This window comes from Podarcis cretensis, assembly GCF_951804945.1.
Source record: "Podarcis cretensis genome assembly, chromosome: 1".
Lineage (NCBI taxonomy): Eukaryota > Metazoa > Chordata > Lepidosauria > Squamata > Lacertidae > Podarcis > Podarcis cretensis.
In genome coordinates this window covers 11,073,624-11,145,169 of record NC_137170.1, presented here as the reverse complement: position 1 = coordinate 11,145,169, position 71,546 = coordinate 11,073,624, and the positions used below count along the sequence as shown (strand labels likewise).

Below are 71,546 nucleotides of genomic sequence, written 5' to 3'. Positions count from 1 at the left end.
AGCAGCTGATTGGCAGGTGATTGGGGAGGGAGATAAGGGACACTAGCGATAAAGGAGGCTGCCTGGGATGGGGGAGGTAAAAGCACATGGATCCTCAGGATTTTTGCATTGGGTCACCCCAAATTCACCATCAGATCACATAGCATGTCCATGGCTACAGCCTGCACCCCAAAAATCACGCATCCACTGTTTCCGTAATGGCACAAAAATGTGGTTACAAAGCACGGATCCACATGGATTCTCAGGATTTTTGCATTGGGCTACCCCAAACTCACTGTCAAATCACATATCATGTCTGTGGTCACAGCATGAACCACAAAAAACATACATCCACTGTTCAGAAATTTTTTTATCTTGTTTTCCTCCTCTAAAAACTAGGTGCATCTTATAGTCAGGTGCGTCTTATGGAGCAAAAAATATGGTAAGTACCAGGTTCTTGTCAATGCCTCATGTGTTCATTCACAAGTCCAATTTCCATTTTTGCGCCATTCAATAGCTTTTTTAAAAAATGCACAAAATTCGCTATTTTATTGCATTTAACCCTGTAGTTTGCATTTTTACAAACATGTTACCCTCTGTACACGCTTTAACCTTGGTTTCCAAATGAGATGCAAAAGCTGCTCTCATCAGAAAAGAGATTTGGGGAGCCATGTCATCAGCTGGTGTTGGTCCACTGTGCTTCATTAAGTTCAGGGTCAACGCAGTCGTCTACCAGGAGATTTTGGAGCACTTCATGCTTCCTTCCGCAGTGTCAGACTAGGGCCTGGGGCTCAGCCTGGAAGCTCACTAGGTGCATATATGGGCCAGTCCCCATCTTTCTGCCAAACCCACCTCACAGGGTCATTGTGGGGGATTAAATGAGGAGGAGGAGAGCCTCACACGCCACTTTGAGCTCCTTGGAGAAACGGGTGGGATATAAATATATTAAATAAATAAATGAAATTGTGATCCTACTCCCTAAGCGACATATTCCACCTCCTGTCTTTGCCTCAAAGGTCGCTGAAATTGCCAAACCAATTTGTAGGCACAAATCGCCCACAAAATCAAGGCAATATTTATGTGGTTCGCTTGAACCAAAGTGGTTTGTTGATTTTGGAGCTCTTGTTCTAAGGCTTCGGAGATCTTCCTTTCCCCTCTTGGCCAAGTTGGGTTAAAACTATCCAGGCTCTCGCAGCGATGGCAACCAATGGGACTGTGCCACACCCATTGGCCAAAGACTGCTGTGATATCAGAGCAGTTTATCCAATTGCATTGGGGAGGTGGGGAAAGCAGCAAGGTCAGAGGTCAAGGAGAGCACTTCAACAGTGGTGTGGTCAGAGGAGTGCAAGGTAGAAATAAAAATGCATCTTGCAGTTTTCTGGAGTGACTTTAGAAGAAAATTCATAGGAAACTGCCTTGTTTACACCATTGGCACATCTAGTTCAGTATTGGCAACACTGACTGGCAGCAGCTCTCCAGGGTTTCAACAGAAATATTATTATTATTATTATTATTATTATTATTATTATTAATTAATTATTTATACCCCGCCAATCTGGCTGAGTTTCCCCAGCCACTCTGGGCGGCTCCCAATCAAGTGTTAAAAACAGTACAGCATTAAATATTAAAAACTTCCCTGAACAGGGCTGCCTTCAGATGTCTTTTAAAGATAGGATAGCTGCTTATTTCCTTCACATCTGAAGGGAGGGTGTTCCACAGGGTGGGCAAGAAGGCCCTCTGTCTGGTTCCCTGTAACCTCACTTCTCGCAATGAGGGAACCGCCAGAAGGCCCTCGGCGCTGGATCTCAGTGAACGATGTGGGTGGAGATGCTCGTTCAGGTATACTGGGCTGAGGCCATTTAGGGCTTTAAAGGTCAGCACCAACACTTTGAATTGTGCTCGGAAACGTACTGGGAGCCAATGCAGATCTCTCAGGACCGGTGTTATGTGGTCTCGGCGGCCATTCCCAGTCACCAGTCTAGCTGCCGCATTCTGGATTAATTTCAGTTTCCGGGTCACCTTCAAAGGCAGCCCCACGTAGAGGGCGTTGCAGTAGTCCAAGCGGGACATAACTAGAGCATGCACCACTCTGGCGAGACAGTCCGCGGGCAGGTAGGGTTCTCAGCTTGCGTACCAGATGGAGCTGGTAGACAGCTGCCCTGGACGCAGAATTAACCTGCACCTCCATGGACATTTGTGAGTCCAAAATAACTCCCAGGCTGCGCTCCTGGTCCTTCAGGGGCACAGTTATCCCATTCAGGACCAGGGAATCCCCCACACCCGCCCGCCCCCTGTCCCTCCAAAACAGTACTTCTGTCTTGTCTGGATTTAACCTCAATCTGTTAGCCTCCATCCATCCTCCAACCACCTGGGAGAAAAGGTAAATGTTTAATAGTACCCCACCTTTTTTGCAGTAGGAGCTGGTATGATCACCTCTTCAGTAATCCTTCAAAGATTATCAGGCGTTGGAGATGAACTTCAGAGTCCTAGAGAGAGAGCAGTACATATTTTGGGAGCAACAGTGACCTCTAGTGGGAAAACCTCTGAGTACATTACAATTACAGTGGTACCTCAGGTTACAGATGCTTCAGGTTACAGATGCTTCAGGTTACAGACTCTGCTAACCCAGAAATAGTACCTCGGGTTAAGAACTTTGCTTCAGGTTGAGAACAGAAATCGTGCGGCGGCAGCAGCCCCATTAGCTAAAGTGGTCTTCAGGTTAAGAACAGTTTCAGGTTAAGAACGGACCTCCAGAACGAATTAAGTTCTTAACCCAAGGTAGCACTGTACAAGGCTTGGGGGATTTCCTAGACTTTAATGAGAATCTGGGATAAAATCATTTCCCCAAGCAGGAAACAGAGCATGCCAATTTTAAAAATGTTATTCTCGCAGGAATGCTGAGAAAACACACTGGACACACAGCTCTGAGATCTGCAACAACAGACTTTCTCCCTTGCTTATAATGAATTCATCACCAGGCCTTTTCCACATTAAAGCTTCGGTTGTGCGATAATAAATGTTCCTATTTGCGATCCGAAATGTGGTTATAAAATGCTTAACAGTCCTGATCCAAGAACAGATTTTTGGATGGTGTAAATAACGCTCAAGAGTAATTGTCTCCATCATATTCTTTATTTAATAAAATATATTTTTTTAAAAAAATATACCATGGTGGCTTACAAGAATATAAAAGCATAAAACCACGCAATGTGTCTACTCAGAGTAGGGCTAACATTGAATGCAGCCCTTTAAAACACATCTGAAACTGTGTGGGCAACTTAATTGTGATTCGTCTAAAGCATGAATGACTGCCACAGGAATTGGGTGTGAATAGTTTTAGCTGAATAGGGACAAATGTGCTAAATTCGGGAACAGAGCAATCCAAACCCCCTTTGTGTAGGGAGATTCATCAGGGAATGATGGAATTCAAAACAGGAGCAATTAATTGCATGTTTATTCGAAATTCCAATTAAAACAATTTAATTCAACAAAACTGATAAACTTGTTCAGTGTTACCAGCTTGTCAAAGTCTGATATTCATTTATGCCTCCAGTGTCCCACTGCCATACCCTTGCCTAGTAGCACCCGACTAGGTAATCCCCACTAGGGGGCAGTACTGTCCATTTTGGCCACCGCTGCCAGAAAATGACTCAAGCTCCAAACACCTGAAAGACCCCCCCCCTTCTCTACAGACCCTCGCAGGTGCTAGAACTGGCAGAAGAGGCCCTCTTTGTTTTCCAGAAGCTCAGACGCTCAGGGTGTGTTGGCATATGACAGGGCCTTCTCTGTGACAGCCCCAAAGTTGTGGAACTCACTCCCCAGAGAGGTGCACCTGGCCTCTTCCTTGTACAGCTTTTGAAGAACGTTGAAGACACACCTCTTTATTCTATCTTCAGACTAATAATAATAATAATAATAATTTATTATTTATACCCCACCCATCTGGCTGGGTTTCCCCAGCTACTCGGGGCGGCTTCCAGCAAAATATTAAAATACAACAATTCATCATCATCTTAAAAGCTTTCCTAAACAGGGCTGCCTTTAGATGTCTTCTAAAAATCAGTTAGTTATTTATTTCTTTGACATCTGGTGGGAGGGCATTCCACAGGGGGGCGCCACTACCAAGAAGGCCCTCTGCCTGGTTCCCTGTAACTTCACTTTTCGCAGTGAGGGAACTGCCAGAAGGCCCTCGGAGCTGGACCTCAGTGTCCAGGCTGAATGATGGGGGTGGAGACAATCCTTCAGGTATACTGAAGGATATATATTTATTTATGGTCCACCTTTTTCCCTGACAGGACTCAAGGCAGCTTACAGATAAGAGCAATAATCACTAGAAACATGGGGGGGGGGATTATTGGAATATTTTAGGACCCGTCTTAAAAAGCATTTTAAAAAGCAGAGACATCACCTTGCCAACAAAGGTCCGTATAGTTAAAGCCATGGTTTTCCCAGTAGTGATGTATGGAAGTGAGAGCTGGACCATCAAGAAGGCTGATCGCCACAGAATTTTGCTTTTGAATTATGGTGCTAGAGGAGACTCCTGAGAGTCCCATGGACTGCAAGAAGATCAAACCTCTCCATTCTGAAGGAAATCAGCCCTGAGTGCTCACTGGAAGGAGAGATCCTGAAGCTGAGGCTCCAATACTTTGGCCACCTCATGAGAAGAGAAGACTCCCTGGAAAAGACCCTGATGTTGGGAAAGATGGAGGGCACAAGGAGAAGGGGACGACAGAGGACGAGATGGTTGGACAGTGTTCTTGAAGCTACTAACATGAGTTTGACCAAACAGCGGGAGGCAGTGGAAGACAGGAGTGCCTGGCGTTCTCTGGTCCATGGGGTCCCGAAGAGTCGGACACGACTAAACAACTAAACAACAACAACAGGACCCATTTTATTTTTGTAGTTTCAAGTTGTTTTAAACTTTTTAATATTGTGGGACCTTAGGGTAATAAATAAGAATGATAACAGTAATAATAATAATAATTGCACTGTGACTCGGAAGAAGGGGTTGCCATTTGCTGCTTCACCTCAGAGAGCAAAAGGTGTTGAGTCAGCCCTTAGAGAAGGAGAAATATTTTATTTATTAAATTTGTATCCTGCCCTTCACCCATAAATCTTGGGGCTGTTCACAGCATAATTGGGGAAGACTAAAGGGAAACTAAGGGACGCAGGTGGCGCTGTGGGTTAAAGCCTCAGCGCCTAGGACTTGCCGATCGAAAGGTCGGCGGTTCGAATCCCTGCGGCGGGGTGCGCTCCCGCTGCTCGGTCCCAGCGCCTGCCAACCTAGCAGTTCGAAAGCACCTCCGGGTGCAAGTAGATAAATAGGGACCGCTTACCAGCGGGAAGGTAAACGGCGTTTCCGTGTGCGGCTCTGGCTCGCCAGAGCAGCGATGTCACGCTGGCCACATGACCCGGAAGTGTCTCCGGACAGCGCTGGCCCCTGGCCTCTTAAGTGAGATGGGCGCACAACCCCAGAGTCTGTCAAGACTGGCCCGTACGGGCAGGGGTACCTTTACCTTTACCTTTAAAGGGAATCATGGTCAGAACAAACCAAGGAAGGAGTGTTTTCCACCCTTGGGTGCTGCAGCGTCTAAGAAGGGGTGGTCTGGGTGTCACTGAGCTTGCAAGATCATAGAATCATAGAATCATAGAGTTGGAAGAGACCACAAGGGCCATCGAGTCCAAACCCCTGCCAAGCAGGAAACACCATCAGAGCACTCCTGACATATGGTTGTCAAGCCTCTGCTTAAAGACCTCCAAAGAAGGAGACTCCACCACACTCCTTGGCAGCAAATTCCACTGTCGAACAGCTCTTACTGTCAGGAAGTTCTTCCTAATGTTTAGGTGGAATCTTCTTTCTTGTAGTTTGGAAGCATTGCTCCGTGTCCGCTTCTCTGGAGCAGCAGAAAACAACCTTTCTCCCTCCTCTATGTGACATCCTTTTATATATTTGAACATGGCTATCATATCACCCCTTAACCTCCTCTTCTCCAGGCTAAACATGATGATATAAAGGGCCTCAGCAGAGATTCAGCAAGTCTGGTTCTTCCGTAAATCATCATCAGAATTCTTCTTCTTGTTAACCAACCACAAACCGCGTAGTTCTGTCTCTTTTCCTGATGGTTTTCAAACCAAAAGAGGGTGTTTCTCTTCAGCCTCTGCACCCCCACAGCTAGAAGCCACCAGCCATGCCACCCCTCAACTCAGATTTCCGTAAGCATCAGTTTCATTAAAAGAACTGGCTGTATCTCTGTTTGTTGGTGGAAGGAAGACATTGCCTCCCTCTCTTGTTCCACTGACGGATTCCTCCCATTGGTGAACCGGCAGCTCTGGATTTCACCCAAAATCTGTCACCTAGGTAAACAAAAGATTTAGAGAAACAGTCATCTATAACTCAACGGTCATGGCAATGTATTCTAGTCTGCTGTAGATCTTTCATCTTCCACCAGGGGGCTTTGCAGCACAATAAATATTTCTGCTTCGGAGATCACTGTTGGTGGGATCAAATCTTAAAATCAACTGCTCACAAGTTTAAGCAGGAAATGGAAGCGTGGAAAGCACAGTGCATCTAAATCCATGTGTATATTCTCTTATTAAGGCTCTATCATAGCTGTCAACTTTTCCCTTTTCTTGCGAGGAATCTTATTCGGAATAAGGGAATTTCCCTTAAAAAAAGGGAAACGTTAACAGCTATGGGCTCTATAAAGGACATGGTTACTCTGAAATCAGCATTTGAATTTTTCCTTCATTATATATTAATTATATTCTAGCGAGGGAGGATAAACAGTGAAGATAAGAGCAAGGCTGCATACGCACTGGATGGTTAAGTCCAGTCAAAGGCAACTATAGGGTTGTGGTGCTCATCTCGCTTTTCAGGCCAAGGGAGCCGGTGTTTGTCCACAGACAGATTTCCGGGTCAAGTGGCCAGCATGACTAAACCACTTCTGGTACAACAGGACACAGTGACAGAAACCAGAGCACATGGAAACGCCATTTACCTTCCTGCTGCAGTGGTACCTACCTATTTATCTACTTGCACTGGTGTGCTTTCAAACTGCTTGGTTGGCAGGAGCAGGGACAGAGCAACGGGAGCTCACCCCCGTCGCAGGGATTCGAACCACCAACCTTCTGACAGGCAAGCCCAAGAGGCTCAGTGGTTTAGACCACAGCGCCACCCGCATCCCCATACTATTCTTATGAAACCTATTGGAACCTATGAAGCAGCCATATGCATTCACTTCAGTAGGGTTTGCAGGCAGGAGTCTTTCCCCAGACTTACCTGGAGATAGTGGGAATTGAACCTGGAGCTTCTGGCATGCACAGTACATGCTCTGCTATTTAGCCGCAGCGCTGGGCCTTCGGAGCAATCTTTGACCTTCAGGCTATCAGTCCAAATTTGCTATCTTGCCTGATAACAATCTTTGCAACTGCTGGCTGTTCCTGCATTCCAGCATTAATCACTCCAACACTGCTGGTGCATTCATTGTGACTCAACTCCACTGTCTCCTCCTCTCCTCCCCGTTGCAATCTCTCCCCTTTTACATCCCAATCCATCTTTGCTTGTGGCTTCCGCTGCTCCAGCTCTGCCATCTGAAGACCTCTGACTCCCAGGAAAGGCACCATCATTTGAAGTCCCCATGTGCTTGGGACTTAACTCCCGGAAAACCTGCATGGTGCCCCCTTTCCTAAAAGGTAAAGGTAAAGGACCCCTGACAGTTAAGTCCAGCCACAGATGACTCTGGGGTTGCGGCGCTCATCTCGCATTATTGGGAGAGGGAGCCGGCGTTTGTCCACAGACAGTTTTTCTGGGTCATGTGGCCAGCATGACTAAGCCGCTTCTGGCAAACCAGAGAAGCACGGAAACACTGTTTGTCTTCCCTCCGGAGCGGTACCTATTTATCTACTTGTACTTTGATGTGCTTTCAAACTGCTAGGTTGGCAGGAGCAGGGACTGAGCAACAGGAGCTCACCCCGTCACAGGGATTCGAACCACCGACCTTCTGATTGGCAAGTCCTAGGGTCTGTGTTTTAGACCACAGCACCACCTACATCCACCCACTTCCCTAAGCCCCATGAAAACCCTTCTTAAAACCAACTTTCTCCATGGAGTCTTTAGTACAAGCCCTTAGTTCCCCTGGTAGTGAGTTGGTAATTACAGCACCCATTCACCTCTGCCTCAACTTTCCTTTCCATCATCTGCCGTCTTCCTGTGTCAGATTGCAGGCTGTAAGGTCTTGGGGGCAGAGACCTTCCCATGTGTACTAGGAAAAAAAACCCATGCATTCTGATGGTATACTCTGTAAATAATAAACAATAACTGCTGTATGTATACAGCGCTCTAAGGACGACTCATTTATCTACAACCCTTTCCCCAAGCAGAACAACGAGAACTCAAGAATCGTAGACACTTGACCGGAAAAGTCCGTGACCAGAGGGAGGAGGAACACCAAGAGGAATGGAAGAAATTCAAAGACTATTTAGCTAAATATCTTAAGATAATATAATTAGAATTACTTGCGAGTACCAAATAGGCCTAGGATTTGAAAATGTGATGTGTAAAATATTACGTTAAAGTTAAAAATGAAAAGAAAGTAAGATGTTAATTGACCAAGTAAAGTGTATGGGAAAATAGTTTTGGAAAACTGTTACAATGGTTTATGTGGAAACTCAGACAGGGGGATTTGAGGAAGTCAACTAACAATGTTAACAAAAGTGGAATTATTATAATCAGGATAAATGTTTGTTTGTTGGTTTGTTTGTTTTGTTTTTTCTTTTTCCTATCTGTTTGTTATAAATTTGGAAAATTAATCAATTTTTTTGAAAAAAAATAATTGTAGACTCTTGGAGCTGAAAGGGACGATGGGTGTCATCTGTTCGAAGCCCTTGCTTGATGCGAGAGGCAACGACAGCCCCCTTGATGAATGCCTTCCACCCTTACCCCTGTCCATTAGGTGCAGTTGTGACCGACTCTGGGGTTGCGGCGCTCATCTTGCTTTATCGACCGATGGAGCCAGCGTACAGCTTCTGAGTCATGTGGCCAGCATGAATAAGCCGCTTCTGGTGAACCAGAGCAGCGCACGGAAACGCCATTTACCTTCCCGCCGGAGTGGTACCTATTTATCTACTTGCACTTTGACGTGCTTTTGAACTGCTAGGTTGGCAGGAGCAGGGACCGAGCAACGGGAGCTCATGCTGTCGCGGGGATTTGGACTGCCGACCTTCTGATCAGCAGGTCCTAGGCTCTGTGGTTTAACCCACAGCGCTACCCACGTCCCTCGCCTTCCACCCAGTCTCTGCTTAAAGGAGCCCACTGTCTCCCAAGACAGTTTTGTTCTACTGTCACAGCAACTCTTCCTGCTGCGACATTCCCCCTAATGATTTTTTTTTAGCCTTTTCACTGACATCTTTTAGCTAAACATTTTCTTATCTGGCTGACCTTTCATTTTTGTCTCCCAGTTTGCAAAGCTTCTCCCCCCCCCCCCCCCCCGCCCACAGTGATTTGATGTTCGCTGCGTTTCATTTAGGAATCACCATACAACTCCCCAAAGCGATTTAGCAATAAAAACGTCACTGATAAAAACAGATAAAAAATAATAGTAAAAATAAAATAATAAAAATAAAGGCACACCGGGACAAGATTCTCCACTTGCTGGAAAAGGAAGTTCCTTGGTCGTTGCTGGAAAGACAACAAACAAGGATTTTACTGAGAATCAATCTATGCCTAAATAAATACCTTAAAAGCCAAGGTTCGAGGACAGAAATCTGGCTGAGTCTTGAATAACCTTGTGAAGTGAAAGGATAAGAAAGAGGAATTTATAGATGCTAGGATACAGATGATAAGGAAAACAGGAAAACAGGAAGATACAAAGAGAAGTAAAGGAGGTGCTGTGGGCTTTGTGGAAGTCAATGTTTGTTTTCCTTTTTAGTGTTTATATTATTAATTTGTAAGATTTGGATTTGTTTTTTATGTGCTTGTTTTTGTGTTTTGTGTCTTGTTATTTTTCATTGTGTTTTTTTTGTGTGTGTGTGTGTGTGTGTGTGTGGAAAATACTAATAAAAATTATTATTATTATTATTATTATTATTATTATTTTAAAAAAGAGAATCAATCTATTGAGACCACTCCCTTCTTTAGAAAGAGATCGTGGCTCTCAAAGAGCTCAGATGGAGCTGTAGGTGAAGACACACTAAAGATATGTCCACATTAGTGTCTTAAAACACCAGTGAGGTCATTCCCCTCCTGATGTGTTTCAATTTGCTGTTCTTCAAACCATAGAGGGAGGGTGGGTGTCTTCACCTAATGCACAATACCTGTTGGGTTTCCCCACCCCCCTAAAAACCCAACTCCTATTCATGAAGCTGCCATCTGCACATGTGCTGTCATTGGTGCATGAGAACTGCCTGCCTCAGATCCAGCATTGCAGGGGGTTGTAATAGGAGAACTTGGAGATCCCTTCCAACACTACAATTCTATGAGTCTAGGTACAGTGGTACCTCGGGTTACATACGCTTCAGGTTACATACGCTTCAGGTTACAGACTCCGCTAACCCAGAAATAGTGCTTCAGGTTAAGAACTTTGCTTCAGGATGGGAACAGAAATCGTGCTCCAGCGGTGCGGCAGCAGCAGGAGGCCCCATTAGCTAAAGCAGTGCTTCAGGTTAAGAACAGTTTCAGGTTAAGAATGGACCTCCGTAACGAATTAAGTACTTAACCCGAGGTACCACTGTACATGCCTGTCAGGGAACTAGACAGTGATTAAATCACACTGAGATAAGGCTTTATCAGAAGAAACAAGGTGAAATATACTCGGAGTCAAGAGTGGATTTCATGCTCTTTATTCAGCTCATAGCGGTGAGGAGGAATGGAAGTTCTCCCAGAATGTCTGCTTTATATACATTATTTACACAATGGGCCCCACATTATTGGCTAATTCCGGGATTCTTCTGTAGGCCAATCAGGTTGCAGATTCACTTCCACCTGGAGCTGGATTGGGTGGCTCCTGTGGACCAATCAGACTGCTGCATTCTGGGTCCTATTCTAGGACCAATCAGACTGCTTCATTCTGGATCCTATTGTTCTAGGACCAATCAGACTGCTGCATTCTGAATCCTATTGTTCTAGGGCCAATCAGACTACTGCATTCTGAATCCTATTGTTCTAGGACCAATCAGACTGCTGCATTTTGGATCCTATTCAACTCAGTACATAACACAAGGCCTGCACAGGGGAGTCAGTCCTAACTCTTCTTGGTAGGCATTGACCCTGTAATGCAGTTGGGGAAGGCCAACGTTCCCTGCTTTCCCACAACTGCCTAAATCTCCTTCTCCTCTCCTGGGTCCTTCTCAGGCAATCTGAGACTACGCCGACACGCCTGTCGCTGCTTCTCCCCCTTCATGCCTGGTTCTGGGAGACCAGGGGAGAGGGGAGCTTGGAGACACCCAGGCTTCTCCACCAGCCTGACCCATCTCTGCCTCTTGACCTCCCACCACTCCTTTGTCTCCAGCCAGTGCATGACAATATGGTTGCCACAGTGTGTGCAAGATCTCATGATCTACAGATAAGAACTTGTATCTTTGAGTTCTTGATTATTCTCCTACATAAACTGCTTCCCACAAATGTCTCAAAGCAATTGCACAACTGAAAAAAGCCATCGGCAAGAACAGTTGCACTATTTCACATAGTAAAACGATTGCGATGGTTAAGAACATGTCTTTGCATGCAAAAACAATGTCAAGTCCAATAATGGGCTAGAATAAATAACTTCACTTCAACGGCTTCTTGAAAAAGGAAGATTTTCACCAAAAAGACAACACAAGAAGCACCTTTCTGATGTGTATTTTAGTTTGACGTTTGTTTTATTTAACACAATGCACGTACTGCTTGATTTGTACTAAAATCTCTAAGCGGCTTGTTGTTGTTGTTTAGTCGTTTAGTCATGTCCGTCTCTTCGTGACCCCATGGACCAGAGCACGCCAGGCACTCCTGTCTTCCACTGCCTCCTGCAGTTTGGTCAAACTCATGCTGGTAGCTTCGAGAACACTGTCCAACCATCTCTGTCGTCCCCTTCTCCTTGTGCCCTCCATCTTTCCCAACATCAGGGTCTTTTCCAGGGAGTCTTCTCTGCTCACGAGGTGGCCAAAGTATTGGAGCCTCAGCTTCACAATCTGTCCTGCCCAGCTTTCACTTCCTTCATCACTACTGGGAAAACCATAGCTTTAACTATACAAACCTTTGTTGTCAAGGTGCTGTCTCTGCTTTTTAAGATGCTGTCTAGGTTTGTCATTGCTTTTCTCCCAAGAAGCAGGCGTCTTTTGATTTTGTGACTGCTGTCACCATCTGCAGTGATCATGGAGCCCAAGAAAGTACAATCTCTCACTGCCTCCATTTCTTCCCCTTCTATTTGGCAGGAGGTGATGGGACCAGTGGCCATGATCTTCATTTTTCTGATGTTGAGCTTTAGACCATATTTTGCGCTCTCCTCTTTCACCCTCATTAATAGGTTCTTTAATTCCTCCTCACTTTCTGCCATCAAGGTTGTGTGATCTGTGGCTTTTGTTGCTGTTTAGTTGTTTAGTCGTGTCCGACTCTTCGTGACCCCATGGACCAGAGCACGCCAGGCACTCCTGTCTTCCACTGCCTCCCGCAGTTTGGTCAGACTCATGTTTGTGGCTTTGAGAACACTGTCCAACCATCTCGTCCTCTGTCGTCCCCTTCTCCTTGTGCCCTCCATCTTTCCCAACATCAGGGTCTTTTCCAGGGAGTCTTCTCTTCTCATGAGGTGGCCAAAGTATTGGAGCCTCAGCTTCATGATCTGTCCTTCCAGTGACCACTCAGGGCTGATTTCCTTAAGAATGGATGCGTTTGATCTTCTTGCAGTCCATGGGACTCTCAAGAGTCTTCTCCAGCACCATAATTCCAAAGCATCAATTCTTTGGCGATCAGCCTTCTTTATGGTCCAGCTCTCACTTCCATACATCACTACTGGGAAAACCATAGCTTTAACTATACAGACCTTTGTTGGCAAGGTGATGTCTCTGCTTTTTAAGATGCTGTCTAGGTTTGCCATCGCCTTTCTCCCAAGGAGCAGGCGTCTTTTAATTTCGTGGCTGCTGTCACCATCTGCAGTGATCATGGAGCCCAAGAAAGTAAAATCTCTCACTGCCTCCATTTCTTCCCCTTCTATTTGCCAGGAGGTGATGGGACCATCTGTGGCTTACACAGATTCAAAAGCCAGCGGTGGGAGCACCTGGGAACCAGAGTAAACCGCAATGTGTCCACAGCCTGACAGTGTACTGCAGTAGAGGGAACTACATTGTAAGGAAGGAAATGGAGACTGTCAGGATCAGTGAAGTCAGCAGAACACAGCAGTATCTGCACAAAAATCAGAAAACTAGCTCTGGTCTTCTTCAGTGACCACGGTACCAACCACATCTCTCCACTGTGCTTTTTGCAATCGCAGTTGATGTTTATGATGGGGAAACCTGCAGCCCTCCGGACGTGGCTGGATTACAGAGAGCCGGTGTGGCATAGTGGTCAGGGGGTCGGCCTAGGGCCCAGGAGAGCTGGGTTCGAATCCCCACTCAGCTCGCTGGGTGACCTTGACCCTGTCCCTGCCTGGCTACCTTGCAGGGTCGTTGGCGAGGATGCAACGAGGAGGGGAGAGAACCCTGGAGGAAAAGGCAGTAGGTACATAAATGCAAGAAAACGGATAAATAAAACCAGTGAGTCTGGTCAGTCCCTGACCATTGGCGATGCAACAGCAGGTGGGGAACTGTCATGATGGTGAAAAGGCAATGTGGACAAATTAGCTGTCCCCTGAGGTTGAATTCATGTGAAAGAAAATCTGCCTCGTAGCTTCTTCTGCCTCATGAGTTCCTTGGCCTGCTAAGCACTTAATCTCTGAAGGGCAACATGCCTGGAACTTGCCCCCCACCCACATGCATCAACTGTGCCACATTGAAAGAGCCATTGTATACCTTTTAGGGCGTTGGAGTTGGCAGCATGCACAGTGACTCTGTTGCATGTGAATCCTGCCATACGCTCCAGCCGTTTCTACGGAACAGTTCTTTATTTTCACTGAGGGGCCACTTGATACTGAAGTACAGTCATTTCATAGAATCATAGAATCTCAGAGTTTGAAGGGGCCCCCAGAGTCATCTAGTCCAACCCCCCTGCAATGCAGAAATCTCAGCTCAAGCATCCATGACAGATGGCCGCCCAACCTCTGCTTGAAAACCTCCAAGGATGGAGAGTCCACCACCTCCTGAGGGAGACCGTTCCACAGTCTCACAGCTCTTCCTGTCAGAAAGTTTTTCCTGATGTTTAGTCGTAATCTTCTTTCTTGCAGCTTAAAGCCATTGGTTCAAGTCCAACTCTCCAGAGCAGGAAAAAAAGTTTGTTCCCTCCTCCATGTGACAGCCCTCAAGATATTGGAAGATAGGTATCCTATCTCCTCTCAGTCTCCTCTTTTCCAGGCTAAACATACCCAGCTCCTTCAACTGTTCCTCATCAGGCTTGGTTTCCAGACCCTTATCATCTTGGTCACCCTCCTCTGCACACCTTCCACCTTGTCAACATCCTTCTTAAATTGTGGTGCCCAGAATTGGACACAGTATTCCAGGTGTGGTCTGACCAAGGCAGAATAGAGTGGTACTATTACTTCCCTTGTTCTGGACAATAGACTTCTGTTGATGCAGCCTAGAATAGCATTAGCTTTTTTTTTTTGCTGCTGCATCACACGGTTGACTCATGTTAAGCTTGTGGTCCACGAAGACCCCTAGATCCTTTTTACATGTACTGCTGGTAAGCCAGGTGCCCCCCATCCTATATTTGTGCATCTGGTTCTTCCTGTCTATGTGCAGAACTTTACATTTGTCCCTGTTGAAATTCATTTTATTAGCTTGCGCCCAGTTCTCTGATCTGTTAAGGTCGTTCTGAATTCTGATTCTGTCTTCTGCAGCATTAGCTACCCCTCCCAGTTTGGTGTCATCTGCAAATTTGATGAGCATCCCCTCAATTCCTTTATCCAAGTTATTTATAAAAACGTTGAACAACAACAGGCCCAGGACAGAACCCTGCGGCACCTCACTTCTCACTTTTTCCCAGGATGACGAGGAACCATTAATGAGTGCTCTTTGGGTTCAGTCAGTCAACAAATCCACCAAACAGTTACGTCGTTCAACCCACATTTTACCAGCTTCCTCGCAAGAATATCATAGCAGACTTTGTCAAAGGCCTTACTGAAATCAAGATAAACTATGTCCACAACATTTCTCTGATGCACCAAGTTTGTAACTGCATAAAAGAAAAATAAATCAGATTGGTCTGGCATGACTTATTTTTGAGAAACCCGTGCTGGGTCTTAGTAATCGCAGCATCCTTTTCTAAATGCTCACAGACCAACTTTTGAATTGTCTTTTCTGGACCTTCCCTGGTATCAATGTCAAGATCACTGATTGGGTCTTCCCTTTCCCACTTTTTGAAGATGGGGGCATTTTGAGCTTTAGCCAGCCTGACTTTCCCCCTGCAACTCTGAGCTGTGCTAGGGAAACAGTGTTAAGTTGTGGGCGAACATATCAGACAACACAGTGATTCTTCCAAAGCAGCTCTTTATTGTAAGCTGGAACAGACCTAAGCTGAGGGGCTCGGTCAGCCTGCTTATATAGAGCTCCAGAACAATGTAACTGTTGCCATTTTCTAAAACTATCCAATCACTGAACGTCACTTTTCGATCCTTCATTTGCATATAAACTATCCAATCACTGAACGTCACTTTTCGATCCTTCATTTGCATAACTATCTACAGTATCCCCCTGCTGGCCCAGGGTGAGAACTTCAGTACATAACACCCCTCCCCACCGAGATAAGGCATTAGTTACAATCGTAATGGTTTCCTTATATACAGCACTACACGTAATGGTTCAATTAGGCACAAAAGCATATCGGTTACATTTCACATATTTAGACCAACAGTGATACATGTCCAACAACATAGTCCTTTAAATAAGTTGGGCGCTTGGAAACTCTGACAGGCCGCCGGGGACTGGTAGCCAAGTCCGGGGGGCCACACAATTCTTGCTGAGGCTGTGGTGCAACCCTAGGTGGCGTTGAAACCAAATCCCCTGGATCCGCTGCTGTGGGTGGAGCCTCCGCAAGTGGAGTGGTCTGAGCCTGTGGTAAGTCTGGCAGACCCTCTGAAGTGGCTTGGTTCGGCTCCACGCTGGCAGTTTGCGAGGGAGGTGTAGGTGGAGCCTCGCCATCTGTAAGTGTCTCTTCCGGAGCCACGAGCGCAGTTGGGGGCACCACGGTAGTGTCCAAGTCCCCAAACCTGCGTCTAAGCTGGTCTATGTGCCAGCGCCACAAGCGTCCGTCTTCGAGTGCCACCTGGTACGAGCGAGGTCCAGTGACTCCCACTACTGTGGCTGGCACCCAAGGAATGTCCCCCACATAGTTCCGGGCAAACACCTGGTTTCCTGGAACAAATGACCATGGCGCGTTGGCACAGCCTGGGGGTTCGGCCACAGCAAAGTCCGGGTGCAGCCGGTTGAGCGGGACCTGAGGCGGCGGCCCATAAACAGTTCAGCAGGACTCCGCCCTGTGGCCGCATGAGGGGTGATGTGTTGCACGAACAAGTATTCGGCGACCCGCTCGTGCCAGTCTCCCTGGTCCAGGCACGCCAGTGCCTCTTTTGCCGAGTGCACCATTCTCTCCGCTTGCCCGTTGCTGGATGGATGAAATGGTGCTGTTAGGGCATGGCGGATGCCCAGTCCCAAAAGATACCGCTCAAAAGTGCCTGACGTGAACTGCGGTCCGTTGTCGGAGACAAGGACATCAGGACACCCATGCGTCGCAAAGAGGCCTCGCAGCACCCAGATGATGGCCTCGGTAGTGGTGGAGGGCATCAGGGCCACCTCCAGCCATTTGGAATAGGCGTCCACCACTACCATAAAGGTCCGGCCATGAAAGGGGCCGGCCAGATCGATGTGCACCCTCGACCAGGGTGTCTTGGGCATCTCCCAGGTGTGTCCCTTAGCTGCCGGTGCTGCAGGCCTCGATTCCTGGCACGCTTGACAGGTGGACACCCAGGCAGTGATGGCATCATTCATGTTAGGCCACCAGACGTAACAGCGAGCCAACGCCTTCATTTTGACGATTCCTGGGTGGCCAACGTGCAGAGCCTCCAGGATACGTTGACGGAGTCTTTGGGGAATCACGACGCGGTCTCCCCACAGCAGACAGCCGCGATGAGCCGAGAGTTCATGTTGTCTGGTTGTGAACGGTTGAAACTCCGATGCAAAAGGCCCTTGTGGCCACCCCCTCCACACCCAGTTGAGCACACGGCTGATGGTGCGATCCTGGGCAGATGCGGAGGCCACAGTGGTAGCCGATCCTCAATCAGGAGGAGCGATGAAGCTGGAGCCAGGTCTTCCACAAACACTGGAAGAGGGCAACGGCTGAGGGCGTCGGCATGGCCCATCGATTTCCCTGGGCGATGGACGAGCCGGTAGTGGTAGGCAGCCAGGAAAACAGTCCATCACAGCATGCGCGGCGAGAGGACCGGTGGAGTTGGACGATCACCAGCGAGGAAGCCCAGGAGTGGCTTGTGGTCAGTGATGAGGTCAAAAGTCCTGCCATAGAGGTATTCATGGAACCTCTTCACTCCAGCCACAAGTGCCAGTGCCTCCTTGTCGAGCTGGCTGTAATTCGGTTCAGTCAGAGATAGCGTCCTGGAAAAGTAGGCGAGCGGTGCTTCTCTTCCGTCTGGAAAACGGTGACTAAGGACAGCGCCGATGCCAAAAGGTGAGGCGTCGCAGGCAAGGACCAGTGGCCTGGCTTCACTGTACTGTACCAGCACACTGTCCGATGAAAGGAGAGCCTTGACCGCGTTGAAGGCCGCCGTCTCCCGATGACCCCAGGACCAAGGCATCTTTGTGCTGAGAAGTCGGTGAAGAGGCTCAGCCACCGTGGCTTTGTGGGGCAGGAACATGTTATAAAAGTTCAGCAGCCCCAGGAACGCCTGCAACTCCGTCTTGTTCTTTGGGGTGGGGGCCTGCTGGATAGCGCGGATCTTGGATGTGGTCGGGTGAAGGCCGGAGGCGTCGATAAGATAGTCCAGGAACTCCACCTGTGGAACAGCGATCTGGCACTTCTCCCTCTTTACCTTGAGCCCGGCCTCTTGGAACCTGGTCAGCACGGCACGGAGGCGCTCGAACACCAAGACATCATCAAAATATGGTACCATGCCCGGAAGCCCTTGCAGGAGACGCTCCATAAGGCTTTGGAAGATGCCAGGAGCCACACTCACCCCGAACTGCAACCGGCGGCAACGGAATGCCCCTCGGTGGGTGACTATCATCTGGGCTTCAGCAGTGGCATCATCGACGGGCAGTTGTTGATAGGCTTGGGCAAGGTCCAGCTTAGCGAAGACCTTACCCTCACCCAGGGAATGCAGCAGGTGTTGGACAACAGGAACCGGATAAGCGTGCTGCTGAAGTGCCTTGTTGATCGTGCACTTGTAGTCAGCGCAGATTCTCACCGACCCGTCTGGCTTGACAGGCGTGACAATGGGGGTTTCCCACTTGGTGTGGTCAACCGGCTCCAAAACTCCTTGGGCGATCAGCTTGTCCAGTTGTTCGTCCACCTTAGCCTTGAGAGCAAAGGGAACCCGGCGTGGCTTTAGCTTGATGGATCAAGGCTAAAGGAGATGGGTGTACCTGTATATTGCCCCAAAGTGCCGTCAAAAACCTCAGCAAAGTCTTTGAGCAGACCCTCAGTCTCTGCGTTAGAGATGCAGTTGATGCCGGTGACTTCCAGGCCAAGGGCATCAAACCAGTCTAGCCCTAGGAGGCTTGGCCGCTGACCTTCGACCACCACCAGTCGGAGCAGGCCCGAAAAATCCTTGAAGGCGATCCGGAACCGGCCAACGCCTACCATGGGAATGTCGTTTCCCTGGTAGTCTCTCAGGTGTATGCGGTGAGAGTCGAGTTGCCTTTTGGACACTCTGGGTACCAGTCTTTTGATGGTGCTCCAAGACACGATGGACAGGGCAGACCCGGTGTCGATCTCCATGTCACATGGAGCTCCTTCAGTGAGCACGGTGACATTCAGCTTGCGTTGTGTAGGCGAGTCAGTTTGGCCAATCGTGGTTCCAGATGGGCAGTGGCAGTTGGTGAGAGCGAAACAGCTTTCCTTGGCAGACTGAAGTGAAGACTTGGATTTGCGAGTCGGTGAAGGGGGGGTGTCAGACGGAGCCGATCGGCAGACCTTAGCGATGTGGCCCCTTCTGGAACACGTCTGACAGATGGCGTCTCTGAATCGACACTTGGATCCAGAACAATGTAACTGTTGCCATTTTCTAAAACTATCCAATCACTGAACGTCACTTTTCGATCCTTCATTTGCATATAAACTATCCAATCAGTATCCCCCTGCTGGCCCAGGGTGAGAACTTCAGTACATAACTAACGGGTTAAGTCAATCAGAGCTCCTGGTGACCCCAAATGTCTCTTCTGGTGAGGGAAGGGATTATTATTATTACCAGTGCTTTTTTCCAAGAAAAATAGGTGCTGGAACTCACCATGAAGTTATTACAGTAAGTTGCCGCGCGACACGGGGCAGGCCTGAACTGAGGCCGGTTTGACAACAGCCACGTTCACTGCCCGCGGAGGTGCTAAAAACTACGGCAAGCTGGCTCCCTAGCTGGTTTGGGGGGGTCATCCCTGGTTCTGGTGCAGGTCCAATAAAATGTGCCCACACCTCCCTTGCTCTCTTAAATTCAGGCAGATGACTAGGGCAGTTTGGAAGGGCCCTCGCACAAACGTGCGTGTGGGCAATGGTGGAGGCCTTGCTGGAAAGCTCAAAGTCCGCCACAGCCACACAGGAGATGGATTGAAGAAAATGGAAATGTGAGCTGGGAGTGATAGATCTTTTTTTAAAAAAAGTGTAGACTTGCACGCTGGCCAGCTTCTGTTTTGACTTGAAATGTTCGTTTTGGGTTCTGAGAAATACATAATGGCAAGAAATGGGCAGGGGAGCACTGGCCCGCAATGGCACTCACCTGACAGGTGCCAGGGAAAAGCACTGGTTATTATGATTATGATTATTACTATTACTATTAAATTAAATTTCTATAGCAAATTTCTATGCAAAGATCACAGCAGGAGCACCAACTTGGGCCCCAGATTATGGACCACTTATAAACACCATCTCCAACTCCTCGAAAGATTCCATCAACGGTGTCTCCGAAAAATTTTACACATCACTTGGGAAGACAGGCAAACTAATATCAATGTACTGGAAGAAGCAAAGATCACCACTGTCAAAGCGACAATCCTTCAACATCAACTTTGTTGGACTGGTCACGTTGTGTGGATGCCTGATGATCGTCTTCAAAAGCAACTACTCTATTCCGAACTTAAAAATGGAAAGCGTAATGCTGGTGGTCAACAAACAAGGTTCAAAGACTCTCTCAAGGCAAATCTTTTAAAATGTAGTGTAAACACCAACAAATGGGAAACACTTGCCTGCGAACGCTCCAGTTGGAGAACAGCCTTTACCAAAGGTGTCATGGACTTTGAAGACACTCGAACTCAGGACAAAAGGGAGAAACGCGCTAAGAGGAAGGCACACTTGGCAAACCCTCACCATGATCAACTCCCGCCCAGAAACCTATGTCCCCACTGTGGAAGGACGTGTGGATCTAGAATTGGCCTCCACAGTCACTTACGGACTCATTGTTAAAACCATGTTTAAGGAAGACAATCTTACTCGGCTACGAGTGATCACCAAAGAAGAAAGCATTCTTGGTGTTGCTCTCTGCACTCTCCTCTCCTAGCCAGTTTTTGAGAGATAACATATTTATCTAGCAGGATTTTCGTACAGCTTTAATTACAAAACGAAATGCCTAAGCAGTTTACATAAAATATTCATTTTAAAATAGCGTTGAAAGCAGACTTTTAAACAGTAGACATAACAAAACTATCAAAATGCAAATTAAATAAACATTTTTAAAAGGCAAATATGATGATAAAATCATATGTGTGGGCAGGGCTTGCCTAAACAGGTTTTTATCTTTTTTAAGCAGGCAAGCCGAAGCAGTGCTGCAAAACCACCTGCCTAAAATTAATAGGGAGGGCCATCACAGAGGGGTCAACAAATGCTTTTTTTATATAATTCTCTTGCTTGACAATCCACTTAATGCAAGGCAGTCCAGCCTCTCAGACCAAGTGGGCTTGCAAGAGCCCTTTGATGTGCAGAACCCGGGCGCCACATAATGAATTTAATCTCCATATCGTTAATCAAAGTGTTTGCAGTACAGTTAATAATAGCTAATATATGCAATTACTGTATTTCAGGGTAAAGGTAAAGGTAAAGGTACCCCTGCCCGTACGGGCCAGTCTTGACAGACTCTGGGGTTGTGCGCCCATCTCACTTAAGAGGCCAGGGGCCAGCGCTGTCCGCAGACACTTCCGAGTCACGTGGCTAGCATGACAAAGCTGCATCTGGCGAGCCAGAGCCGCACACGGAAACGCCGTTTACCTTCCTGCTGGTAAGCGGTCCCTATTTATCTACTTGCACCCGAGGGTGCTTTCGAACTGCTAGGTTGGCAGGCGCTGGGACCGAACGACGGGAGCGCACCCCGCCGCAGGGATTTGAACCGCCGACCTTTCGATCGGTAAGCCCTAGGCGCTGAGGCTTTTACCCACAGCGCCACCTGCGTCCCTTCTGTATTTCAGGGTAAGCACTGCCAAACATAATCAGTCCCACTGTATGTGCTGAATCAGGTTGCTAGGCTGTGATCCGTCGAACAGGATCACAACTCTGTGCATGAGCTGGCCCGGGGTTGAGACCTGCTCAGGTTAAAATGCAGGGCAAGCCTCATGCGTGCCTACTCGTGAGCATGCGTCATTAAGTTCACCAAGTTCACCAAGACTTAAAGGTAAAGGGACCCTTGATCACTAGATCCAATCGTAACCGACTCTGGGGTTGTGGCACTCATCTCGCTTTATTGGCCGAGGGAGCCAGCGTACAGCTTCCGGGTCATGAGGCCAGCATGACTAAACCGCTTCTGGCGAACCAGAGCAGCGCACAGAAACACTGTTTACCTTCCCGCCGGAGCAGTACCTATTAATCTACTTGCACTTTGATGTGCTTTCGAACTGCTAGGTTGGCAGGAGCAGGGATCGAGCAACGGGAGCTCACCCTGTCGCGGGGATTCGAACCGCCGACCTTGTGATCGGCAAGTCCTAGGCTCTGTGGTTTAACCCACAGCACCACCCACGTTCCTCACCAAGACTTAAAGGTAAAGGTACCCCTGCCTGTACGGGCCAGTCTTGACAGACTCTAGGGTTGTGCGCTCATGTCACTCTAGAGGCCGGGAGTCAGCGCTGTCCGCAGACACTTCCGGGTCACGTGGCCAGCGTGACAAAGCTGCTCCGGCAAACCGGCACCAGAGCAGCACACGGAAACGCCGTCTACCTTCCCGCTATAAAGCGGTACCTATTTATCTACTTGCACTTGCTTTCGAACTGCTAGGTGGGCAGGAGCTGGGACCGAACGACAGGAGCTCACCCCGCCACGGGGATTCGAACCGCCAACCATGCGATCGGCAAGTCCTAGGTGCTGAGGTTTTACCCACAGTGCCACCTGCGTCCCTTACCAAGACTTACTCCTGAGTAAATGCATCCCAGTGTAAAGGCTGTCTGCTAGGAGCCTCTGGGGGAAAGTACTGTTGAAGGAGCGTTTCTACCCCATTATCTGGCCTGGACACTGAGGTCCAGCTCTGAGGGCCTTCTGGCAGTTTCCTCACTACAAGAAGTGAGGTTGCAGGGAACCAGGCAGAGGGCCTTCTTGATAGTGGTGCCCTCCTTGTGGAACGCCCTCCCATCAGATGTCGAGGAAATAAACACTATCTGACTTTAAGAAGACATCTGAAGGAAGCCTTGTTTAGGGAAGTTTTTAATGTTTGATGTTTTATTGTGTTTTTAAAATTCTGTTGGGAGCTGCCCAGAGTGGCTGGGGTGGCCCGGCCAAATGGGCAGGGTATAAATAATAAAGTATTATTATTATTATTATTATTATTATTATTATTATTAGTCAAAATTTCCTTCCTTGTAAGTTGAAAGGTGTTAACGCATCTTAGGTAAAGGTAAAGGGACCCCTGACCATTAGGTCCAGTCGTGACCAACTCTGGGGTTGCGGCGCTCATCTTGCTTTGTTGGCCGAGGGAGCCAGCGTACAGCTTCCGGGTCATGTGGCCAGCATGACTAAGCCACTTCTGGCGAACCAGAGCAGCACACGGAAACGCCATTTACCTTCCCGCCAGAGCGGTACCTATTTATCTACTTGCACTTTCACGTGCTCTCGAACTGCTAGGTTGGCAGGAGCAGGGACCGAGCAATGGGAGCTCACCCCGTCACGGGGATTCGAAACGCCAACCTTCTGATTGGCAAGTCCCAGGGTCTGTGGTTTAACCCAGAGCGCCACCCATGTCCCTTAACGCATCTTAGAGTGGCACATTAACTTTGATGCCACACTGCTTCTCTTATGAGGCTTCTGGTCTCTTGTGATGCTTTAGTTAGACATAGAACCATAGAATAATGGAGGTATTGTATTTAATGAGGCTTTGGGAACAACAGGTTGCTGTTCCCTGCCCCACGGTGATGGAACGTCTCTTATTCCCCAACTCACCCTTCACAGCAGGAATTTCTGCATGTAGCTGCCTGTAATGTATACTTTGGGGGGGGGGTCATGTGAGAAGATGGCTTTCTTTGACTCACAAATGTTGAAAGGTCCCTGAAAATGAGTTGCCACATGTCCAAAGGGAAAATCATGTGAAAATCAACATCTCTCCCTTGCGGTTCCCGATTCCTGTTCTTTCTCTAAGGAGTTCAAGGTGGTCCCGCTGACTCGTAAAAATGTATCTTTGGGGTCGGTTAGGCTGAAAGAGAAGGACTTGCTGAAAGCTGCCCAATAAGTCTCCACCGTACATTTAAAGCAAATAGCTTCCCCTCCAACGAATCCCGGAATTGTAGTTTGTTAAGGGTCCTGGGAATTGTAGTTCCGTGAAGGTGTACTACAGTTTCCAGGTTCGGGAAAGGGCCTTGAATCCAACTCTCCCTGGTCCAAATTCACACTATGTTCACTTATAACAGTTGTCTTCAACCTTTTAAGACTCAGCCAGGGCTCATCTTTAACTTCAACCTGCTACAAACATCCCCTTTTATTTTTTAACCTCTTTTATCCCATCTTTCTATGCTTTCCCTCTGTCTCCATGCCCCATCCTGCCCTGATCTCTCTGCTCTTTTTAATTTCCTCTTTCTCTTAAATGGAAAATATATTACAGTCGTACCTTGGATCCCGAACGCCTTGGTACTCAGACATTTTGGCTCCCGAACGCCGCAAACCTGGGAAGGTTCCAGTTTGCGAACGTTCTTTGGAACCTGAACGTCCAATGGGGCTTCTGTGCAGCTTCCTGCAGCCAACCAGAAGCCGTGCTTTGGTTTCCGAACGTTTTGGAAGTCGAATGGACTCCCTGAATGGATTCCGCTCGACTTCCAAAGTACAACTGTAATAGACATGACTGATTTACCATTAATGTAATCATCAAGCTAGCTAGTGTCCTAGTTTTGGCTCTCACTAAATAATAGCATAGGGACGCGGGTGGCGCTGTGGGTTAAACCACAGAGCCTAGGACTTGCCGATCAGAAGGTCGGCGGTTCAAATCCTCCCGACGGGGTGAGCTCCCTTTGCTTGGTCCCTGCTCCTGCCAACCTAGCAGTTCGCAAGCACGTCAAAGTGCAAGTAGATAAATAGGTACCGCTCCGGCAGGAAGGTAAACGGCATTTCCGTGTGCTGCTCTGGTTTGCCAGAAGCAGCTTAGTCATGCTGGCCACATGACCCGGAAGCTGTACGCCGGCTCCCTCAGCCAGTAAATCGAGATGAGCGCCCCAACCCCAGAGTCGGCCACGACTGGACCTAACGGTCAGGGGTTCCTTTACCTTTAAATACCAGGATACACACCAAAATTGCGAGGATATTCCAACTTAGGTTATTGCATTTATTTACACATATATGCAACCTGAGCCTACAATGGAGGGGTGCACAGGATTCACACCCCAGGATTCAAACAGACATCAGCCACTGCTCTGCCTCTTGCTTTTGCCTTTGTGCTTGCCACATCACTCCTGCTCTTGACCCACACTATCTGAGAATCACAGAACTGTAGAGTCAGAAGGGACCCTGGGGGTCATCTAGTCCAACCCCCTGCCATGCAGGAATCTTTTGCCCAACGTGGGGCTCGAACCCACGACTGTGGAGCGACAGGATCCCCACTTCTTTGCCATCTCACACAGAGTTCCCTTTCATGTTCTCCTGCCCTAATGGGTCATTTACCCCCAGACAGACACTTCACACAAGAGGCAAGTCCGGGCATAATGTGCTTTTGATACATTGATCACATGATTTAGAAGTATCTAGTTAACAGTGTTTCCCAACCTTGGGCCTTCAGCTGTTTTTGGACTACAACTCCCATCAACCTTAGCTAGCAAGACCAGTGGTCAGGGATGATGGGAATTGTAGTCCGAAAACAGCTGGAGGCCCAAGGTTGGGAAACACTGATCTAGTACACAGCTTAAATGCACACAGTTCTCACCTAATCTTCTGTGGCGATCACTCGTAGCTGAGTAAGATTGTCTTCCATGAGCATGGTCTTAACAGTGAGTCCGTAAGTGACTGTGGAGGCCAATTCTGGATCCACACGTCCTTCCATGGTGGGGACATAGTTTCCGGGCGGGAGTTGATCACATGAGGGTTTGCCAAATGTGTCTTCCTCTTAGCACGTTTCTCCCTTTTGTCCTGAGTTTGAGTGTCTTCAAAGTTCACGACACCTTTGGTAAAGGCTGTTCTCCAATTGGAGCGCTCGCAGGCCAGTGTTTCTCAGTTGTCGGTGTTTATACAACATTTTTTTTAGATTTGCCTTGAGAGAGTCTTTGAACCTCTTTTGTTGACCACCAGCATTACACTTTCCATTTTTAAGTTCTGAATAGAGTAGTTGTTTTGGAAGACGATCATCAGGCATCTGCACAACATGGCCAGTCCTAATACACAGGGTCTCGCTATGTTTCCACATTCCTAGTAAAGGTAAAGGGACCCCAGACCATTAGGTCCAGTCGTGGCCGACTCTGGGGTTGGGGCGCTCATCTCACTTTATTGGCTGAGGGAGCCAGTGTACAGCTTCTGGGTCATGTGGCCAGCACGACTAAGCCGTTTCTGGTGAACCAGAGCAGCACACGGAAATGCCGTTTACCTTCCTGCCAGAGCGGTACCTATTTATCTACTTGGACTTTGATGTGGCAGGAGCAGGGACTGAGCAACGGGAGCTCACCCCGTCGTGGGGATTCAAACCGCCGACCCTCTGATCAGCAAGTCCTAGGCTCTGTGGTTTAACCCACAGCACCATCCGCGTCCCTTTTCCACATTCCTAGCCTTAATTAAATTCTAGCACCCACTGCATACCTTCCATGTGTCCCTATTTTCCAAGGAGAGCCCCGGAATTCCAAAAGCCATCCTGGCTTCTGATTTGATCCCAGAATGTCCCTATTTCCCCTGCCAATGTTGTGGAGCTCAGGGAGGAGGACGAGCGGTAGTTGTGCTGAGTTGTGATGTCGGCAGCAGCGGCAGCAGTGAGGCAGCATTCCATGGCCTTTCCACGGCTGCTGCCACCGGCCTTCTCCCTTGGGCAGCCCAAAGTGGCTGCTGGAGAGCAGGTGAGGAGGAGGGGACGCTGCAGCCACCAAGGCCCAGCCCCATGGGATGTGCCGGCTCTGAGGTGGAGGCAGAAGGCAGGGCCACCCTGGGCAGGAAGAAAGGGGGAGAGGAGCTCAAGGAGTCTTGATTTTTTAAAAAAAGAAATGCTTTGTGCATCCTTGGGTGGATCTACGCACAGGAAAAGAACGCTATAAATAAGGCAGAAATTAAATCGGTATAACAAGAGGAAAAAAACACTGGGAAGTTGCTTAGGAAATTTTCTTTGCTCTCTCGCGCCACCTGGTGTTGCATGTTTATCATGTATTCAAAGTGCTGTTTTTTATGAGAGTCCCAGGTCTGATCTTGACCCTTTCTGGAAATTATTTATTGGTGCGTGCTTTTCTTTTTGCAAATCTACCAGAGAATAAAATAAAACTGGGATTAAAGGGTTTTCTCAGGACAGTGGAGGGCTTGTGTCCTGTTGGTGTGGTACTGGTGACACTTGCCCTTCTTCTGACAGGAAATGCTCTGCGGGGGGGGGGGGGGGCGCAAAAAAAGGGGGAGGATCAAGAAGGCCAGTTGAGGGGAGTGAGAAACATCCCTATTTTCATCTGAGGATTGTTGGAGGGTATGCCACTGGACCCAGGAATTTAAGGGTGTCTAGCCCCCCACAACTCATAACTGCATTACCCACCTGTGAGTTCCATTATTACTGAGAATAAAGGTTCCATATAGGCTCAGACGAGCCAGACATTTGCTTACACTGGTGGCACCGGGAGACCGTACGCCTCAATATTTGTATAAGAAATAAAATCCTGCCCTATATCGAGGGTGGTGATGTGGGCACCCAAACTCTGCCCTTTAGATATGCTGAGTTTATGAGGTAACTTTTGAAGGGGGCAATTGGTGAAACCCTTGAATACCTGCAATAATAAGAATAATAATATGTTTTGTTTTTTCTAACTGTGATATATGTTTTATTATGCAAAATGTTAATAAATATTATTTAAAAAATAATAAAAATAATAATAAGAATAATATATTATTTATACCCCGCCCATCTGGCTGGGCTTCCCCAGCCACTCTGGGCGGCTTCCAAAAAAATATTAATCCAAATTATTGTGTGTTCCCTCACCTTTTTGCTTGGGAATAATGAACAGGGACGCGGGTGGCGCTGTGGGTAAAACCTCAGCGCCTAGGACTTGCCGATCGTCAGGTTGGCGGTTCGAATCCCCGCGGTGGGGTGAGCTCCCGTTGCTCGGTCCCAGCACCTGCCAACCTAGCAGTTCGAAAGCACCCCCGGGTGCAAGTAGATAAATAGGGACCGCTTACTAGCGGGAAGGTAAACGGCGTTTCCGTGTGCTGCGCTGGCTCGCCAGATGCAGCTTTGTCACGCTGGCCACGTGACTCGGAAGTGTCTGCGGACAGCGCTGGCCCCGGCCTCTTGAGTGAGATGGGCGCACAACCCTAGAGTCGGACACGACTGGCCTGTACGGGCAGGGGTACCTTTACCTTTACCTTTAATGAACCAAAAGGGAAGCAAAGCTGTTCGCCCTCCTGAAGAAAAAAACCACACCAAATAAAATTGGCAAATGAATTGGAGGCTTGAATGGAAGACCAGGCAAAAGCAGGAGCAAGTCTCGAAGCCCTGTTCAAAGGAAGGGAGCGACGAGAGCATGAATGGGAGGCAACAGGAGAAGGCTCTCCCAGCTGCAGCTGCGGCCTCGCCTGCTACCCATAAATCCTCTCCTTTTGTAATGTTCTAATAACTACCCTCGCGGGTGCCGCTAATTTAAGTAAAACTGCTTAAATTGAGGCCTAGAAGACCAGCAAGATAATGGCGCTTAGTGATGCCTCATTGACCTGGTGTGATATGAGCAGCGCTTAGGGGGCCTGTTTATGGGAACGGTGTTCGCCATGGCAACTATGCGCACCCATGCGCGCGCATGGAGAAAGAGCGAATGTTTCTCATGTTTGCCTCTCGTCCCCCTTCCTCTCAGGGAGGCCTCCAAGGGGTTGACCCATCTCATCCTCAACCCTGTGGGGCAGGGCAGCAGATGACCTAACCTGGGAGAAAACAGTAAAGATCTGATGAAGAGAGCACAGCAGAGGTTATATTTTCTGAGAATCCTGCGGAAAAATAATCTCTCAAAGGACCTGTTGATGGCATTTTACCATTGTACTGTTGAGAGTGTATTAATTTATGGTCTGTGTGTGTGGTTTGGGAGCTGCACAGACAGGGGGAAAACAATGCTGTCCAGGGTTGTAAAGACTGCGGAGAGAATAACTGGGTGTGCTCTTCCCACTTTGGATCAAATCTATGCTTCCAGGTGTCATAAGAAAGCTGCAGAGATAGTGCAGGATAGTGCACACCCCGGAAATGATCTCTTTCAGCTTCTGCCTTCTGGAAGAAGGTACAGGGTTATAAAGTCTAGGACTAGCCACCTGAGAAACAGTTTTTATCCAAATGCGATTTTGGTTTTAAACGCATTGTAAGGTAGGGGGGCCACTAGGTGGCGCATCGGAAGATGGCTGACAATAACATCTCTCCGACCCACACGAGGTAATTTGGAGGCTATGATGGGGGTAATTAGCCTCCTTAACCCCCCCAGGATTATGGGGGGGACGGCCCTTGCCTGCTGTGCCCTATACCACCCCCGAATTTGTGGGGGTGGGGGCACTAGGCACAAAGCCCTCCTGTGGGATTTTCGGCACTCCTCGACGCCGTCCCCGATTCGCGCCGCTGGTTGCAATGATCTTTAAAAGAAATAATTTGGACATGATTAATTGCACATACATCAAGGAAAAAGGGGAGTAAATACTGCTGACAGAAGAGATCTCTGATAACAAGACAACAATAAAATACGAGAAGAACGTCAAGATACGGTAATGACTGAGGGGGGAGGGGGGAAAAACCTGCCTCTACCTTTTTATGTGATTTAACAAGAATCCCCCTCCCCTAATGAGTCAGAAATTAAGGACTTAAGCTGTGGATTTAAGGCTGTGTGGAGATAAACTTTCGATCCAAAGCAATGTTTCAAGATGAAGCTGGAAAGCTAAGAGTTTTGGAGTGACGCAGTCAGGAAAAAATGCCGTTCGCCATTTTGTGAGGCATTGTGGGAGCTCTTGGGTCTGGGAGGAGAAAGAGAGAAATAGAGTTGTTTACATATCGTGAATCAACTCCTCGGTGGGACTTAAGAGCGACAAATGCCAAAATTTACGATGGATAAAGTGATGTTATCTACGAAGGAGATATATGGAAACCATCTGGACTTAGTGGAGGAACGGGAAATCCACACAGGATTATTACACTTGCTATCGGCTTAAGGAGACTAACAGAAGAGATTGTAAAGGAAAAAGAGAAATTATACGAACAAGATATGATGTGGCAACACCAAGATAAGACTGGATAGAATTATGAACTTTGTTTGGACTGATTGGGACTGATTTGGACATTAACGCAGTAATAAGAAGATGATCTGAATTCCCCTTTGGATCTTGAAGTATGGGTTCCCCCAACAAAATTTAAAAATTTGGCTTTGTAATTCGGAATTTATATGATGTGATTTAATTTGATGTGATTGGCCAGTTAATAAAAATTATTTTAAAAAAATAAAAATAAACGCATTGTAAGGTAGTCTCTGTGGGAGTATATTGTATTTGTTTATGGGGTATCGGAGTTTTTAGGGAGTTAACCAGGCTGGGATAGCTGGGATAGCAGGCTTGTTGGTTTTTGAATGTCTGATGTAGATTTTTTTCAATTTCGTTGTTCTGTATGGGACAATGACAAAAAAGATTATTGTATCGTATCAAAAGGGAGAGGTTTTTCATGCAGGGCCGCACCAGGTTGAGCCAGGATTGGAACTCAGGTCTCATAGAATCCTAGAGTGGAATCCTAGAGCTGAAAGGGATCCTGAGCATCATCTAGTCCAACCCCAGACGCGCTGACGCCTTCACCCGAGTCACAGAAGCACTTCCCTTTAATCCGTCAACTGCAGAAAGAAAGAGGATGCATCGCTGCAAAAAAGAGGATGTGTATTTGCGTAAGAATCACATACCCTGATTTAGAATCAATCTGTGCTCGATTGCCCAACAAGCTTGTGCTTAGGGCATGAACGAAACAGGGGCACAACGAGAAAAAGCGAGAGAAATTTCTGAAATAATTTGTAATATTGCAGAGTTGGAAGGGAACACGAGGGCCAATTACTCGAACCCCCTGCAATGCAGGAATCTTTCACTTAGATGAGCTCATGACTCTGAGATTAAGAGTCTCATGCTCTACCAACTGAGCTATAATAATAATAATACTAATTTATTATTTATACCCCACCCATCTGGCTGGGCTTCCCCAGCCACTCTGGACAGATCCCAACAGAACATTAAAAACACAATAAAAGATCAAACATTAAAAACTTCCCTAAACAGGGCTGCCTTCAGATGTCTTCTAAAAGTCAGACAATTGTTTATTTCCTTGACATCTGGTGGGAGGGCGTTCCACAGGATAGGTGCCACTACAGAGAAGGCCCTCTGCCTGGCTCCCTGTAACCTCACGTCTTGCAGGGGAGAACTGCCTGAAGGCCCTCAGAGCTGGACCTCAGTATCCAAGCTGAATGATGGGGTTGGAGACGCTCCTAGCAAGACAATTGATATTTAAAAAAACACCACCATGAAAAAACAACAAAACAGATCTCTTTTAGGTTTCCTTAAACACCTTAATCCACACTCTTGTCCCATTGAAGCGATGATTCTTTAACATCAACTTCGTTGCACTGGTCATGTTGTGCGGATGCCTGATGATCGTCTTCCAAAGCAACTACTATATTCCGAAATTAAAAATGGAAAGTGTCATGCTGGTGGTCAACAAAAAAAAGGTTTGAAGACTCTCTCAAGGCAAATCTAAAAAAAATAGTATAAACACTGTTTCCCAGTTAACACTGGCCTGCAAGGACTCCAATTAGAGAACAGCCTTTACCAAAGGCGTCGTGGGCTTTGAAGACACTCGAACTCAGGACGCAAGGGAGAAATGTGCTAAGAGGAAGGCACACTTGGCAAACCCTCACCAAGATCAACTCCCGCCCGGAAACCTATGTCCCCACTGTGGAAAGACGTGCGGATCCAGAATTGACCTCCACAGTCACTTACGGACTCATTGTTAAAACCATGTTTATGGAAGACAATCTTACTAGACTACGAGTGATCGCCAAAGTAGATCTCCTGCCCTCTGTTTTTATGACTTATCCTCACCAAAAACAGGGGATAAGTAATAGCCAGGAGAACATATATTGAAAAAATATACTAACATACATCAAAAAAGGTCTTATGCCCCCGTTTCAGAGTCCTAGTACAAATTCTGTTCAAAGCTTAGTTAGGGGAAATTTAAAGGACACCCTACAATTATGAATTTGACTCAGGATCTGAAGCTTGAGATTTATTTTTTCTTTCTTTTGTAATGCTTGGCTCACCCCTGGAATATGTGTAGAAATAAGCAAGCACCTCTGAGCATGTACAGAGTTTTTTTAATTTCCCTACCACTATATGGTTGTTGCACACACTTAAGGGTGCCTTTGGAATATGCTTGACACCCGACAAAGAAAAGAATGATGGTGTAGCTGTGTGGGTGGCTATAAGAGTCTTATCAGCTCTTTTCCAAGCTGCATAGCAGAAGTGAGTTTCAAGTGGCAAAGTGACTTTACTACCGAAGGAAGCTTGCTATCCACATTAAACAACAGAATGGGATGTGCCTGTTCTTGGAGTTCAAAGACATATTCCAGCAAGGCAAAAACATTCAAGGAGGGAGCAAGATAGGTGGGGGGGGGAGGGGGTGTTTAGGGGCGGTGGCTTGGAGATGATTGTGAGGTTGCTAGCCTGCTAGGGGTCTTGAATGCTAAGTAGGGGAAGGATCCTGGGAACTGTGGTTTTGCAATTGTAGCAGAGTGCCCAGAGTCCCATTGCACAAAATTATCAGTCCTAAATCAATGGTCAACAAATCACCTTGCCAACAAAGGTCTGTATAGTTCAAGCTATGGTTTTCCCAGTGGTGATGTATGGAAGTGAGAGCTGGACCATAAAGAAGGCTGATCGCCGAAGAATTGATGCTTTTGAATTCTGGTGCTGGAGGAGACTCTTGAGAGTCCCATGGACTGCAAGAAGATCAAACCTATCCATTCTGAAGGAAATCAGCCCTGAGTGCTCACTGGAAGCTACATAGCAGAAGTGAGTTTCAAGTGGCAAAGTGACTTTGCAGATCACGTGATCCCCCAAACTCCTGTGAACAAAACTTTTCCAATTAGCTCTGTTCTCCTCGCCTTCAGATGTAGACACACCCTGGACTGGGAGAGCTTGGCTTTGAGCCTTTGCCATGAAACGGTTTTGCATTTCATCTAGATATCAAAGCTCCCGATTCTATCTATGCACACAGCAGAAGAGAAGCGTTTAAGAGGCAGCTCTGACTTTCGCTCTGAGGTCTGGAAGCGTGAGAAATAGAATCTGATGCTTATCTATAAATTAAGCCATATCACGCATCTTTGGGAAGGTGAGAGGAGTTATTTTCTTTATGCCACTCTTATAATTTTTTGGCATTTAGCTCTTTCTTTCTTTCTTTCTTTCTTTCTTTCTTTCTTTCTTTCTTTCCTGTGCCTTTTAATTGTTTCAGTTATCTTGTAAACAGCCCAGGAAATATGATCAAAGGGCAGTATTAAAAACAAATACTTACAATAAATAATACTTTTGGCACAGTGGATGCCTTTTTGGAAGAGAAATACTCCAACAGAGAATGCCTACGTGGAGGAACCCAAGATTGTTTGAGAAGTACAGGATTTGCAGTTCATGTTTATACATATAACTTTTGCATTATTTTTTCCTTTATTGTACTATTTTTTTCCTGCTTAAGAAAACTTTGAAATTCATTTTATTTTTTCTACTTACTAATTTTCTACTTATTTTTTTAAAAAAACCCCACAGAGAAACACAAAACCCTGCTTTGTTGGCATCTGTTATTATTATTGCATCTCACGCAGTAGGCCATATTCTCCTTGCTTATCCCTGGACCTCTCCCCTTCCTCTGTAGTTTCTCTGTGTCAAAATTATGACTGTAAACCCTTTGGGGCAGCGACCATTTAAGAATCTATTGATGGCACCTTATAAATACATACATGCATACATAAAATACAGTGGTACCTCCGGTTAAGTACTTAATTCGTTCCGGAGGTCCGTACTTAACCTGAAACTGTTCTTAACCTGAAGCACCACTTTAGCTAATGGGGCCTCCTGCTGCTGCCGTGCCGCCGGAGCACGATTTCTGTTCTCATCCTGAAGCAAAGTTCTTAACCTGAGGTAATATTTCTGGGTTAGTGGAGTCTGTAACCTGAAGCATATGTAACCTGAAGCATATGTAACCTGAAGCGTATGTAACCTGAAGCGTATGTAACCCGAGGTACCACTGTACTGGGTCTCCCCCCCCCCCCCCGTTTTCATTACGTATCAACCAAAGGTGGAGTTTGGTCTTTCAGTGGCGCACAGTGTGAGTCCAAAATTTGTCCTTCCCTCCTCTTCTCGCCTACCATTCTGTACATGCACTGCATCATAGTGCGGCAAATCAGGATAAATGGTCAATAGGTTGTCTGCAGGCCATTTTTCCAGCAGGAACTTGCAGAAACTCAGCTCCGCCACTTCTCAGGTGGCCGCTATTGCCATCATTAGAAAACAATGGAGTTGTTCACGGTGAGCTCTGACACCTCTTTTTTTCTAGAAAAATAGCACAGGTTGTCTGGAAGCGCTCTCATTCCACACAGTTCCCACAAAGAGCAATTCATGCACAATTTGGGGGAACAACAGCTGCAAAGTGCCGTGTAGGGCAAGTGGTTATTCAAGGCACTGACAAACAAAACACCTGCAAGCTGAGAAGAAGAAGAACAGGTGCAAAATACTGCGCTTTGTTTGATGGGCAACAGTGACATCTCTGCAACCTTTGAGGGGAAATATGCAGATGGTGTGCAACGAAGGGCATGCGCTGCACAATGCACAAGGTCATAGTGACAGTGGGCAAGGTAGGCAAGAAGCAGCTGGTCTCTGAGGCATATTGATCCCAGGCTGTTTGAAGCTGGAGTTGAGGATTAAATGACTCTCTGATGTTATTTTCCACTCAGCTACCACCTTTGTTTTTAGCAAAGCATAGCACAGGTGGAGAACATTTTTCAGGCTGAGGTCCATGGTCCTTTGGCTGAAGGAACGCAATACATCAAGGACCACCTCTTTCCGTATGAACCCACCCGGACCCTGACATCATCTTTTGAGGGCGCATTAAATGACAGTATGGACAAGCGTTATGCTTGTGCATTAAAGTCGCAACATGCGCATAGGGAGAAGCAACATACGCATAAAACCCGTTGAGATCATAGGCGTCATGACTGTCAAAGAGACAAGCCACTTCTCAAACTGAAACTTACTACCGAAGGAAGCTTGCTATCCACATTAAACAACAGAATGGGATGTGCCTGTTCTTGGAGTTCAAAGACATATTCCAGCAAGGCAAAAACATTCAAGGAGGGAGCAAGATAGGTGGGGGGGAGGGGGTGTTTAGGGGCGGTGGCTTGGAGATGATGGTGAGGTTGCTAGCCTGCTAGGGGTCTTGAGTGCTAAGTAGGGGAAGGATCCTGGAACTGTGGTTTTGCAACTGTTGCAGAGTGCCCAGAGTCCCATTGCACAAAATTATCAGTCCTAAATCAATGGTCAACAAATCACCTTGCCAACAAAGGTCTGTATAGTTCAAGCTATGGTTTTCCCAGTGGTGATGTATGGAAGTGAGAGCTGGACCATAAAGAAGGCTGATCGCCGAAGAATTGATGCTTTTGAATTCTGGTGCTGGAGGAGACTCTTGAGAGTCCCATGGACTGCAAGAAGATCAAACCTATCCATTCTGAAGGAAATCAGCCCTGAGTGCTCACTGGAAGGACAGATCCTGAAACTGAGGCTCAAATCCTTTGGCCACCTCATGAGAAGAGAAGACTCCCTGGAAAAGACCCTGATGTTGGGAAAGATGGAGGGCACAAGGAGAAGGGGACGACAGAGGATGAGATGGTTGGACAGTGTTCTCGAAGCTACCAGCATGAGTTTGACCAAACTGCGGGAGGCAGTGGAAGACAGGAGTGCCTGGCATGCTCTGGTCCATGGGGTCACGAAGAGTCGGACACAACTAAACAACAATGCAATGGCTTAAATCAGCTTTAAGTTTGTAGCGTTAACGAGGTCCTGGTTTTATTGCCGCTTTCCAGGCATGCATCTTCTGATTACGCAACGCTGCCGGCATCGTAACTATAGATTGTTAAAGGGATTTGTGGCGGTGTGGCCTGATTCAATAACCGCCAGTAAGGAAATGGCTGTAGATATCACTTGGAAAGTGAAACAAAGCGATCGGTTGTGGGTTGCCAAATATCAAGTTAACCTTTCTACCTTTATTTTCACCCTATACTTAAGAATTATTTGAGAGGCAGATTGGTATTACCGTCTTACGATATGGTTAAAGGTAAAGGGACCCCCGACCATTAGGTCCAGTCGTGGCCGACTCTGGGGTTGCGGCACTCATCTCGCTTTACTGGCCAAGGGAGCTGGCGTACAGCTTCCGGGTCATGTGGCCAGCATGACTAAGCCGCTTCTGGTGAACCAGAGCAGTGCACAGAAACGCCGTTTACCTTCCCGCCGGAGTGGTATCCATTTATCTACCTGCACTTTGACGTGCTTTCGAACTGCTAGGTTGGCAGGAGCAGGGACCGAGCAACGGGAGTTCACCCCGTCGCGGGGATTCGAACCACCAACCTTCTGATTGGCAAGTCCTAGGCTCTGTGGTTTAACACACAGCACCACCCGTGTCGCTTTTAAGGGAAGTAATAGTAGCTCTCTCTTCTGCCTTTGCCAGACCACACTTGGAATACTGTGTCCAATTCTGGGCACCACAATTTAGGAAGGATATTCATAAAATGGAAAGTGTGCAGAGGAGGGCAACCTCATAGGGTGATACTGTATCTGTCTATGTCCTACTCAGCACTCAACATCTGCTGCCTGGTGTAACCAACGAAAGGACCTTCTCTTTATCTTTTGACAGCCTTCTTAAGACAGAGTCCTGATCTTATTGCAGTCTGCAGTATAGTTTCAGCAAAGTTAATGTTACAACTTGATCCTGTGTGTATTTACCTGGAGGTAAGCCCTGCTGTGCCCAGTGGGGCTTACTCCCAAGGCAACAGAAGCAAGTTTGCAGCTCTAATCCTCTTAACTAAGGGCTTTTCCAAAGGACGTTGACTTTGGGCTAGGAACGCACACAAGATACCCAACTTGTGATGTGGAACCCAGACAGCATTCTTCAAAGAGCTTGCAATGTGGGGATATCCAAGCACTTGTAATCCAAGCATCTGTTTCTGCTGCAAGGGCATTAAATTTCCCTAGTGTTAATGCTGCAGTCATTCGCCTCCTGGACTTGTGAGCAAACCAGGTTTAAATAAATGAGACTTATTCTGAGGAAGCAAGCATAGGATTATGCAGTGCATTGAGCAAATGCCCTGTTCCGCTAACCAGCATATATGTCAGGGCAGATGTTGGCAGCAAGTCAGCCATAACTCACAAGGTGCCAGTGAAGTTAACTTTGTGTTCAAAGAAACTAAACAGCTCAGGGCTAGCGAGCACAGCAACTCTTTCCAGCAGGTCTAACCCCAATGATGAGGTAACGTATTTTTCGCCCTATAGGACGCACTTTTTCCCCTCCAAAAATGAAGGGGAAATGTGTGTGCGTCCTATGGGGCGAATGCAGGCTTTCGCTGAAGCCTGGAGAGCGAGAGGGGTAGGTGCTCACTCTCTAGGCTTCAGGAAGCTCTCCGCAAGCCTTGGGAGCCTGGCACGACTTCCTGCCGGGCTCCCAAGGCTCGCAGATATCTGCCCAAAGCCCGGGGTGGCGCTCCGCCATCCCGTTGTTCCCCGACCTGGTTTGGAGGCTGGCGGTGGGGAAAGCTCGGGCTTCCCCCGCCCCAGCCCTGCGCCTGGGGGGGGGATATTTTTCTTTATTTCCACCCCCCAAAATTAGGTGGGCCATATGGGCCGGTGCGCCCTATAGGGCGAAAAATGCGGTAGTTGCAAGGACTGAAGGTCCCTGGCTTCCCACAGCTCTCTAAGTCTCCTCCCACCCCCTGTACATTCCCAAGCAATCTGAGACTCTGGTCGGCTTGCCTGTCTTTGCTTTGCCCTCTTCATACGTCTTTGGGTCTGGGCGACCAGGGAGGAGGGGAGCTAGTGGCAGCTGGAGAGGGAGACCTCTTGGCTTCTTGACCACCCTGATTCATCTTAGCCTCTTGGTCCCCCTCCTCTCCAGCCTCTGCTTCTGGACCACTCTCTGCCACAGCCTCTTCCTGCTCACTAAACCCTGTTACCACTTCATCTTCCAACACCAACACCTCCCTGTCTGCTCCCTCTCCTCCCTCTGACCATGCATGGCGTCCAACCACCACTCCCTGGGCTCCGAGCTGTCTTCCCATGGGGGTTTCCCAACTGGTGCCTCCCACTCCTCCTCTGTCTCCAGCCAATGAATTACAATATATTTGCATCAGTGTCTGCAAGATCCCATAATCTACAGACAAGAACTCATTTCTGTGAGTGCCTGCTTATTTTCCTACATGAATTGCTTCCCACAAATGTCTTGAAGTGATTGCACAATTTAAAAAAGCCAACAGCAAGAAGAGTTGCACTATTTCATATAGTAAAACAATTGCGACAATTAAAAACACATGTAAAGGTACCCCTGACCATTGGGTCCACTTGCAGATAACTCTGGGGTTGCAGCGCTCCTCTCGCTCTATAGGCCGAGGGAGCCGGCGTTTGTCCGCAGACAGCTTCCGGGTCATGTGGCCAGCATGACTAAGCCGCTTCTGGCAAACCAGAGCAGTGCACGGAAATGCCGTTTACCTTCCCGCCCGAGCGGTACCTATTTATCTACTTGCACTGGTGTGCTTTCGAACTGCTAGGTGGGCAGGAGCTGGAACCGAACAATAGGAGCTCACCCCGTTGCGGGGATTCAAACTACCGGCCTTCCGATTGGCAAGCCCTAGGCTCAGTGGTTTAGACCACAGCGCCACCTGCCCCCCCAAAAAAAAAACTTACACATAAGTAAAGTTATATTGTATTATCACATTGCTGTATTGCTTTAGATTGTTATAAGGTGTACACTCCTTGTTTCTTCAGCTTGTAAACCACCTTGGGTATTGTAAGATAGAAAGACGGTATACAAATTAAAAGCGATGATGATTTTTGTGTGCGAAAACCATGTCAAATCCAATGACAGGCAACAGGCTAGAATAAATATCTCCACTTCAAAGTCTTCTTCACGGCCTAGGACCCTCATACCTACGGGACCGCCTCTCCCGGTATGCCCCACGGAGAGCCTCAAGGTCCATAAATAGCAACACCTTAGTGGTCCTGGGCCCTAAGGAAGTTAGATTAGCTTCAACCAGAGCCAGAGCCTTTTCAACACTGGCTCCAGCCTGGTGGAACGCTCTGCCTCATGAGACCAGGGCCCTGCAGGATCTGATTTCTTTCCGCAGGGCCTGTAAGACAGAGTTGTTCCGCCTGGCCTTTGGCTTGGAGCCAATTTGATTCCCTCCCCCCCCCCCTCTCTCTCTTTTTCTTTCTTTTCCTTCTCCTCCTGTGATGAGGCTACATTTTAATATTTTAATGTTCCATTATTTTAATGTTGTATTTTATTTTTGTTTTTAAGTTGTAATCATTCTTCTTGTTTTTATTATTGTTTGTAAGCCGCTCTGAGCCCGGCCTTGGCTGGGGAGGGCGGGGTATAAATAAAAAATATTATTATTATTATTATTATTATTATTCTTGAAAAAGGAAGATCTTCACTGGACATCAAATAGACAACAGAGGCAGCACCTTTTCGATATGCATTTTTTTTGTCATTGCTTTTATTTAACACAATGTATGTACCGCTTGATTGTTGTAAAACCTCTAAGTGGTTTACAATTTATATTAAAATTATAAATAAAAATAGTAAAACAGCATTTCAAAATAATTAACAATATGAGGTAGTAATGAAGCCTTATGTCCCTCCCTTCCTTCAGTAATGAAACACATTGATATCTCTTGTCCAAACAGAAATGTTTTAACAGGTGCTGGAAAGAGCACAACAAGGGCACTTGCTTAATGTCAATAGGCAGGGAGTTCCACTGTCCTAAAAGATTGTTTTCACAGCCGTGTATCAGGTGGTACAGTACCAGTTCCACAGATCGAAGCTATAAGCTGAACATTTTTTTGGGGGGTGAAGGGTGTTATAGAAATATGTTGAACAAACAAACCAGCAAAGTAACTTTTAACTAAAGTGAGCCACGAAAGACAGGCAACTAAGGCTATGCACACATTAGTGGCTTGAAAGACAGCGAGGTGATCTCTCCTTCCAGATTCTCAAAGTTCTGTACATGCCAGGGAAGGGGCAGAGATAACTTTGCCAGTTACCCATTACCTGATTTGTTTCCCTCCAATTCACTGAAGCTGTCATCGGGGTAAGTCGCCGGCTGCCTGAAATGCAGGCAGCACAGACTGACCTCTGCTTCCGAGGGCGGAAGTTGATTTGAGGGAAAGGGCATCAGACAGGAGAGACAGGATCCAGATGGATCATGGCTCACGTCATACGTACTTTGGCTTCAACCGCCAGCTGTGGGAGCGGAATGAAGCTGGAGTGAACATTGATGTGTGTGCACAAGCCAAGCAAAGAAAAGGGATCGGGTGGGCATTTGTTGACTTTTAAAGCGGAAAAAATTTGCCAATTGACTGAATTGTAGGCTGTCTGATGCAGTGGTACCTCAGGTTACATATGCTTCAGGTTACATACTCCGCTAACCCAGAAATAGTGTTCCAGGTTAAGAACTTTGCTTCAGGATGAGAACAGAAATCGTGCTCCGGCAGTGCGGCGGCAGCTGAAGGCCCCATTAGCTAAAGTGGTGCTTCAGGTTAAGAACAGTTTCAGGTTAAGAACGGACCTCCGGAACGAATTAAGTACTTAACCTGAGGTACCACTGTATATAATTTGGGGATTTGCAAAAAAGAAAAATGGGGGGGAAAGGTCCCTAGGTAAGAAGCAATGCCAAAAGTTTGTCTCTTCCATACGCAGAAACCGAATATGCAAGACTGAGTAATACTAGTAATAGGAAGAAGAATATTTTTTTTATTTGCACCCTGCCCACCTGACTGGGTTTTCCCAGCCACTCTGGAGTGTCAACAGATGCCGAGATGCTAACATTTTCTGTACCTTGCCCTCAGCCACAACTAGGCCGGACTGCTGGAAGGGAGGCAGACACTATATCCTAGTCATAGTCTTACAACAGCTGGGCAAAGTCCTCAGGCAGTCTCATGAAATGGAGGTTCACCTTTTACACAGAGGCAGAGAAAGCTTACGCCGTGTTCAAAACCTTTCATATACACTATTTGTGCATTAAATACACACCCACCCACTGGTCTTCAAAACAGCTTATAATTAAAAGCCACACAGAGGTAATTTATAATTACACTAGCAATATTATCATAATTAATAATGTCAGAAACATCTTTGCTCTGCCAAGCATTTTTACAGAATTCATTTGACTCTGTGTTCATCATTTGTTTGGCATTTCATGATTTTATAATCTTACGTTATTTTTAATTATTTTATTGTTCTCCTGGTCTTGTGGGCCACGTTCTTTGCTGTCCCTGACTTGTGGAAGGCAGAAACAGGATTGAAGAGGACCTTAACAGATTGGAGAACTAGGCGCAACCTAACAAAATGAATTTCAATAAGGACAAATGTAAAGTTCTGCACTTAGGCAGGAAAAACCAGATGCACAAATATAGGATGGGGGACACCTGGCTCACTAGCAGTACATGTAAAAAAAGGATCTAGGGGTCTTGGTGGACCACAAGCTTAACATGAGTCCACAGTGTGATGCAGCAACAAAAAAAAAGCTAATGCTATTCTAGGCTGCATCAACAGAAGTACAGTGGTACCTCGGATTACAAACGCTTCAGGTTACAGACTCTGCTAACCCAGAAATAGTACCTCGGGTTCAGTGGTGTAGCGTGGGGGGTCAGGGGGGGCCGGCCGCACCGGGCGCAACATCTGGGGGTTAGGGAAATCCACGGGTTAGGGGGCGCAAATCCACGGGTTAGGGGGCGCAAATCCATGGGTTAGGGGGCGCAAATTACTTGCCTTGCCCCGGGTGCTGATAACCCACGCTACGCCACTGCTCGGGTTAAGAACTTTGCTTCAGGATGACAACAGAAATCATGCTCCGGCGACGGCAGCAGGAGGCCCCATTAGCTAAAGTGGTGCTTCAGGTTAAGAACAGTTTCAGGTTAAGAACGGAGCTCCGGAACGAATTAAGTACTTAACCCGAGGTACCACTGTATAGTGTTCAGATCAAGGGAAGTAATTGTGGTTCTCTAGGTAAAGATAAAGGTACTGGTGTTTGTCCGCACTTTGATGTGCTTTCGAACTGTTAGGTTGGCAGGAGCTGGGACAAAGCAACGGGAGCTCACCCTCTCGCAGGGATTCGAACCGCCGACCTTCTGATTGGCAAGCCCTAGGCTCTGTAGTTTAGACCACAGCACCACCCACATTCCTATTTTGCCATAATTAGCTCTCTATTTTGCCGTAATTAGACCACACTTGTAATACTGTGTCCAATTCTGGGCATCACAAGTTGGAACGTGTGCAGAGGAAGGTGACCAAGATGAAGAAGGGTCTGGAAACCAAGCTTTATGAGGAACAGTTGAAGGAGCTGGATATGTTTTGCCTGGGAAAGAGGACACTGAGAGGAGAATATGATAGCTGTCTTCAAATATCTTAAAGCCTGTCACATGGAGGAGGGAACAAGCCTGGTTTTTCCTGCTCTGGAGGGTAGGACTCGAACCAATGGCTTCCGTATCTCCTTTCTTGCAAGGAGATTCTGACTAAGGATCAGGAAGAACTTTATGACAGTAAGAGCTGTTATGGAACAGACTCCCACGAGAGGTGGTGGACTCTCCTTCCTTGGAGGTTTTCAAGCAGAGGTTGGATGACCATCTGTCATGCATGTGTTAGCTGAGTTCCCCGCATGGCAGGGGGTTGGACTAGATCAGGGTTTCCCAAACTTGAGTCTCCAGTTGTTTTGGGACTACAACTGCTATCATCCCTAGCTAGCAGGACCAGTGGTCAGGGATGATGGGAGTTGTAGTCCCAAAACAGCTGGAGACCCAAGTTTGGGAAACACTGGACTAGATGACCCTTCGGGGAATCTTCCAACTCTAAGATTCCATGATGCATTCTAGGACCTGGGAGACAATTCCATAATTACAGTATTGTTGTTGTTGTTTAGTCGTTTAGTCGTGTCCGACTCTTCGTGACCCCATGGACCAGAGCATGCCAGGCACTCCTGTCTTCCACTGCCTCCCGCAGTTTGGTCAAACTCATGTTGGTAGTTTCGAGAACACTGTCCAACCATCTCATCCTCTGTCATCCCCTTCTCCTTGTGCCCTCCATCTTTCCCAACATCAGGGTCTTTTCCAGGGAGTCTTCTCTTCTCCTGAGGTGGCCAAAGTATTGGAGCCTCAGCTTCAGGATCTGTCCTTCCAGTGAGCACTCAGGGCTGATTTCCTTAAGAATGGATCAGTCTGATCTTCTTGCAGTCCATGGGACTCTCAAGATGTTGAGCTTCAGACCATATTTTGCGCTCTCCTTTTTCACCCTCATTAAAAGGTTCTTTAATTCCTCCTCACTTTCTGCCATCAAGGTTGTGTCATCTGCATATCTGAGGTTGTTGATATTTCTTCCGGCAATCTTAATTCTGGCTTGGGATTCATCCAGCCCAGCCTTTCGCATGATGAATTCTGCATATAAGTTAACTAAGCAGGGAGACAATATACAGCCTTGTCGTACTCCTTTCCCAATTTTGAGCCAATCAGTTGTTCCATATCCAGTTCTAACTGTAGCTTACAGTATAGGAAACAGCTATTTACCACTCCCCCCCAAAAAATAATAATAATTATAAACACTTTCAATTCTATTTGATTTATTTATTTTAAATCTCCTTTAGCCCTGCTTTAATCAATCAATCAATCAATCAATCAATCAATCAATCAATCAATGTGGTGGGAGGGGGCAGTTTCCAGCTGTGGGGGGGGGGGGAAGGGTAAGGGGCTAGCGAAGGGCTTCTGTCCTTCTACGCATGCGTGGCAGGCGCGCCGCCGCCGCCGCCACCGCCCGCTCCCGATCTCTCCCCTCCCTCCCATCCTCGGCGGCTCCTTTCTCCTTCTCGCTCTTCCCTCGCGCCCACGTTCCAGCAGCTCCAACCGCCTCTCCGGCGGGAGGGGTGGGAGGGGAACGAGGCCACTGCGCGTGCGCGCTCCGTCTGAGTGGCGGCGCCTCCTCGGGCGGCAGGCGGGACTTGGGCGCTGGAGCCGAGGGAGGGAGAGCGGAGAGGACCGGCGGACGGAGCCAGGGACTGACGCGACGCCGGGACGGAATGACGGGTAGAGCAGCCCTGGCCGAGCGCCCCCTCCCCTCGACGCCCTCCCCGTCAGGACCGCGCCCCCACCCCACATTTCTTCTCCCCCCCACCCGCCCCTCGCCTCTCCCCCCCCCTCTCCCCCCACCCCCCAGCGCCTGAGGTAACCCCCGACCCCAAAGTCAGGGCCTCCCCCCACCCCACATCCTCAGCCCCACCGCCTGCCCTGCCCTCCCCCAACCCCACTTTCCTCGTGCAGCCAAAACCCTACTAGCCTCCCTCTTTCTCGCCCCCCCCCAGTTTCTATGGCTTTGGGGGGGAGGGGGCAGCCAAAGTCCTTTGGAGCAGGAGCTCCCCACAAGCCCAAGCCCCCCCATTTCCTCCTTTCCTCCACCCCCAGGGGATGGGCTCCCGACTTCTTCCCTTGACCCCGCCAAACCTTTTTTAAAAAAGGTTTCTCTCTTTTTTTAAATAGGTGCTTGTATATATGCATGATGTATGTATGAAACCGCTCTTGACGCTCTTCCAAATCTCTCCCCCCCCCCCAGTGCAGCACCCCTGATTTTGGACTCTAAGCCGACAGCTGCCTCCTCCTGGCCGGAGCCCTTCAGGATGTCCTCCTTACGCCGCCTGGCCGACTGCCTGCAGGATTCGGAGAAGGTCGCCGCTTTCCAGAGGCTGTGCGGCGTGCAAGCGCCCCCAGAGTGGGGGCCTGCCCCTTCTCTCCCCCGGCCCCTGGAGCCAGGGGCCCCGGTGGCCAACGGCAACTGCCCGGCCACCCAGCCAGATGGCACGAGCGACGGGAGGTGCCGCTTCCAAGGCCCCTGCAGTGTGGGCGAGAAGGGGGATGTGTGGCACTCAAACGGGGTGCTCTCCGGGGGAGCCTGCGGTGGGGTGGAAGCCCAGATCAAGCCCCCGAAGAAAGAGGAGAAGCCTGGGCTCGGGGTTCCCAAAAAGCAGCCTCGGCGCAACTCTCTGACTGGGGAAATGATATGCCAGGATTTCACCATCCGCAGCCCCTTCCTCTATTACCTGTTCAGCCTGGGCACGGAGCTGGGCAACGAGCTCTTCTACATCCTCTTTTTCCCCTTCTGCATCTGGAACCTGGATGCTTGGCTGGGCAGGAGGCTCATCATCGTTTGGGTCTGGGTCATGTACCTGGGCCAGTGTACCAAGGACCTTATCCGTTGGCCCAGACCTGCATCCCCACCCGTGGTCAAGCTGGAGGTTTTCTACAACTCCGAGTACAGCATGCCCTCTACGCATGCTATGTCGGGCACTGCCATCCCAGTGACATTACTGTTGTTCAGCTATGGACGGTGGCAGGTAAGAGAGCCCCCCCCCCCCCGGTGTTTAAGGTGTTCACTCAAGGTTGCTGTGTTATCGGTGGAACAGTCTGGTGGAAATACAAAATAGTACCCTTTTAAAAAATCATATTATTCAGTAAGAGTTAAAACAAAAGCATTGCTTTAAAAAAAATATCCAGTAGGTGTTTAGATAGTTGGGAGGCTTGATCCTTTATATAGTACTTCCAGGATTAGAATGCTGACAAACTTGGTAGGTTTTTTTTAATGGGGACAGTATGCCCTGCTGAGTTACAAACAGCAGGATCTCTTGTTAAAGTTTCATTTTGTTAACTGCAAGTTATTGTATCTTCTGGCACTATGCATGCTTTTACTCTGTGGGAGTTAGGCTGGAAATCAGGTGATTTATATAGGCCACAGAAGGATTTGAAAATAGAAATGTGTGTTTGAAGTCATTTTCGATTTCTTCAGTTAGCAAAGTAAATATACTTTCCACAAGGCCTATCTGTATTAGAATCTTATAGCCGTTTACAGACTTGCGTAGACTAATAAAACACCCCAGTGTTCCTCCTACTTCCTCTAAATATCTCTACTTTCGAACTACATTTCTAGACTGACATGCAGTAACTTCTGATTTTAATTGTAGATGAAGGCTGCAGCCCTTTGCAAAATTACTTGGAAATAAACTGCCTTGAATTCCAGTTAAATTCCTAGCTTAAAGAAGCCCTGATTTGAAACTACAAATGGAGAGTGCAAATTTAACAATGCTATCCTATTTTTTGGATGTAAATCTCGCATCCAGTGGGGCTTCTAGGTGAGTGTGCATGGGGTTGTATCCTGCTTCCAAGTAAACCGCTACATGAGTGCACTGCAAGTAGTTTGCAAACTTTGGCTATGGTGTCACTCCAGTCACCACTAACCAGTCACATGAAACAGCTAGTGGCCCTGGATGAGAAAATTCACATATGTATCTGTGTCAAAAGATTGATTTTGGCAGTTCACTGGTGCATGGATAAGCATCTGTTGCAGGTATGATTGTGTTTCCGGATGCATACATGCTTTTGCATCAGCTGATTTCCTTTAGGTTTTGAAGCTTTTGAGTTTCTGCCTCCTTCAGAATACAGTGGTACCTCGGGTTAAGAACTTAATTTGTTCTGGAGGTCCGTTCTTAACCTAAAACTGTTCTTAACCTGAAGCACCACTTTAGCTAATGGGGCCTCCCGCTGCTGTTGCGCTGCTGCTGCGTGATTTCTGTTCTCATCCTGAAGCAAAGTTCTTAATCTGAGGTACTATTTCTAGGTTAGTGGAGTCTGTAACCTGAAGTGTCTGTAACCCGAGGTACCACTGTGCACTACAAAATTTGCGCTTCATTTTTATGTTGCCTTTCATGCTATGGGTCCATAAAGAAACTGTAAATTATTGGTAACCATCTGCTGGAGTTGGCCAAGCCTGGGATGTACCAGCTGGAGAACATCTTGGAATAGAGATTATGCCATTTTCTTGCTACTAATTGTGTCACATTTCTGGACAAAGTTCTTCTTTTCAGCCATCACGATGTTCCTTAAGCCCTTTGCACTCATGTTAGTTAATTTTCCCAAGGTTTTCTATCTGGTGTATTCTGGTACTGATAAATATATATATATATATTTCCTTAAATATATATATATATGCTTCCTTAAAAAAACCCTAGCACCCCTATCTGTGCTGGTCATATCCTGTTGTTATCTAAGACAATAAGAAGCTCAGTTAGTGATGACTGAAAACATGCAAACCTATTGTGAAGACCTGTTCTGTGGAGGCTATTTCTTTCACAGATGTGCAATTCCTATAATATTGGTTAGTGTAAAAAACCCTCAAACCTTGCCCCTTCTTCCACCTGTGTTGCCCACTAGTTGTATATTATTTTGAGTAACTGGGTTTTCTACCCAGCTATAGTAGGGTTATCTTGCACAGTACGCGTGAAAACAGTCTGAGAAATGTCCAGAATAAGGAAGGATCCGGATTATGGCAATTGGAATAGAAGATACTGTGCTTTGATGCCACATAATGCATTTTAAAATTTAAATTTATTTAGTTACTTGGTTGTTTACATTTATATAGCATTCTTTCCATCATGAAACCCAAGGTGACACACACATTGTTCCCAGGAGGTCTCCCATCTGGCAAATATGGACCAGCAAAACTAAAATGTATGTTCCGTTAAAGTGAATAAAGGATTTCGGTTGTTACGCTTCCCTAAACCGGACTGTCTGTTAATTTTGTCTAATCTTCCGGGGAAATGCTCTTAAAGGGAAGGTTCATTGACAGAATGTGAAAGGTTTTAGTTTTGGATTATATGGTTAATAGTTAATGAAAGCCTGACTAGTGTTTCCATTGCCCATGAGTACTTCATGAGGATTTCAAGCTGTGCAAGGAAAGGAGTGCATGTGAGACATGAAGCTGATGTGAGCAAGCTTTAGAGAGGTGATTATGTTTACATTTATAAAGTACTAACAATATTCTAAGCACCATGCAGATATTAAAAGGCTATATAGTATCTACTGCAAGCTCACTACTGAATAGGCACAATAGAAGAGGAAAGCAAGCAGGTGCTGTTTTTCTGGCCAGTGGATGGGGCCAGATTGGTTTCTCCCTTCTGAATATGTTATTTCTGAGAGCAGGGGGTGCAGCTCCTCAGTGGCCTACTGTTTACATATAATATAATATAATATAATATAATATAATATAATATAATATAATATAATATAATATAATATAAATTCCCTCTATTTTCAAAGTCCAGGTGTAAGTGCTGTTGCTTGCATACCCAAATTGGTGCCACTCATGCACAAGATGAAGATTATCAACATACTTTGGGGGACCTCAAGGTTTACAGAAATACAAAACACTGCAAGATTTTATTGGCAGTGATCCTTGACCCTACAAGTTACTAATTTTTCATTTCCGTGCTGGGCAATTTAATAGATGCTGTAGATTGTCAAAAGCACAGTAAAAGGAAGCCAGGTCATGATTGGCACTTGTGCTGTTGAAAGCTGTCCAATTTGTTGTTTTATTTATTATAGCAATTTATATCTCACCTTCCCTGCAGGGAGATCAAAGTGAGGTATAAGTTTTTCTCCCTCCCCATACCATCCTCATAACAACCATGTTGTTATGGTTGGACAGGTAGGTTGGTCTGAGAAATGGCGACCTGTGTCTCCCATGTGCCAGTTCAACATGTTAAACACCACACACTGCACTACCACTATGAATAAAATGATCCGGTATTGGGCTACTCCAATAATTTTAAGGGGATGTGTACTTCTTAACCTTTTTCCCCGTTTACATGTTTGAGGATTCCTGACAATTGAGCTCAATACTTTTGAAAATGGCATAAAAGATATAGAAAATTCTGCTCCAAAATAGTTGATTTTAAATGCAACATTTTGAGAGTTTATTGATGACTACTTAAGTAGACAGTGATATCTTCCATTATTTATCTGATCCTATTCTAAATCCTGCCAACCTAGCAGTTCAAAAGCATGTCAAAGTGCAAGTAGATAAATAGGTACCGCTCTGTCGGGAAGGTAAACGGCGTTTCCGTGCACTGCTCTGGTTCGCCAGAAGCAGCTTAGTCATGCTAGCCACATGACCCGGAAGCTGTACGCCGCTCCCTTGGCCAATAAAGCGAGATGAGTGCAGCAACCCCAGAGTCGGTCACGACTGGACCTAATGGTCAGGGGTCCCTTTATCTTTACCTATTCTAAATTAGATAGAACTATAGAGGAAGTTTGTAGTCCCATGCAATGATTTGCCCGGCTCTAATGCTAATCTAGAGTATATTCCCAGCTAGTCAGATTGGGTTTTCTCATTACATGTTGTTTTGCTCTATAACTCGGGTGTCAACTGTGCTCATGTCTGCAATATGAACAGTTGGCACAAAAAAGTTGAAAGCACTTGGATTTAATTCTTGATTTTTTATTTTTTTAAAAAGTCTGACCCTGGGTCATAAACATTTGAGATGAAGTGTTTCCTTAGGAATACTTCTGAAACTATTGTTCTGTTATTAAAAGCTTTTGGCAGTAGCTCAGCCTAGAAAAAGAGGAACTCTTCAGGGAAGCTTTTCTTCCGTGCCTCCAATCAGGATTGCAAGAGGATGTAATACAAAACACACAAGGAATTTCCTAACTACGAATGGTCTAATCGGCAACATGTTTGTTAAAAGGGGCTGGGGGAGAAATACCACTCCAATCACTGGCTTGATGAAGAAACTTACAATTAGACTCTTTTCCACTTGAGCTCTCTTAGTCAAGATTTTTGTGAATGCTGCCAAGTTGCAGCTTCCTGTTAAAATGTTGATCTCAAACATAATTGAATAAAAAAGCAAATGCCGATAATCTTTTAAGTAACTGAGACTGCAATCCTAAGCACACTTTACTGGTGGTGAGCCTCAAATGAACATAGTGGGACATACTTCTGAGTGCATGTGTAAGATTGTGCTGTAAAATAAGTTTCAACTTATTCTGATCTGCAGGGCTTCTCACTAGTCTCACTCCATGTGCACATGGGGATTACACCACAACTGTTCTTTCACCACAGAAGTCATGCACCTGCATATATTAGTATGCACATTATATGCAAAAAAACCCCATAAAGATTGCCTGAGAGAGAGTCAGTGTGGTGTAATTGCCTGAGATGAGAGCCAGTGTGGTGTAGTGGTTAAGAGCGGTAGTCTTGTAATCTGGGGAACCGGGTTCGCGTCTCCGCTCCTCCACATGCAGCTGCTGGGTGACCTTGGGCCAGTCACACTTCTTTGAAGTCTCTCAGCCCCACTCACCTCACAAAGTCTTTGTTGTGGGGGAGGAAGGGAAAGGAGAATGTTAGCCGCTTTGAGACTCCTTAAAGGGAGTGAAAGGCCGGATATCAAATCCAAACTCTTCTTCTTCTGCCTACAAAACAGGCTTCTATTAATTTATTTTATTATTGTATTTTGAGGTATTTATATACCAGGTTTCATAGAGTCATACAATTGGAAGGGACCCAACGGTAATCTAGACCCACCCCCCGCAATGCAGGAATCTCAGCTAAAGCCACTCACTTATACTCTGAGAGTGGCCTACAAAGTTTCCAAACTGGCTGTGAAAGACACATGTAGGTGGAACAGCTGCTGGCTGTGGGATAACAACCAGATTAGAAATGACTCCTTGATGAGATTTTTCAGTGGTGACACTCCCTGTAGTGTGGACGATACTTTTTCATATTTTAGGAGAGTTTTAAAAGGATTTCTAGGATTCCATCACTAATTTAATGGATATGTTTGTGTGCATCTTTCTTTTTCTGCTATATTCATAACTGCAGTGGTTTGTACTTAAAGACAGAATACGGTAGTTACAGCAACTTGTTTCTGAGAATACAACAGTTTTGGATTCACTACAAGCCCTGTCAGTGGAAGCACTTTGCAAGCACTTCTGCTTCCCCCATGCTCCCAAAAGGTGACTTGGTGGTGGTGGGGAATTTCAGGAGAACCTCCAGAGCATTGTGTGGGTGGAGCAGGGTTCGAAATTAGCTGGGCGCCAGGCACATTTTGTGTCTAAAGATTCTCCATTTGTCAGCACCTCAAAAAGACTGGGTGCCATTTTTTGTGCCTGGCTGACACTCAAGGATTACTGAAATGTATGTGCTTTGAAGCCTCAACATATGTTAAGGATAGACAATATGTTAAGGAGTTCAACAATAAAGAGCAGAGTGTTTTGAAAACCAATATTTTTATTGGTACCAATATTTTTATTGTCAACACCAAATTAAACATGTATTAACAATTTCTGCTAAAAATGTAATATTAACAATGTGTCACTTACATGAATTGCTTATCAAAATCTATGCTTATCAAAATAATAAATAAAAAGTGTTGCGGGGTGTGTGTGTGTGTGACTAGGCGTTCTGTTTTGGTGCCTACAACCCAGGTCCCAGGAGCCATTTGGCTCCTAGCTTTCTATCCCAGTATCTAACACTGGTGGAGTATGAAAGGTTCACAATACTACAAGATTCTTGCTCCCCCTCTCAGTCTGGGAAACAGTTGTTAAAAACATGCAGAAACAGGAAGTGAAGTCTGTCAAGGTGTGAGAATGTTAGTGTTGGAAATTAAAGTTTTTTCCAGCTCTTATAAGTTATCACAGTTCACAGACAGGCTGTTTTGAATGTATGTTGGCTATGTGTACTTCTTATAAGTTATCACAGTTAACAGACAGGCTGTTTTGAATGCATGTTGGCTATGTGTACTGCTTTATGCATACTGCTATGAGAAAGGTTCTACCAGTGTATTGTGGCGGTGTCAGATGAATCCTATGAGACTGCCATACTTTCACTCTAATTTATTTGAATAGCTATTTGCTGTCGTTAGTGGTAAAATAAAAAAATGAAAGAGTTGACAGGTGTATCACCTGAGGGCTTTCAATGATCCAAGGTGCCACATGGCTAGCTGGATCAGGTGATAAGGGCTAGATTAGAGGCAGTGAAGTATCTGGAAACAAGGGTGGCTAGTTCAAAAATTCAAAATTAAAATGTTTCATCAAATATCACAGTAATATCACAGAAGTAATCTTTTGCACCTTTGAAGCCAATGAATTCATATGCAGGGTATAAGGAATTGCTTTTTTTGTTTTGTTTAGAATATTGTACTCTTCCAAAGGTGAGCATGAGAATCCGACATTTGTCCTGTTCAAAGACACTGTTTTTTCCTGTGAAAAAATACATTTTTGTGGATAGGGGGAAAGGGTTCTATACACAAAACTAGCTTACAAACGAGCCAAAGCACACATGAACATCACTATGTGTACTTCACTAGGTAGCAGAGATGTCACTACCCTTTTTATATAATTCCTACTTTTTATGGCTGCAACATCATGAAACAAACAAAGCCGCAGTATGCCCAAAACAGAAAAAAATAGGCCCCTGAACTTAATACTAATAAAGAGCCATACTACTGTACAGACCAAAATGCAAATACTAGCTGCATTACACAGACTCACTTCTAGATCGGTGGAGGCCAGCATTTTTAGTAAGTGTGCCAGAAATGAAATCTAAAGTAAGCAGTAGCAAAGTTTGGCTGCACACTACAAGTGCATATCTCAAGCCTGGAATGGTTTTGTGTCCAATCTACTGAGCCAGTGAGCAGTAGCAGTACAATTTTGGGTGAGGCAGGTAGGAATGTGGAGTTGACTTTATTCCAGAGCCAAGTCCCTGCTCTTTTCCAGGAGTGGCAGGACACCTTGTGCTGCTTATGATAACCATACTACAAACAGTCTACTACAGTACTGTTATGTCAGGAGGTTCTAGCTTCCTAGTCCCATTGTGAGGGCATTCTTGTGCAGAGAATGGGCAGGAAGGCAGTGCTGAGCCACCTCATCATTCCTTCCCTGCAAATGTCTTCCTTATAAATTTTGACCTGTATTTTTACTGCAGCCTGGGACTAGAAATAGGCTCCGGTTTAGGAAACACGGCAGGGGGACAATAAGAGCAGATGATTCCTTTCCACACCAGCCAATTCTCCCTTGCAGGTGCCCTCCAGATTCACTTCACCTCAGCAGACATAGGCTGGGGAGCCTGTACAGCTGAAGTAACATCTAATTCTTTCCCTGGATATCCCTTGTTCTCCTCATGAAATTTCAGCTTCCAGGGCTCCCTGGTTTAAACAATGTCATGAAAACCACGTGAACATTGCAATACACTGTCAGAACTGCAGTTTCTTTTTCAAATTCATCTTTAGAGAAATGGCTTCTGTAGAAACTGAAGCTGTGGGGAACTGGCAAATACTGTTTATGTGATAGAGGAAATTAAATGATGAATGAAACGAAACCAAGGCTTGGAAACATGCCACACGTTCTGTGACAGCTTCCCTTTTGAGGCTTTGCAGTGCACCGTAGCAAACATTATTCAGCGTTAGAAGGGTGTTGTATGCATCCAGTCTTGTACAGTGCAGCATCTACAATATTGTGGCTAACAAAAGCATTTGTGGCTCTTTGTGGGATATAATGTAATAGAGTTTGAGGACATGCAAAATATATATTCTTTTTAAGTTTGGCTCAGGGCCCCTTGTTTTACAACACTTGTAATAGACATCAGTGAAAACTGTTCCCTAAATAGCTTGGAAGAATTTGGTATTTTTGTTCTTCCTCTGTACCATAGACATCAACTTGGCAAAATAGCGTGGTTGGATAAAATCATAAAGATCGGATATTATTGCAGGAAAGGTTTGATATTATTGCAGCAAAAACAAAGCACAGGACAGCAGATGTTCCGGGAGATGTCCTGTCTACAATTTACTTATATTTACCGTACTTATTTTTGAAAACCTCCTTGTTGGTCCATAGCATTTGCTGCTATCCTATTTGCAAGCCCCATGCAACACAGCAGGTCATTTCCAAGTACAGTGGTGCCTCGCAAGACGAAATTAATCCGTTCTGTGAGGCTCTTCGTATAGCGGTTTTTTTGTCTTGCGAAGCAAGCCCATTGACAGCTTAGCGGATTAGCGCTATTAGCGGTTTAGCGGCTTTTAGCGGATCAGCTGATAAGCGGCTTAGCGGCTTAGGAAAAGGGGGGGGAGGGGAAAAACCCGCAGGAACTCGCAAGACATTTCGTCTTGCGAAGCAAGCCCATAGGGAAATTCATTTTGCGAAGCACCTCCAAAACGGAAAACCCTTTCGTCTAGCGGGTTTTCCGTCTTGCGAGGCGTTTGTCTTGCGGGGCACCACTGTATAGGATCAGGCTGTTGTAGTTTTTCTCCTTGCAACATGTGTAGTTAGGGTGCAAGAAGTCTAAGAAAACTTAGGGTAACATTCACAGAATCATAGAATTGTAGAATTGGAAATGACCCCAAGGGCCATCTAGTCCAGCCTCCTGCATTGCAGGAATCTCAACTAGATCACACATGACAGATGGCCATCCAACCTCTGCTTAAAAGTCTCCAAGGAAGGAGAATCCACAACCTTCCAAGGGAGTCCATTCCACTGTTGTTCAGCTCTTACTGTCAGAAAGTTCTTCCTGATGTTCAGTCGGAATCTCCTTTCTTGTAACTTGAATCCATTGCCCTTTTCTATATGAAAACCTTTTAGGTTCAGTCTCTGCTAGCTCTGGTTCCTTGCTTTTCATTAGCCATTGTTTACAGTTCAGTACTGCATGGGCAGTGTCTGTCTCCCCCACTCAAGTGAGATAAGGTGGTTATAATTTCATTAGCGTAGTGGATAGTGTGCCTTAGTCTTCTGATAATCCGGCTTCAGAAAATCTTGTTAACAGGGAATAGGAAAGCAGATAAGGTAGTCAAGAAGAATAAATGTTTACAGGACTTTGTCTTATTGTTCCCTTGGCTATTTTTTTCCTGGAATGCAATCTTTGTTTAAAGAAGCAAATATTTAAAAAAAACAGTTTGCTGATATATAATGCATATGGGGAAGAGGCTAGTGTTAACTGCTGTAATAAAGCTCATGATAAAAACTTTATAGGTCCAATTGAGACATAATCCTTCTTAATTAACAAGCCATAGTTTTGTGATTGGGGGAGCTCTGTGGATTTGGCTTTTATCTCAGGTTTGTGCATTTCTGCTCCCCTCTTCTTGCAGTAAAGGTAAAAGGTAAAGGTACCCCTGCCCGTACGGGCCAGTCTTGACAGACTCTGGGGTTGTGCGCCCATCTCACTTAAGAGGCCAGGGGCCAGCGCTGTCCGGAGACACTTCCGGGTCACGTGGCCAGCGTGACATCGCTGCTCTGGCGAGCCAGAGCCGCACATGGAAACGCCGTTTACCTTCCCGCTGGTAAGTGGTCCCTATTTATCTACTTGCACCCGGAGGTGCTTTCGAACTGCTAGGTTGGCAGGCGCTGGGACCGAGCAGCGGGAGCGCACCCCGCCGCAGGGATTCGAACCGCCGACCTTTCGATCGGCAAGCCCTAGGCGCTGAGGCTTTAACCCACAGCGCCACCTGCGTCCCACATCCTTAACTTTCCTTTAAAAAAATGTGCTGTGGTGTTACCCTGTTGTAAACAGCTGCTAAACATACTATTAAATTAGCTTTTAATCCTGGTTTTAACCTCTTGCAAACGTAAAAGTACGGCATAGTTCATCTTGATCAAGAATGGGAAGGTGAATATATGGGGCAAGGTAGATGGAAATCAGTGATTTGAGTTTTAAATTGGCTCTGTTATTTAAAGGGATTTTTAAAATTAAAAATTGTAAATGCTGAACATATCCTAATGATAATTAATATTAAATGTGGATCTAAGCGTGTTAGTCCTACTGTGTACCTCCAAAGTGGTTGACCAGAGACATTGGGCAGGTTCACACAACACTCTAAACCAAACCTTGGTTTACTGTGAGTACACAAGTGAACATGGGAAGGAGCTTCTAGGTGCAGGTGCTTTGCTACTCCCTGGAATGAGGTTTGACTTGGCATGTGGTCCTAGTTGGGACTCACAATGACTCTCTTCTCACTAATCATGAGCCGTGGGCAAGAACAAGCAATCCACTAGGTGCATCGGTATGAGAGGGCGGTGATCAGTGGATCCCACCCCCCAATGAAGGGTAAAGGGTTTTGTAGGAAATCTCCTCTTAGGTGACCTGGGAAGGTTGGTGGAACACAGCACCCTTTGCACTGCAGCTGATTTCCAAACCACAGCTTGCAGTATGTAAGCTGAGTCACGTACTGCTGCTATTTGGACTTTACCCAAAGACAGAGGTAGTAATTGAAACTGTTGCCAAGTAACACTTAATTTGTTTCATATATTTTGCCCACCACCTGATTTCTCGATAGTAAATTTGAAAAATGTATACACACTACTTGTTTTCATTTCGAAATAGCCAGTTACAGTACTGCTGTCCTAAAAGCCATTTCTCACTGAGTTCTGTATTGAACAGAGAAGCAAGTGTGTGTTTGTTTTACCTCCCAATTAACATCTACAAAGCTGTGTGTAAAGAAAGAGCATTTTCTTTTTAGCTGGTGTCTTATAGAGAAGGCATGCCCACCATAAATTTGTTACAGGTGTGCTGATTGGGGGCCAGTATTGGATGGCAAGCCCAATTTGCCTGCTTAATGGGTAAAAGGGCTCTGGATTATGCCAATAACATAAATACTTGAGGCAAGTTGGAGCTCTCTTTTTGTGCTTACTTTGCAGTGAGCAATGCTGAAAAGTTGGATTAATTTTATTTCTGCTGAGTGTATATTCACAGCAGTTTCCAAAATTTCATTCATACTGGGCATATTACTTATCTTGTCAAAAAATGTATAATATTTAGTTGTTTCTGGCAATGTTAAATATTCTTGAAAAGAGTGACTCTAAGCAGATGCTAAATCTAAATGAGTATCTTGCACTCATTTTGTGGAAGATTGATGCAAACAAATCCAAAAGATTCAAGGAGGTGTCTATAGTATAGAGTATGTAATTAAAATCACTCTTGCTGCTCCTGATGATGCAACTTTGGGCTATAGCTAAAATGCATCCCTCCTGCAAACTGTCGCTAGTATAATCTAATAGATGCCATGGGAGTAATGTTGAAGTTCATAGTAAAACTGGATTCTTATCAGTACTAACTTGTAAATAATTTGCTATGCTGTGCTATTGAATTTTATTACATATGTGATAAAAGTAAAAATAAATAAGTTGATTAACGTGTTTGACCTCTTCCTAATCTTTTATATTACCTTCGCTTTATGCTTTCGTGAGTAGGATAAACACAAACCAACACTATGTTCTGTTCACCCGTTACCATCTGTAAATAATTTCTGCTTGAAAGGTCACAGGAAATCTCAAAGAAGGATTCATTATGTTCCTTTCCTTAAGACATAGCTTTGCCAATTTAGCTGAAAGAATACAATTTGTTATCCACAACCGTTTTATTCTCTGCCAGGAGTAGCAAAAACATGTGCACTTAGAAATTTTGTTGTGGATATTATAGGAAGCAGGTGAAAATTCTTACTTTACTTCTGCTTGTATTTTTTTTTTTAATGACTTACTTTTGTATCCTAGGGTTTTGTTTTATTCATGCACCTGCACTGATAAGCAAGTCACAGCTTCATGCTGTGTTAAGGGATTTGGACTTTGATTGTTTTCCACATCAGAGCCAGACATTGCTTCATAATCTAGCCCAGTGGAAATAAAATGCTGCTACTAGAAATACAGCCTTTTTTTCTTGAGATGCCCAAATCATGTAACTTTACCTTTCCAGGACCTACCGTATTTTTTGCTCTATAAGACGCACCAGACCATAAGATACACCTAGTTTTTGGAGGAGGAAAACAAGAAAAAAAATATTCTGAATCCCAGAAGCCAGAACAACAAGAGGGATCGCTGTGCAGTGAAAGCAGTGGTCCCTCTTGCTGCTCTGGTTTCTGGGATAGCTGTGCAGCCTGCATTCGCTCCATAAGACGCACAAACATTTCCCCCTTTTTTTAGGAGGGAAAAAGTGAGTCTTACAGAGCAAAAAATACGGTAATTTGGCTGGTGCCCTCACTTAGCTTTTAGGTATCTGAGGAAGTCTGTCCTGCTTTTTCGTGCTGCAGTTCCTTTTAAATAAATGTGGCCCTTTTCAAAGTGCCATTTGCCATTTACACAATGACTGCAATTTCTAGCTGATATATGTGTGGTATTCTTGTATTTTACTGTTCTTACTGTAATTTGCATTGAAGCTATTCCTTCGGTAAGCAGGCTTTACATATTTTAAATAAATATTCCATTAAAATGACTTTATGATAATGGTCTTTTAAATACCTAATTGTATTTTTATGGATATGCATGTGGACATGTTTTTAGTTTATTGCTGGTTTTAATTTTCTGAATTTTAAAAATGGATTTAACTAATAATGTTATTGTTTTGTTCTTTTTTGTAAACTGCTTTAAGGCTTTTTTGTTTTGTTTTTTACAATCAAGCAATATATTTTATGAAATTACGCAAGTAAATAAATAACACTCCAATGTCATCTCCCTTTTCCTCTCCTCAGTATCCTTTGGCATATGGGCTGGTTCTTGCTGTCTGCTGGTGTTCTCTGGTTTGTTTTAGCCGAATATATATGGGGATGCATTCAATTCTGGTAAGATAAAGTTATGTCATTCATTCATACACACACACACACACTTTAATGCAAGTGCTGTATTAGGTTTTATCCTTCTGATGTGTTATTTTTAGAATGTATACACTTTCTTACTTCCTTTCATTTCAGTAAGAGTGCACATACTTTGAGCTGAGATGTGGGCCTCATTTGCAGTTCCAAGTGATCAAATTTGACTTCTGTTTCTTGGAAGATCTAATTAAATTTCCAAGTATCATTGAAATAATATTATAGAAACAAAGCATGTCAAATGTCCTGCTTAAAACAGGGATCAGCCACTGAAGGAACTTGAATAGGTCTGACTCCTGAAAGGATGTGAAGAGCCCAGTATATAATGGGGGCAAGGGCCTTCAGATTTGCCAGCAGGGCTGCTTTAAGGACTATGAGTCCTTGTCCTGCTATTCCTGCTTGCTTAGAGTGTTACTCCAGCAACACTAGCAGTTGACATGGGCTTTAGTCAGTGAGCATGTTGAGACATAATGCTAAATCATGAATGGAGGTTATGTGAATGAGCTTGCCCAAGTCTCGGGCTCATGTACAGTACTCCCTTCTTCTTTACTTGCATCTGCAACAGGAAATAAACATATGCATTTTTCAGCCATCTTTCTGAAGAGCCAAAAAAGGCTGTATGGGGGGCGGGCGTGTTGAGTGGAAGCACCATGTAAGTACAACTTCCTTCTGGCACAGCAAAACAATCCCTTTTAAGTTAGGCCAGGCTACTTCTGTTGCAGATCTTAGATAAAAAGAGGAAAGATTCCCAAACCGCAAACGTTTTTTCAGCTTGCGTGTCTGTGTATGAGCAGCACATCTTGTCCATACATCTCCTTCCTCTCTTTGATCTGCCATCCACACCGTCTGAGTACTTGGCAGCTGTTCTCTAGGGTTCTGCATTTCTTCTGCCACTTCCCTGTTCTCCATTTGATATCTGGTGCTCTTGCTGATTTCCTTCCATAAACAAATAAAACCCACCCACACTTGGTGCAACTCCTTGAACAGAATTGAGCAAAAATTTGTACTCCGATAATGTAAGCATGAGGGACGTGGATGGTGCTGTGGGTTAAACCACAGAGCCTAGGACTTGCCAGTCAGAAGGTCGGCGGTTCGAATCCCCGCTACGGGGTGAGCTCCCGTTGCTCGGTCCCTGCTCCTGCCAACCTAGCAGTTTGAAAGTATGTCAAAGTTCAAGTAGATAAATAGGTACCGCTCCAGCGGGAAGGTAAACGGCGTTTCCATGTGCTGCTCTGGTTCGCCAGAAGCGGCTTAGTCACACTGGCCACATGACCCGGAAGCTGTATGCCTGCTCCCTCAGCCAATAAAGCGAGATGAGCGCCGCAACCCCAGAGTCGGTCATGACTGGACCTAATGGTCAGGGGTCACTTTACCTTTAATGTAAGCATGAGCAAATGAGGACGTTGAAAAGGTTTATCTAAAAACCTAATAAACCAGATTTGGGATTCTGCATTCTAACTAGAGAATCCTCCTCCTCCTTCGTGGGGACCCTTTTTCAGCATAAGGGCAGCCTTTCAAGGACCAGAGACAAAAGTGAGTAGAGCAACTAATGTTAATTTTATCTCTGTACGGTAGGCTGGCTTGCACACTAACTCACATAGAATCATAGAATTGCAGAGTTGAAAGGAGTCATCTATTCCAACCCCCTGCAATGTAGGGATATTTTGCCCAACGTGGGCGATTAAGAGTCGCATACTATACCAACTTTAGCTATCCGAGCTGCATACCCCTCCCTGTCTTTTCATCCAGACACACGAGAGGCATTATCAAAGTACAAGGATACATTCCAGCCAGGCAAAAATACTGGAAGCAAGGCCGGGGAGGCGTGTGACCTGGGGAGAATTCAAAAGACTAAGTAGAGAGGACTGGAGGGCCACATTTGGCTCCTGGGCTAGAGGTTGCCACTCCTAATTTGCATAGGCGATACCTTTTCAGAGACATGAAAATGCTATTGTCCACCTGTTGCACAGGGACAACAACTGCCATGCTGGCCAGTCTCCTCTGTTTCTGTATCTGGATGTATCTGCTAGCACCGAAAGCTTTCCCTCCAGAAAAGCAGCCAGCAGTTCTGTGCTAGAGGTGCATTTAGGATGAACAGCATCACTGCAACCTTGGGTGGTGATTGTGGCATTGCTGAAGCGTTGCCCCCTTCTTTCTTGTACCCACGTTGCTTTGCTGGGGGGAGGGAAGTTTGAAAACACCTGTCCTATGAAACCACCATATTGTTAAAATAGTATTAATCTGTTCTCTCCCCCCCCCCCTTTATAACAGGATGTTATCGCTGGATTCTTTTACGCTCTTCTCATCTTAGCTGTCTTCCTTCCACTTGTGGACTTAGTTGACAGCTTCAACTTAACCTGCACGTATGCGCCCCTAATTATCATCAGTCTCCATCTTGCCTTGGGGATTTTCTCCTTCACTCTTGACACTTGGAGCACCTCGCGAGGAGACACTGCTCAGATCCTGGGCTGTGGTGCCGGCGTTGCGTGCGGCTCTCATGTTATCTACATGCTGAACATGACACCGGATCCTTTGCCAGAGATGCTTCCCTTACTGCCTCCCTCCCTCACCGTGACTCTCTTTGGAAAAGCCATGTTGCGGTTGCTGATTGGAGTGGTGATTCTGTTGCTCACAAAGTGGGGCATGAAGAAGGTCACCATCCCACTGGCCTGTAAAATCTTCCGCATCCCTTGTGACGATATTCGGCAGGCGCGACAACGCATGGAGGTGGAGCTGCCTTATCGCTACTGCACCTATGGAATGGTGGGGTTTGCGCTGACTTTCTTGATTCCCTGCCTGTTTCACGTAATGGGTCTGTCCTGATGCTGGTGTTTTTTCCATGGCATGGGAAGGGAGGCGAACAGCGGACATTGTGAGAGAAGGTTCACCGGTTGAGAAACACAGAGATGCGCTGCCTCTGCTGAAATAGTACGGGGCAAGCAAAGAGAGCTCCAGTCTTCAATCATAGAGTTAAGAGACCTAGAAGCTTCAGGTCCCTGAGAAATGCCATGTCTAGTCTTACTGTTGTAACAAAATGTAAACTCTGTGTATGTGTATGCATATATACTGTCGATGCCTCAAACTTATAAACGTACCTCTCTCTTTATTTGGACATGTATAAAACTGGTTATGTTTCTAGTTGATCCAAAAGTTTGATTTGTGGTCAGTTCAAGCCATTTCATACTAAGTTATTTGTTTCTTCGGACCACAAACTGCTCTGGTGGAAAAGCTTGTTACCTCAGCACTTCCAAATGTTTTGCGTAGGAAGGAAGCTGTTCTAATGGACCAAAATTTTAATGAGAGAACCTGGTATTTAAGAATCTTTTCCATATTTTAAAACATCGTTAATTTGTCAATACAAACCAGTTACATTTAGGTACTGTAGCCTTTTTTCTTTTTTTCTTTTTGCTTGATAATTGTGCCTTTCTGTTGCTAAATTAAAAAGCACCATATACTGTGATGTATATAAAAAAAAGCCCACAACTATTTTAAATTTTTACTGAATTAGGCAGATATTTTAAAATGTAACTAGCCACATAACTAATGAAAATAAAGATTTATCTTCTGTATTAAAAGTTTGAAAACCAATTGAGCTGAAATTTACATTGGTGTTCGCTAGCTGTGAACCTGATGCTTACTTGCTTTTTATAGGTATTTTTAAAGTGCCGTGTATGCTGTTGGAAGAACATATATTTTTCTGCTGTCTTAATTTATAATATAGTTATGCTATATCCAAAAGAGAGAGAGAGTGCTGAAAATTACAAATTCGAACCATGTGTATGTTAGCGCCAAACAATTAATTCCACATCATTTTCTTCAGACTCATTTCAGATTGATCAGTCTTCTTAATGCTGGCTTTGGAAGAAACCTGTCCAAAACTTGCATATTATCAGTTAACTCTTGTTTTCCAAAAGTATTAGATAGCTGCAATACAGTGTCAAGAGTGATCACTTAAATGTGGCTGACTCTTCTGTGGAAGTTGGGTGCTTCATTATGGACGTTCTGTCTAAAGTTGCGTTGCCCAATAGAGTTGGCACGCCGAGTAGAACTATGGCAGGCTATTCTTCTGGCAACTTATTGGCAGCAACGCCTTCTGATGTGGCTTGCTCTCTCAAGGTTCTCTGGAGACAAGCCTGATACGCGATGCTTGGAGCTGCACGGAGGAAGACTGGGGGAGAAGAGCGTGTTTGCTGTCTCACAGACTAAGGTGGATTTGCGTGAGCTAATAACTCATGAACACTGAAGCACTTTTAACTTGTTTATAGTGTGTACATTTAATATATGGGGGAAGAAGTGTGATGACAGCAAGCCCAGCCTCAACCTATCTGTGCAGTTCTTATGCACGTACAAACTATGCATTAATAAAATTACAGTAGCAGACCTCGACAACAATGCACTTATCTCTTGGTGACATCATCCTTTTGCTGTTCATAAAAGAAGTCGGAGCACTGAATTATTTCCCTGTGACATTAATTTCATTTTGGCGCTGTGATTTTTTTAAAAAATTAAACTTGGCTTACGCAGTCCACACCTGTTAAACAACAATAGGTCATTTCCATCTTGACTACAATATGTGTTCTAACTTCCAGTTAACACAAAAAAATGCAGGTAGCTTTGCTGGTCCATAGAAAACACCATCATACAGTAATACTTTTGTTTGGGACCAGGCCAAAATGTTTCACAATATTGTGAGCAAGGTTTTGTGCTCTCCAAAACTCTTTCTCAGTCTGGATGTTGCACAAATCCAGGATGGGAGAAAAAGTTTGGGCATGAGATTGCCTAAAGACTGCAGCTTATAACATTCTTAAGATGGAACACGGGCTGAGTTATGTAGCAGACATGATTTAGCCTCACTGGGTGGCAGATGGATTGCAGGAATTCTCCAGGCTCCTGGGACATGGAAGCAATCGTGGCAATTCCCCACTTTTTAGAAAATCGATAACTCTGTTCTGAACCTTAATTTCAGACAAAGCATAGATGTTTTGCAGTCTTCCTGAAATGTCTATACAGAACCTTTAGCTTGAGAGAAGGAAAGCATTAACTGTCTTTTGCTCTGATTCCTTTGCAGACGAGAATTTGAAACAGGATCCTTTATTATGAATGCTAATTCTGTTTTATGAAAGACACTGTCTTTCTCTATCGTAGCTGCTGTAATTACTGGATTATATTCTGATATGCCCATTTGGAGATTGCTCCAAATGTACGTTATGATGAGGACCTGTTACAAATGGCCAAAATACTGATCTGGATTCAAAGAAGTTATTCAACTAGTTTCATGAGCCTGAGAAGTTATAATTTGATGGATGATCCATCAGACGTTTGACGTGAATTGGGGCCAGATGCTCAGTGCCCAAATTTCCATAGGACTAATGCAAGCTCTTTGCGTGAACCTAAGCAGCTCTTTGAATCCTGACCACTGATAGTTTGTAAACCACTAATTTATCATTTTAAATTGCTGCTGTTGGGGAATATTCACTGGTACTGCTGCACTTTTAAAATCATTTGCTGCATTCCTATCCACACAATGGGACTTCTGAGTAAATCTGCATAGAATTGCACTCTTCATATAGTTATTTGCTGAATGTGCATTGGAAGAAAACATTCAGTACCGTAATTGTACAATTCTCTACTTCACTTGACAGTTCCCAGCAATCAGCTGAGCAACAGATAAGCATTTGCTTGCATCCTTGAATACTGCATTTAATCTTAAATGAAAGCACATCAGTGAGGGAAAATAATGTTTATAGACATCTTTTTTTGTTACAGTCGCATTGACTTTTCTCCAATAAATAATGTTAATGTAAGTACAGTAGTTGAAAGGGCTAAACAGGGAAGGACTGTTGCAAGTAAAATGCTTGCATTGGGGGGATTAATTTTTCATGCTGTTTTAACAATTTAATGCAGAAAGAAATGGTTTTGCAGAAAGAGCTCATTTAATTGTGCATATACTAGTGTGCAAATCATGTTCTCCAAAGTTTAAAAAGCATGCACTGTAGTATATTCTACTGTTACTCTGTATATTTTTTTACACTGCCTGTAGTTCTCTTGAAATGAAATATCGCGTCCCAATTTTAAATTTAGTCTGTATTATTATTCTGTTTAAGTTGGACTTGAAAGCACTAAACACAGATCACGAATCCATCTATATGATTTCAAAATAAAATGAAGTTCCAGAATCTGGTTTTTTTTAACTGCCTGGCTGTGTCCCAGTTTCAGGGGAGCATGGAACAGAAAGGCACTCAGCTAAGCTTTCTGATGAAAAAATATCATGTGATCTGCAACCCAGTTCTGTGGTTATTACTACACCCCCCCCCCAAAGTTTCATAAAAATGTTTCCCTTTGAAAGCTTCTGTTGAACAATACATAAATGAATAAGGTTAATAGCTTATATAATAAATATTGGCAGTATTAAAACATATAACAACAACAACATTCAGCTTTAAAAAGTGGCAGGACAGTTCACACATGCTACTTTGTCTGCTTAAAACATCAAGAGTATGTGGCAGCCAAGCTTCCTGGAGAGATTTTCTTTCCCAACCTGTTGCGCCTCAGAAGATGAAGGCGCCTGGATGAGAACCTTGAATTAAGACTGATCTCGGGGACTTTGAGTGGGTCAGAAGCTGTATGGGCTTTTAAAAGGTCCAAACGGCACTCTGATTAAGCCTGGCAATGAATGGGGAGCCCGGGAAGGCACTTCAAAACAAATGTTATCTGGTCATCACCCGGCTTCCATTATGACTTGCACAAGCGGTAGCCTCAGGGCCAAGCTACTCGTGTGGGGGAATGAGCTGGCCACCTCAGGCTATTGATTTTGGGTATCATTGACAGGTCAGCAAGTGGTTTGCTAAGTGTTGTGTTTTTACGGACTGGGAGCAGTTCCTGTTGGGTTTTCTGCCTTGGGTGCCAGAAGGCCTCAGATTCTTACTATATGTACCTTGACCTGGTAAGGAGGAAGTGGGGTTTTTGGATGCTCTGCTGAAGGCAGCCAAACACCATTTTACTCTTAATACCCCCCCCAAGGTGATAGTCCTATGTTGACCTAAAAGACATTATTACCTCTGGTTTGTTTGCTAGCCAAACACAATCCCAATAAACCTGTAGGATAGAATGAAATAAAACTGCATTTTACTGTGCTTTGGCGGGGGGCGGGGCGGGGGAGGAATTGATGTAATCTCAGGGAACGTGTCCTGTCCTATAAAGAGATGATCACAGCCCAAAACGTTTTTGCACATGAGGTAGACGATGCTGATCGTGTTCTCCTCCATTGTAAAATAATTTGAAAGAAACCAAAATGTGTGCATGGTTGACTTGGGCAGTCTCCCTGCCTGAGTTGACAGATCTGGTCTCAGAGGTGGTGCTGAAGACTCCCAGACTACTGGTTCTGGAGGACTTCAACATCCATATCTGAAAGTGGGAGATATTGACATCAGCCGCTTGTCATGATCAGATTACTCCCTTTTCAGATTTAGGTGCTCAGCACCTTTTCCCCTCCGCAGAGGCAGGAGAACTGCTGGGATGGTCCGCCCTCAGAGGCTGATGGATCAAGTGGGTTTCCAGATGGCTCAGGGATTTTCCAGCTGATGCAGCTGGTGCTCCTGTCAAAGCCCTGGCTGACCTCTGGAACATCCGAATGGCTCAGTCTGTTGACATGATCACCCCTGAATGCCCTCTCCCACTTCGTGGAGCCCTTTTGGTTCCCTGGTATACTCCAGAGCTTAGCGAGGAAACCGGCTGGGAGACGGTTCAGGTGTGTGCAGAGGAGAACTGGTCAAATGCAATTGACCACTTGCACTCTGGACCCTTGCCCTTCTTGGCTGATAAAAACTAGCAGGGAGGAGACAGCTGGCTGGACCAGGGAGGTGATTAATGCCTCCTTGAGAGAGGGGATGGTCTCTGCCTTCTTGGAGGAGGCAGTGGTAAGGCCACTTCTCAAGGAACCCTCCCTGGATTCCCAAAATCTAAGCAACTTCTGGCCAGTCGCTAATCTCCCCTTCTTGGGCAAGACTCTTGAGCGGGTGGTTGCAGACCAGATCCAGGCACTCTTGGAGGAAACTGATTTTCTAGATCCATTTCAATTGGGGTTCAGGCCTGTTTGGGGCACAGAAACTGCATTGGTCCCCCTCTGTTGTGAGAGTGGCGGAAAATGTGTCCTTGTTAATTCTCCTCAACATCTCAGCGGATTTTGATGCCATCGACCACTGTGTCTTTCTGGAGCAGATGTCCAAGTTAGATGTGATGGCACCGCTTTGCAGTGGCTCTGGTCCTATTTGGATGGTTGTTTCCAGAGGGTGATGCTTGGGGGGCAGGCGCGATCTTTGGCTCTGTGGAGCTTTCAATGCCTCATGGTTTGATTTTGTCCCCTTTGCTGTTTAACATCGACATGAAACCACTGAGCGGGGTCATCTGGAGTTTTAGAATACATTGTCAGCAATGTGCTACTGGCACACAACTCTGCTTCTCCTTTACATCTGCAGGTGAGGCAGTGGAAGTGCTGTACGGTTCTCTTGCCTCGGTAATGGACTGGATGTGAGCCAGCAGACTGGAGCTCAGTCCACTGTTGGCGATGGATGGGAAGTTGCCTGCTCTTAAGGGGATTAAATTCCCTCTGAAGGAGCGGGGATGTAGCTTGGGGGTCCTCCTGGATCCTCTGCTGTAGCTTGAGGCTCAGGTGGCCTCAGTGGCACGGAGTGCCTTCTGTCAGCTCTGGCCGGTAGCCCAGCTGTGCCTCTTAAGCCAAGCCTTTAGCTGATTAACACCCTATATCCTTTTGGGGGACAGGAGGCAGGCAGGTGTGGAGGACTACCTGGTCCTGAATGGGGTAACTGTGCCCCTGAAGGACCAGCTGCGCAGCCTGGGAGTCATTTTGGACTCACAGCTGTCCATGGAGGCGCAGGTCAATTCTGTGTCCAGGGCAGCTGTTTACAAGCTCCATCTGGTACGCAGGCTGAGACCCTACCTGCCCGCGGACTGTCTCACCAGAGTGGTGCATGCTCTAGTTATCTCCCTCTTGGACTACTGCAATGCGCTCTACGTGGGGCTACATTTGAAGGTGACCTGGAAACTACAACTAATCCAGAATGTGGCAGCTAAACTGGTGATTGGGAGCGGCTGCCACGACCACATAACACCGGTCTTGAAAGATCTACATTGGCTCCCAGTATGTTTCCGAGCACAATTCAAAGTGTTGGTGCTGACCTTTAAGGCTCTAAATGACCTCGGTCCATTATACCTGAAGGAGCGTCTCCACCCCCATCGTTCTGCCCGGACATTGAGGTCCAGCACCGAGGGCCTTCTGGCGGTTCCCTCACTGCGAAAAGTGAAGTTACAGGGAACCAGGCAGAGGGCCTTCTCGGTAGTGGCACCCGCCCTGTGGAATGCCCTCCCATCAGATGTCAAAGAGAAGAACAACTACCAGACTTTTAGAAGACATCTGAAGGCAGCCCTTTTTAGGGAATCTTTTAATGTTTAACAGACCACTGTATTTTAATACTTTGTTGGAAGTCGCCCAGAGTGGCTGGGGAAACCCAGCCAGATGGGCGGGGTATAAATAATAAATTCTATTCTATTCTAAATGTGTTTGTGGAGGGGGTATTGATTTGGCTTGTTCTTGTTTTCATTCTGTGCTTTGTGTTTTTATCTTGTATGCTCCAAACTGCCCTGAGATCTTGGGAAGAAGGGCAGTATACAAATTTAATAAATAATACAAAATAAATATTTATTACAGTTTTAATAGCAATCAAAACCCGCCACTTTGTGCAATGGCACTGGCCACAAAGAACTCCATTGGACATTTCCCTTTCATATAAATGTTGGGAGTGTAGCCTTGCCTGCTAGCTGGAGTGCTTGCCAGCCAGGCTTTCCCCCAGGATATTAAAATCTACCAGAGCCTCAGGCCGGTTGCTCTTCCTTCACACACCCCTTGTACAATTCCCCATTTCCCCATTCTTTATTAACTTGTCAGCCACTTTATACCACCCAAGGCAACCCAATGCAACCTACAACCAAACAACGGACCTCAATACTTTGCAGATACAGAGAATACCCAACCCTCATTGGGCTGCCCCCCCTTTTACTCAAAAAATTATTAGTACCTCTGCAAAGCTTGGTTGTGCCTCTTGCTATGGCTCTGTGCTATCAGCACCCACCACCTGAGTTTGCTACTAGAGGGAGTTGTAACGCAAACCCCTTGGGTGGCATCTGGCCAAGTCATCCTCATGGGAATATTAGATGCAGAGATCTAAGTGAGCCACATCCATCAATTTCAGTGGGTATATACTCAGAGAATAACCTAGGTAGACACAAGCTGATGTTTGTGCCAGGCGTTGATGGGTGCTTTTTGTGTAAAGGGAGGAAGCAGAGCTCTTGGGGAAACACTATAATAAGGCCAGGAGCCTCATGAGCCTGTTTGCAGCAAAAATAGAAGTTGGGTCTTTCCTGGTGCTAGACGCCCTGACAGATTTATTGCGAAAGGAGCTTCTGTCAGCTCGACTCGCAATGCTCAGATGCATGAGATGCATGAGATGCATACGTTCCCCTCCCTGTGTGGCTGTGTATTATGTCATCTGCCAACGGAGAACACTTCTGTGCATTTGACAGACAAGGCAGCTTACGCGGCAGTCAAGACTGTTGATTGTTCAAGTGCCACAAGACTCTTGCTGGTTTCGCCATAGTAGGGAGTGGACTCATTTCATCAAGACCTGTGAGTTCAACTGAATGCAAATTTTTCATTATCACCTGTGCAGATTGGGTAGGATTTCTTCTGTGAAGCTGATGATGAAATGAATGCATAATATCAAGTTTTACAATCTGCTGGGAGCCAAATAATTGTGAAACAGGTTCCATGTCTCCCAGAGGGCTTTAGGGCTTGCCATTCTGGAATGCCAACCCCTCCATGTCAATTTTGCATCCCTGTTGCCTTTTGAGATGGCTCGGCTCCCTGGCGTTCAGAGAGCAGTAGCTGTTGTTACTTGTTGAAAACCAACTGGGAGCACCTGCGCCTTTGAGCATCTCCCATACAAGCAGCAGCAGCAGCAGCATAATTTTATTATTTATACCCTGCCCATCTGGCTGGGTTTCCCATTATAGATTTGCAAGGGACCTTAGGGTCATCTAGTCCAACCCCCTGCAATGCAGGTATTGCAGCTAAAGAACCCCTGGCAGATGGCCGTCCAACCTGCTTTAAAACCTCCAGTGAAGGAGCTCTCATGCCTCCTTCCCAAAGGAGCAAGGGCTGGAGGGGCCAAGGCCCACCCAAAAACACATTGAGGGCTGTACATTGGATTGCCCTGCAGTTGATCAAGGGTGGGGACATCCCACTGGCCTTCCAGGTCTTGCCAAACACCATCCCAGGCCATTGGCCATACCTGTTGGGGGTGATGGGAGCTGGAGTTCTGTGATAGTTGGCAGGCCAAAGGGAGGTCCCTACCTTTGGTCAAGTGCAGGGTGGTCCAACGTGTGGGCCGAGGGCCGCATGTGGCCCTCGAGGCATTTTTGGCAGCCCTCTGCAACAGTTGACACCCCCTCCAGCCCTGGCGCTGCCTTCCCAAACCTGGGTAAGTGAGGCGCGTGGAAGGTGGTGCGAGGGCTCTAACAGGGTCCTTAGAGTCCTCCTGCCTCCTTCCCAAAGCCTAGTTAGTGCTTTCCCAGCTTTGGGAAGGAGGTGGGAGGGCTCTAGGACTCTGCCAGAGCCTCCTGCCTCCTTCCCAGGAGGACTGAGGAAGAGGGAGGGGGCTGTGGGAGGCAGCAGAGAGCCCCTTGCAGAGGCATGGCAGGTCTGTGCAGGTAGCTGGCAGCCCCCGCCTCCCCCCCAAACCCCAGCTCTGCACAGATAAATGGCTTCCCTCCTGCAGTTGAGACCATTGTAGTTCTGGATCTCTGCAGATTCCGCCTCGTTCTTTGACTATCAAACCTAAACTTCACTTTTTGAATCAACTGCTGAAAACTTGTTGATAAAATCTTTTCAGGTCTTCCCTTTTTCAGGACATGCCTGGACGTCCTCACCAACCCACTCGCCCTTGCATAATCCCTGCAGGACAATTTTAGCTGTTTACACCTGCCTTTCCATTAGAGATGATTCATTTAGATCACTTTCCTGCCCTAACCTAAGAGTTGAGAGTAGGCTGTGATAAACCCTTATAGCCACTAACTCGCTGAGAGAGGCAGAGGAACGACTTGCCCCAAATCAGATGCTGAACTTCATGGCTAGCTTCCGTGAGCTTCAGAAGGCTTGGCTCCTTTGCGCAATGAGGCTGCTCAGCTACTGCAGTTTATACTGTTTGTTTTAGTTAATTGCCATTTTATCTTGTCTTTCCTCCAAGAACAACAACCTTTTGAGGTAGGCTGAGAGAGCGAGAGCGATTGAACCAGGGGTTCATCAGGATAAGCTTGGGGGCCTCCTAATACAGTTTTAAATGCAGCCCAAAGTGGTACAGAACTCTACTGCCCCCATTTCCCTGTATTCCATATACCAGGCCTTGTGAAATCTTGGAGACTGGAGGTCCCTGTGTTCACCGGGTCTCCTGTAGCCTCACAGGAAGAGGTTCTGGAATCTGTAATAGATCAGCTTCTGATTGTACTAGTGAGCTGTCAGGGATGAGTGTCGGGAGCAGGCGAGCAATAAATTACACTGCGTCAGCAAAGTTAACTCTTTTATCAAAGAAACAAGACAGCTCAGGAGGCCAGGCCTAGTGAGCACAGCAACCCTTCTTGGTAGATCTTGCCCCTATGAGGTGGTTGTGAGGACTGACGGTCCCCGCCTTCCCATAGCAATAACAATAATAATTTTATTATTTATACCCCACCCATCTGGCTGGATTTCCCCAGCAACTCCGGGTGGCTTAACACACACACGAAATTGTAAAACATAAGACATAAAAAAATTCCCGGTACAGGGTTGCCTTCAGATATCTTCTAAAAGTCAAGTAGTTGTTTATTTTCTTGACATC

General features: G+C 46.0%; 1 protein-coding gene and 1 long non-coding RNA gene across 5 annotated transcripts; one reads left to right on the top strand and one right to left on the bottom strand.

Moving 5' to 3' along the window:
• Positions 1-10,351: 10,351 nt before the first annotated feature.
• Positions 10,352-11,190, bottom strand: LOC307209056. Its single transcript, XR_013835297.1, has 3 exons — positions 11,114-11,190; positions 10,702-10,995; positions 10,352-10,457 (listed from the first exon to the last, which is right to left on the bottom strand). It is a non-coding gene; the product is annotated as an uncharacterized lncRNA (long non-coding RNA).
• Positions 11,191-33,179: 21,989 nt separating this feature from the next.
• Positions 33,180-64,778, top strand: SGPP1 (sphingosine-1-phosphate phosphatase 1). 4 transcript variants are annotated; one of them, XM_079950906.1, is made up of 4 exons: positions 33,180-33,257; positions 44,769-45,546; positions 58,486-58,575; positions 60,874-64,778. In XM_079950906.1, the coding sequence occupies exons 2-4, from the start codon at positions 44,833-44,835 to the stop codon at positions 61,423-61,425; spliced, it is 1,356 nt and encodes a 451-aa protein (XP_079807032.1). In that variant the 5' UTR covers positions 33,180-33,257; positions 44,769-44,832; the 3' UTR covers positions 61,426-64,778. The 4 variants fall into 4 exon arrangements, with proteins under 4 accessions (XP_079807032.1, XP_079807029.1, XP_079807031.1 ...); XM_079950903.1 differs by having other exon boundaries at positions 33,181-33,257; positions 44,774-45,546; XM_079950905.1 differs by lacking the exon at positions 33,180-33,257 and adding an exon at positions 44,100-44,245.
• Positions 64,779-71,546: the final 6,768 nt, after the last annotated feature.

Bases quoted from the DNA above. Each gene is read 5' to 3' on its own strand.
- SGPP1 (XM_079950903.1), top strand. From the start codon at position 33,215: ATGCTTATCTATAAATTAAGCCATATCACGCATCTTTGGGAAG. The intron at 33,258-44,773 runs GTGAGAGGAGTT...CCCCCAGTGCAG, and splicing joins TATCACGCATCTTTGGGAAG to CACCCCTGATTTTGGACTCT. The intron at 58,576-60,873 runs GTAAGATAAAGT...CCTTTATAACAG, and splicing joins TGGGGATGCATTCAATTCTG to GATGTTATCGCTGGATTCTT.